The sequence below is a fragment of the Capricornis sumatraensis genome, unplaced genomic scaffold (genome assembly GCF_032405125.1).
Source record: "Capricornis sumatraensis isolate serow.1 unplaced genomic scaffold, serow.2 scaffold1, whole genome shotgun sequence".
Lineage (NCBI taxonomy): Eukaryota > Metazoa > Chordata > Mammalia > Artiodactyla > Bovidae > Capricornis > Capricornis sumatraensis.
In genome coordinates, this window is record NW_027184612.1 from 2,824,554 (window position 1) to 2,896,642 (window position 72,089).

Genomic DNA, 72,089 nt, shown 5'->3' on the forward strand with positions numbered 1-72,089 from the left:
AATTTCTGAAAAGAGGATCTTGAAGATATATCTGCATTTCCATGGTTATTGCAGCATTATTCATGGTAACCATTATTCACAGTGACCAAGGGAAGTGAACAACCTATATGTTTGTTAAGGGATGGCTAGACAAAGAAAAAGAAAAAAAGTGTGTATATATGTGTCCAACAGAACATGAGTCAATCAGGAGAAAGAAGGAAGTGCTGCCGTTAGTGACACCGTAGTTGGACGTTGAGGGCATTATGCTAAGTGAAGTAAGTTAGACAAATGCTGTGTTATATCGCTTATATGTGGGAAATAAAAGCCAAGCTCATATGCACAGAGGCTAGCGTGTTTACCAAGGATTTGGGGAATGGATGTGGGAAATTGGTCGATGTTGCTCAAAGAACATAACCCCTCATTAAAAGGAACAAGTTCTAGGGACGTAATGTATGGCACATTCATTACAGTTAGTAACACTGTGGTGTATAGTTGAAATTTGAAAATAAAATACAACAGATCTTATAGTAATCTGGGGCTTGTAGGGGGACTGACCTTCCATGCACTCAGAAGTCCATGTGAAACTTAAGTTGGCCCTTCATATACATGGTTCCTCTGTATCTGTATTTCCACATCAACAGACTCAACCAACGGTGGCTCATATAGCATTGTGGTGTTTACTATTGAAAAAAACTTTGAATAAGTGGATCCATGTAGTTCAAACCCATGTTTTTCAAGGGTCAGCTGAAAAATCTTTTTGCCTTTGGCACCTTAAATGTTTATTTCCAGTTATATAAATATTCATTGTGTATTTTTGTTCTTTTAAATATTTCATTAATTAATTAATGACACATCTTTCATTAATTCTGGAAATCATCACCTATTATCTCTCTGAATACTATCTCTCCTCCATCTTTTTATCTGTTTCTCTTGAACTCTTAGAATTTTTAAATATTTTCTGTCTCTTCTCCATATTTTAAAATTTTTATTTTCCATTTATCTTCCATCTGTGTCAATTTAGGTAACTTCATCTGTTTTATTTTTGAGCTTACTAAATTTTTCTTAGCTGTATCTAAACTGTTCATCTAATTCATTACCTATGTAATTGCAGAAATTGTATTTGTGATTTCAAGAAATTATATTTGATAATTTGAATAATATTCTTCATAGTTTGGAGGGATTTGTTCTGTTTTCTTCCTTTTCCTAGTTTTGTCTCCAACTAAATTTTAGCTATATATTTTATACTATATATTCCAAAATCCCATTCTGAAAATTTTAGGCATCTAAGTCTTCTCAGTCTTTCACTGTACCACATTTATTTTTGTGTTGACTCATTTTATATCATGTTATACGTAGAAATTTTGTGCAGTCCTAATTGAGGGTCATGGTACAAATAAGTTGTCTTTACTTCTGATTGGTATTCCAAGGATCTTCAAATCTATAAATTCATGAGGGTGTAGATGTTTAGTTATAATTTCATGGGTGATATTTTCCAATTGGAGGTCAGGTTAAACTCATGATTTTTCTCTTTATATTCTTCTATTGGTGGTAGATAACTCTGTGCTGGTATTATTGTGGCAGTTTAGTCCTTTCATGGCCCCCCAGGGCTTCAATATCTATACTATTGCAGCCATTAATATCCAAATTCTTGAATATTAGGGTTTAGGAAGATTTTGAAGTTAACTACAGATTTCATTCTAATTAACTGCTTTAGTTTTGGCTTTCTTTTCATTTTGGTACCTAGAGATTTTCTTTATTTTCTTGAGAGCTAATTCATATAATTGAGAGACTATTTATAATTTTTAAACTAGCATTCCTAAATGTCTCTTATGAGGAGATTATTTGGATTGTTTATTCTGTCATTTCATTTAATAGTGTCTCTCAATTAATGTGTGTGTGTATCTGTGTGTGTCGGTAACTGAACATTTTTACTGATGAACAGGACCAGTATTGACTTCACTGCTGGAAAAAAAAATATATATATATCACCACAGCTCATACATGCTAATATGCATTATACGCAGACAGCACCAATAGGAGGTATATGTGCTACACACAAGGTACACTTTTTCCCCCATTTTAGGCTTGGCAAAGGGCATACAAATATAATGTTTCCTTCCTTTAGGAATGATTATGCAGTAGAAAATTTACAATTTGTAGTGGCTTAAGTAGGTGAAAAAAGTCAAATGGGCTTCAAGTGTCATTTTTAATTTTACTTAAGTAATTTTAAAGATTGTGTCTTAATTTTGGAAACAGTTCCTCATGGATTCTTAAAGAGGTCTCTGGGAGTTAGAGCTCTATGTACAAAACATAGGAAATGGCAACCCACTCCAGTGTTCTTGCCTGGAGAATCCCAGGGATGGGGGAGTCTGGTGGGCTGCCGTTTTATGGGGTTGCACAGAGTCAGACACGACTGTGGTGACTTAGCAGCATGTACAAAACACCACCTTTAAAACTAAGAGAAAAGGAAGATTTTCCCTATTTCAGCTCTAAAAAGAGGAATATTAATAAAAGACTTTTATGAACTATACCAAAGTGAGTATTTGAAGTCTTCTACAATGCCTAAAATTATATTTTAATTGAAAGCATAACCTAAGTGAGAGAAAAAAATAATATGGCAAAGATTAATATCTTACAATGACTAGACAAAATTTTCTGAGTGCTCCTTTATTTCTTTCCATCTTCTTTTATTTTATTTCCTTTTGCTCCTAAACCACTAATCACCTAATTTCCAAAAGCCACAGTCAATACTGAAGTCATTTACTAACCTGATAGTCTGAGTATCATATGCCACATTACATAACTATATATGCCAATATAATCAAAATCTTAATGAAAGCCAATTAAGCTGTCTGTGCCGTGGCTCTTCAGGTATCTTGTCTCTTTATTATAGAAGTCAATCTCATTTGTTAAGCCTTTTATAAATTTGAACTAAGCCAAGAAATATTTAGCTAAATGTTTTATTGAGATCCTGGGAAAATAAACCAATTCTTTTCTCTATGTTCTTAATTTTTTTCCTATTCCCCCACTACCTATTTCTTTGTTCAGTTCTGTGCTGTGTAAAATTCAAGCTGGTTTGATTTTTACTACAGTGTGAAATATATATTTGATCACTCATGCATTATATGCACATGAGTGATCAAATGTATGATTCATTTAAAAATGATTCATGAATATCTGTATGATCACCACCTTGTTAAAAAAAGATTGTTTTTGGCACCCTTGACATTTCTTACTGTTCCTCTCCAAAAATGTTTCTTCCTGAAAAAATGATCACTCTCCTGATCTCTGTTATAACAACTCCCTGCTTATTTATTTTACTGTGTATATACACATTTATAACATTGTTTTAGTTTGCCTGGTCTTGAACTCTACATAGATTAACTCATACTATATATAATCATGTGCCTTGTCTTCTAAGCTAAATATTGTGAATTTGTTGTGTGCTGTTGCACACTGCCTATATAGATGGGGTTCTCCAGAAAAGAAAAATAAATGTGTATTCATGGAGAGAGAGAGATTTATTAGAAGAAAGGGCACACATGGTTATGGAGATTGAGAAATCCCATGATGTATTGTCTGCAAATTGAAGAACCAGGAAAGCAGGTAGTGTAATTCAGTCCAACTCCAAAGAGGCAGGGCAACCAGTGGTCTAAGTCCAAGTCTGAATCCAAATGCCTGAGAACTAGAAATATTGACTTCCACAAGCAAAACATAGATGTCCCAGTTCAAACAGAGAGAGAATTCACCCGTCCTCTGCCTTTTTTCCTATTCAGGACCTCAAAGGAGTGGGTAATGTCCACCAGCATTGCTGATCTTGACCCAAGTGCTAATCTTGGTGCTTCTGTGTCCTGCCTATTGTAAATACTGCTGCAGTAAGCACTGGGGTGCATGTATCTTTTTGGATTACCTTTCTCTCTGGATTAGGATTGCTGAATCGTATGATAGCTCTATTTTTAGTCTTTTAAGGAAACTCTATACTGTTCTTCATAATGGAGAACATTATATTCCCACCCTCCCAATCATTTATTGTTTGTAGATTTTTTAATCATGGCAATTCTGGCGGTGTGAGGTGATACCTCATTGTAGTTTTGATTCACATTTCTCTAATACTTAGTGATTGTTGAGCGGCACTTTTCATGTGCTTTTGGCCATCTATATGTCTTTTGTGGAGAAATGTCTTCTTAGATCTTCCCCACAATTTTTGATTGAGTTTTTTTTTTTTTTCTTTGATATTGAGCTGCATGAACTGTTTGTATGTTTTGGAGATTTAATTCCTTTCAGGTTGCTTAATTTGCAAACATTTCTCCCATTCTGAGGGTTGTTATTTTGTTTTGTTTATGCTGTGCAAGAGCTTCTTAAGTTTAATTAGGTCCCATTTGTTTATTTTTGTTTTTATTTTCATTACTCTAGGAGGTGAATCAGAAAAGATCTTGCTGAGATTTATGCCCAGAAGTTTTCTGCCTGTTTCCTCTAAGAGTTTTATAGTATCTGGTCTTACATTTAGATGTTTAATCCATTATTCTGTATAATGTTAGAGAATGTTCTAATTTCATTATTTTACATGTAGCTCTAGTCTTCCAGTATCATATATTGAAGTTTCTTTCTTTTCTCCAGTGTCTATTTTTACCTTGTATATATTAGGTGACCATAAGCGCATGGGTTTATCTCTGGACTTTGTGTCCTATTTCACGGATGTATTTTCTGTTTTTGTGCCGGCGCCATACTGCTTTGATCGCTGCATGTCCACCAACAGAAGGGTGGATAAAGAAGATGTGGTACAGATATAAATGAAACATTACTTACCCGTAAAAGGGGCGAAATAGTGCCTTTTGCATGACACCACCCTTATGGCAGAAAGTGAAGAAGAACTGAAGAGGCTCTTGATGAAAGTGAAAGAGGAGAGTGAAAAAGTTGGCTTTTAAAGCTCAACATTCAGAAAACTGAGATCATGGCATCCAGTCCCATCACTTCATGGCAAGTAGATGGGGAAACAGTGGCTGACTTTATTTTTCTGGGCTCCAAAATCACTGCAGATGGCAATTACAGAAAAGAAATTAAAAGATGCTTACTCCTTAGAAGGAAAGTTATGACCCATCTAGACAGCATATTAAAAAGCAGAGACATTACTTTGCCAACAAAGGTCCGTCTAGTCAAGGCTATGGTTTTTCCAGTGGTCATGTATGGATGTGAGAGTTGGACTATAAAGAAAGCTGAGCACAGAAGAATCGGTGCTTTTGAACTGTGGAGTTGGAGAAGACTCTTGAGAGTCCCTTGGACTGCAAGGAAATCCAACCAGTCCATCCTAAAGGAGATCAGTCCTGGGTGTTCATTGGAAGGACTGATGTTGAGGCTGAAACTCCAGTACTTTGGCCACCTGATACAAAGAGCTGACTCATTGGAAAAGACCCTGATGGTGGTAAAGATTGAGGGCATGAGGAGAAGGGCACGACAGAGAATGAGATGGTTGAATGGCATCATCGACTCGATGGACATGGGTTTGGGTGGACTCCAGGAGTTGATGATGGACAGGGAGGCCTGGCGTGCCTCGGTCCATGGGGTCACAAAGAGTCGGACACGACTGAGCGACTGAACTGAACTGAACTGAATTGAGTGCCTTTTGCAGCAACATGGGTGGACCTAGAGATTGTCATTCTGAGTGAAGTAAGTCAGATAGAGAAAGACAAATACAATATGATACCACTTATATGTGATACCTAAAAAAAAGGTACAAATTAACTTATTTATAAAACATAAATGGAAAAAAAAAACATAAATTCACACATATAGAAAACAAACTTATGGGTACCAAGGGGGAAGAGGAGAGGGATAAATTGGGATATTGGGATTGACATACATACACTATATAAAACATATAATAAAGACTAATAAAATAGATAACTATTAAGGACTAATAAGTATAGCAGAGAAAACTCTATACAATAGTCTGTAATGATTTATATGGGAAAAGCTTCTTAAGATGGATATATGCATATGTATAATGGATTCATTTTGCTGTACGCTTGAAACTAGCACAACATTGTGAATTAACTGTACACAAGGAAACATTTTTAAATGCTAATTCCTTCCAGAAACACTCTCACAGACAAACTCAGAAATAATGTTTTACTAACATTCTAGGCATACATTATCCTAGTCAAGCTGACATACAAAATTAACCATCACACAACCTATTCATTTTTGAACAGGTTCAAAACATGTTATTTCCAAAATATACCACTTTAGCATATTAATTATTTTGAGCTTGAAAGCACCAGAGAAACAGCAGTTGCAGGAAGGACTCTCTGACAAATCTCCTTTCTACCTAAAAGCCAGCCATAAAATAAGCATGAGAAAGATGTCCTCTCTGTACAAGGAAGAGAACATTCTTACCATTGGAAACAGCGATGATGCCAAAACCAATCAGTACAAACAAATCTATTAAAATAACCCTTATCTTCTATTAATTTCCTCTGTGTACTTCCTAGTCGCTTTCTCGTAATTCATTACCCCTAAGCTCAAATATCTTTGTTTTGTCACTTCTCCACAAATTTACCACTTCTTTGTTAGAAAGTGTATATAAGCTCCTGGTCCTGTTTTTTCAGATCTTCATTTTTCTTATGAAGACTCCTTTGTGCACGTTAAAATATTAAGTAAAATCTGTTTGCTTCTTTTCTGTAAATCTGTCTTATGTAAGTTTAATTTTCAGGTTCAGTCATAGAATCTAAGATAGTAAATTCTTTTTCTCCCTAATATCTTCATGTTCTACAGTTTTATATTCCTTGAACAAAATATATCCATTCTATGAATGGTAAACATATAAAATTTCAGACTAGTTGGAAAAAAAATCCTGCTGAAATCAATTTTGTACATCTTCTGATACGCAGGATCAAATGTTTTTCTAGTGTATCTCTGCATAGAATTGAATTGCTACACTATAGGATAAGTGTAGTTTAAAGTTTCCTAAATACTAGTTTGCATCCGTAGTACCCACATTGTCATCTGTACTTAACATTTTCAAATACATTTAAATGTTTGTTAGTCTGGTGGGTTTGTAATGGAATATAATTGTGGTTTTGCATTTCTCTGATTGCTAAGTGAGTTGAGACTTTTTCACATATGTTTGAGGGGTTTTGGTTTCCTCTTTTCTGTAATAACTAGATTAATTTTTTTTTCATTTAGAAAGCACATTTAGTAAAGCATAGTCAATCAAGTTAATCTTGTCTTTCAAACCTTATCAACCTGTAGAGTTTGCCAACTCTGTGCTTTTTGTTAGACTCATATATATCCCCATGTATAGTAGTTAAGACTTCTTTAGAATTCAGATCACTGAGTTAAGTTTTAGGAAATATAGTAGAGTTCAAAAGAAAGAAGATATAATACTTAGGTAAGTAAAATGTTGATCTCAGAGAGTTTGTTAATAAATTTGAGCTGATTTTCTGTAAACTTATTATAAAGATTAAAGATATATAGCATAAGAGAATTATCTAGTAAATTGAAACTAGTTTATGAAGTTTTCATGGAAAATGTATATTTTAACCTAGATTTGGATCTTTCAGTGTTTAAAATAAAAGTTTTATTTAGCACTAGCCAAGTACTTGGGACTGTTTGAAGTACTTAGGAAAATAAGTTATGAAAAAATTTCTTCAGATAATGGTCTAACTATCCAATATGCTTAAAGGATTATCTGTGATAATCATAGATTAAGTAATGGTGAAAAAATAGTAGAAAATATAAATTACTTTGAAATACACCTGGGAGCATTGGAATTCAGAAAATGGTCTATCTGTAGACAGAAAAAAAAAAAAAGAATAAGATAAGTGATAAGAGAGATAGGTGTCTTTGTCTTTAAAATTAGTGAGTTGTGGACTGTCAAAAGAATCCCAAAATGGTTAAATACTATGGATGGATAAAAGTAAGGCAAAGGAGAATTTGATAGAGGAGCATTACTGAATATTCCTTCAAAGGGAAGACTAAGTTTGACACTTATTGCCTGTACATAAGACTTAGTCCTGATAGTATTTTAAATGATGTCAATTTTACCTCGAGAAACAGTGGCGTTAGCTCAATATTGGTCTCTATGGTAGGTCTGATAGTATTATCTCTAATGTTTAAAACTGAATGTCTACTTTTCATGCTTATTTCATGCCTTTATTTCCTTATGTGCACACAATCCATTCTGAACAAAATATTCTGGCAATTATTTAGTTTGTTCAATGAATCCAGTTAATTAAAGTATCAAATTCTATGGTATTATGTAGCATTTCCTTATTTAAAAAAATGACATTGTTACTGTATAAGCAGAAACTCATGATCTGAGCCACAGTCAGGTCCAAGTCATTTTTGCTGACTGTTTAGAGCTTCTCCATCTTTGGCTGCCAATAATATAATAAATCTGATTTCCATATTGACCATATGGTGATGTCTATGTGTAGAGTCGTCTCTTCTGTTGTTGGAAGAAGATGTTTGCTATGACCAGTTTGTTCTTTTGTCAGAACTCTATTAGCATTTGTCCTACTTCATTTCATACTCCAAGGTCAAACTTGCTCGTTACTGCAGGTATCTCTTGACTTCCTACTTTTGCATCACTGTCCCCTCTCATGAAAAGTGTATCTTTCTTGATGATAATTCTAGAAGGTCTTGTAGGTCTTCATAGAACCATTCAACTTCAGCTTGTATGGCATCCATGATTGGGGCATAAACTTGGATTACTGAATGGTTTGTTTTAGAAATGAACTGAGATCATCTTGTCGTTTTTGAGACTGCACCCAAGTAATTCATATCAGACTCTTGTTGGCTATGAGGACTACTCCATTTCTTCTAAGGGATTCTTACCTACAATACTATATATAATGGTCATCTGAATTAAATTCTCCCATTCCCATCCATTTTAGTTCACCTATTCCTAAAATATCGATGTTCACTCTTGTCATCTCCTATTTGAGCACTTACAATTTACATAAATCCATGGGCCTAGTGAGAGGGTAACAGGCAAGAAGTCCAGGGGTCTCCAAACGGAGGAAATAGCCTGCAAATGTCAGACATTTTTATTTCTCTTAAGCGGCAGGAGGAAACAAACGAGATATTTTTTCCTTCTCTATACAAATTTAAAAGGAGGTTTCTCTTAAAATACTGTGTTGCCATAATGACACCTGGTTTCACCTGAAGTTAACTATTCTTAAAGCTAGAGATAACCAATGCCTTTTTCTTATGGAAATGTTTGTCTTAAGCTATGCTAATGTACTATGCGTTTACCCCAAACTCTTTCTTCAAGTTGGTTCTGCCTCTTGGCTCAGAACCTGCTTGACAAACCAGTATGTTATACTCAGTTATTGTTCCTCTAATCTATGTAAATGAAAGTATAAAAGTGAAAGAGGAGAGCGAAAAAGTTGGCTTAAAGCTCAACATTCAGAAAACGAAGATCATGACATCCGGTCCCATCACTTCATGGGAAATAGATGGGGAAACAGTGGAAACAGTGTCAGACTTTATTTTTCTGGGATCCAAAATCACTGCAGATGGTGACTGCAGGCATGAAATCAAAAGACAAGTTATGACCAACCTAGATAGTATATTGAAAAGCAGAGACATTACTTTGCCGACTAAGGTCCGTCTCATCAAGGCTATGGTTTTTCTTGTGGTCATGTATGGATGTGAGAGTTGGACTGTGAAGAAGGCTGAGCACCAAAAAATTGATGCTTTTGAACTGTGGTGTTGGAGAAGACTCTTGAGAGTCCCTTGGACTGCAAGGTTATCCAACCAGTCCATTCTGAAGGAGATCAACCCTGGGATTTCTTTGGAAGGAATGACGTAGAAAGTTGAGATGGCTAGATGGCATCACCGACTCGATGGACATGAGTTAGGTAAAAAATTAAAATAACTTGAAATATAATATCATATTGCTAGAGGAATGATAGAGATAAGATGTTTTGAAAACAGTTGTTGATGTTTCCAATCAAATATTTTTACCAACTCAAATATTTATCAATAGTTGACATATTTAATGAATGAAAAATATTAAATGTGATTACAATTTAATTCAAGAAATATTTATTAAAACTGTTTTTCCAAAACTAAATTAAGGTTATAAATATACAACAAAAATTAGAGTTGAAATGTTAAAATAGCAGGACTGAATGGAAATAAACAACCTAATAAAATCAGCTCTGTTGCCCTAATATGGTTGGTAGAACCTTCAAAATTATTTCTGTTGCTTATATGAGGACTTTTTAACTCCAATCTATATAATGGAAAGGATGGTAGACAGATATTAAGCTGTACATTAGTATAAGAATGTTAAAGCAAACTTTTTAACTAAGAATTGTTAATTAAGCTATTCTGAAGTAGTTTTGGGGTAGCTAAAATATTATCCTAAAGTGTGTTTTATTCTGTCAACCAAATAAACTAATTTACATACACTCATCTCACACGCTAGTAAAGTAATGCTCAAAATTCTCCAAGCCAGGCTTTAGCAATACATGAACTGTGAACTTCAAGCTGGTTTTAGAAAAGGCAGAGGAACCAGAGATCAAATTGCCAACATCTGCTGGATTACTGAAAAAGCAAGAGAGTTCCAGAAAAACATCTATTTCTGCTTTTTTGACTATGCCAAAGCCTTTGACTATGTGGATCACAATAAACTGTGGAAAATTCTGAAAGAATGGGAATACCAGACCACCTGAGCTGCCTCTTGAGAAATCTGTATGCAGGTCAGGAAGCAACAGTTAGAACTGGACATGGAACAACAGACTGGTTCCAAATAGGAAAAGGAGTACATCAAGGCTGTATACTGTCACCCTGATTATTTAACTTATATGCAGAGTACATCATGAGAAATGCTGGGCCAGTAAAAGCACAAGCTGGAATCAAGATTGCCGGGAGAAATATCAAGAACCTCAGATATGCAGATGACACAACCCTTATGGCAGAAAGTGAAGAGGAACGAAAAAGCCTCTTGAAAGTGAAAGAGGAGAGTGAAAAGTTGGCTTAAAGCTCAACATTCAGAAAACGAAGATCATGGCATCTGGTCCCATCAGTTCATGGGAAATAGATGGGGAAACAGTGGAAACAGTGTCAGACTTTATTTCTTGGGCTCCAAAATCACTGCAGATGGTGACTGCAGCCATGAGATTAAAAGACGCTTACTCCTTGGAAGGAGAGTTATGACCAACCTAGACAGCATATTCAAAAGCAGAGACATTACTTTGCCAACAAAGGTCCGTCTAGTCAAGGCTATGGTTTTTCCTGTGGTCATGTATGGATATGAGAATTGGACTGTGAAGAAAGCTGAGCGCCGAAGAATTGATGCTTTTGAACTGTGGTGTTGGAGAAGACTCTTGAGAGTCCCTTGGACTGCAAGGAGATCCAACCAGTCCATTGGTTGTTCTGGGTGTTCATTGGAAGGGCTGATGCTGAAGCTGAAACTCCAGTACTTTGGCCACCTCATGCGAAGAGTTGACTCATTGGACAAGACTCTAATGCTGGGAGGGATTGGGGACAGGAGCAGAATGGGAATACAGAAGTTGAGATGGCTAGATGGCATCACCGACTTGATGGACATGAGTTGGGTAAACTCCGGGAGTTGGTGATGGACAGGGGGCCCTGTCGTGCTGTGATTCATGGGGTCGCAAAGAGTCAGACACAACTGAGTGACTGAACTGAACTGATAATCATATTTGATAATCATGAGAATTGTATAACAATAAAGTCATCTCAGTCTTCACTACTTTGTGCATTTGTCTAGCAATTCTCATTTAATTGTTTTTTTTTCCCTGCTTAGTACTTTGCAATAATCTTCTCACCACTTATTTCTAAATCTTTGCTTCTAAAAATATGAATCAAATTCAGATGATTCTATAGACTTCATTTCAACATTAGATAATAATTTATATATTGCATATTAGCAGGCACATTTTTTATCTCAATGTGACAATACTTAAGCTCAGGACAGATATATGGCAAATCTCTAACATAAACAAAAATTTCCAATAAAAAGAAATGAAGTTAAACTTTTAATCATTCATGAAGGTGAAAACTTTTTCGTCAGAAGGATTTCTAAGTGATCAAATCTGATTTAACTTGCCCTTATACTGAATCATTCTCATACAAACATTTTAAGGCAATGGATATAAAGAATAGTATGTACTAAATGAAACCAAAGACAAGATAATGAACACCTTTAGTCTAAATGACTATTTTCTGGTTATACTTTGGGGTTTTAACCCCATTTTTTATTATTTCTTTCAGCCAAATGCCAAAAGAATGCTAAAAAACTCTCTAAGAATTTTTAAGGTAAAATATTTTTATAGTTAGAGTGTGCCATCTTGAAAAACAACAAAGTAAGTTTGTCTGCAAAAATTAACTTGGAAACCAAAGAGAACTTTGTTAAAAACATGATGGTCGTACAAGTAGTTGGATGGATAACCACATTCATCACCATGACATACAGGTAAGATCAGAAACATGTAATTAATCCTTCTGAAAAGTTTTATTTACATATCTTTAATAAGGTTCTCTGCAACATAGTATTAACCAATGGATTTCAAGTAGAATAAACAGAAAATGTGTTTATTTTTTTAAACTAAATTTACTTTGTGCATAGTTGGAGCACATACCAGTTATAAAATTCTTTGGCAATCTCATATTTATTTCTAAACTAAATTTTTAGAAAATATTATTTCAGCTCTTAGCCACTCCCACCTTTATCAGTTCTGTTTGGCCCAGAAATCAATAAAAATATAGGACTGCATTCCCTATTCTCACAATTAAACTTAAAATATATTTGTATTTTCATCAAAGCAGCTATCTAGCCAAATTGGTATTTTTTTCCTCCAGATATTCAATATTCTCCTTATCTAAGCTTATGATACTTCTACTGACTGAAAGTATTTGAAACAGTAATTTCTACTCTGCTCTTAATAGCTGTATATTTAAATCAGATGTTTCACATTAGTAGCAGTGGTAGATTTAAAACTGTGGAATGTTTTCTTCCTGTCCTGTCCAGTGTTAAAGATATCAAAATTGCTTTTAACTTTTTAGAATCTGCATCTTTAATGCAGAATTGAGATTTTCTGATTCTCATAAAAAATGGGATATCTGCTATCTCTCGGTCACCTTTCATGCAGAATCCTCTCAAACTGAGAGGCCCTTTCCATGTTAGGACATAGGCATGTACTTCACTTATTCAAGAATGCTGCTTCCGCTTAAGCTGTGGATTGATTCCCATGGGCATTTGAGCTTATACTCTTTAATCTGAAAACTATCTTTAATCTTTTGTTGTTCTTTGATGACTTCCTGACAATGTCTTGAGCCTGGCAGTGATTTTTGCTTCCATCTTCCTTGCTCTCTTACTATTTAAAAGGTTAACTTGAAACTTAGCATAAACATGATATGGTTTAGCTAAACTGCTAAACTCTCAAGTGTATTATAAATCCATTAAACAGATGGACCGTATTTTGTATCAAACTATGTGCCGTGCTATTTAGTAAAATACCTAACCACATAACGATTTTTATAAGAGAGTGTGCTATTCCACTATGGTTTGGTATTTAAGGAAATGCTTCTAAATTTCCAATAGAAATTCATTTAAAATGAATGTGTGTTATAGAGGGCTGGGCACTTCAGGGTTATGTTGTTCTCCTCAACATGTTATTGCACTTTTTCAGAAAGCTCACAAGAAAATACTTGGTTTAATTCGGACAATCATGTTCAAATACCAAGTTTGGTTCCAATAACGTGAGTTAAATATTTGCAAATAATTTGCAGAATGAGGACCCAGGGAGGAAATATAGAAAATTGCCATAGGCATCAATTTTCATAATAACAATTTTCCTCCGCCTTAGTCATGAATCATATACACTATGGAAATGCAACTAAAAATTCAGAAGACACATGATACACCATGAAAACTGTAGTTTTATTATGTACTAAATTGAATATGTAACAGGAAATATCAGAAATGAAAAAATTACACCATATAGATTGTAAGAAGTCAAAGGCCTTAGACTTTAAATTGTGACCTCAGAGTCTTCAAATGTAGTTTCAGTTCACTTCAGTTGCTCAGTTGTGTTAAACTCTTTGAAACCCCATGGACTGCAGCACACCAGTCCTACCTGTCCATCACCAACACCCAAAGCTTGCTCAAACTCATGTCCATTGAGTCAGTGATGTCATACAACCATCTCATCCTCTGTCGTCATCTTCTCCTCTTGCCTTTAATCTTTCCCAACATCAGGGTCTTCTCAAATGAGTCAGTTCTTCACATCAGGAGAAAAAAGTATTGGAGTTTCAGCTTCAGCATCAGTCCTTCCAATGAACATTCAGGACTGATTTCTTTTAGGATGGACTGGTTGGATCTCCTTGCAGTCCAAGGGACTCTCAAGAGTCTTTTCGAACACCACGGTTCAAAGCATCAACTCTTCGGTGCTCAGCTTTCTTTATGGTCCAAATCTCATATCCATACATGACTACTGGAAAAACCGTAGCTTTGACTAGATGGACCTTTGTTGACAAAGTGATGTCTCTGCTTTTTAATATGCTGTCTAGGTTGGTCATAGTTTTCCTCACAAGGAACAAGCATCTTTTAATTTCATGGCTGCAGTCACGTCTTCAGTGATTTTGGAGCCCCTAAAAATAGTCTGACACTGTTTCCACTGTTTCCCCATCTTTTTGCCATGAACTGATGGGATCAGATGCCATGATCTTAGTTTTCTGAATGTTGAGCCTTAAGCCAACTTTTTCACTCTCCTCTTTCACTTTCGTCAAGAGGCTTTTTAGTTCCTCTTCACTTTCTCCCATAAGGGTGGTGTCACCTGCATATCTGAGGTTATTGATATTCTCCCTGCAATCTTGATTCCAGCTTGTGCTTCTTCCAGCCCAATGTTTCTCATGAGCTACTCTGCATATAAGTTAAGTAAGCAGGGTGTCAATATATATCCTTCACATACTCCTCTTCCTATTTGGAACCAGTCTGTTGTTCCATGTCCAGTTTGAACTGTTGCTTCTGGGCTTACATATAGGTTTCTCAAGAGGCAGGTCAGGTGGTCTGGTATTCCCCTCTTTCAGAATTTTCCTGTTTATTCTGATCCACATCATCAAAGGCTTTGGCATAATCAATAAAGCAGAAATAGATGTTTTTCTGGAACTCTCGCTTTTTCGATGATCCAGTGGATTTTGGCAATTTGATCTCTGGTTCCTCTGCCTTTTCTAAAACCAGCTTGAACATCTGGAAGCTCACGGTTCATGTATTCTTGAAGCCTGGCTTGGAGAATTTTGAGCATTACTTTACTAGCGTGTGACATGAGTGTAATTGTATGGTAGTTTGAGCATTCTTTGGCATTGCCTTTCTTTGGGATTGGAATGAAAACGGACCCATTCCAGTCCTGTTATACTTCTTTTTAAAAACTTCCATATCTAAAATGAGAAGTTATAGATACATAAATATGTTATTTGAGAGGTTAATTAAACAAAGAAATCTCAATGGAAAAAAATCAAAGATTAGGGGTAGAGATAGAAGTTGATTTTTATACATGATGGTCTCCATATTAGAAGTATTTTGTGAAAAGTCCCATCATTTTGACAGCTCAGTTACTTGAAAATGTTGAAGTCATGGGAAGAAAGAATAGGAAAAATATATACCCACGAAAAAGAAAAACATTTGACTGTTATTCAGGGAAAGCAAATATTTCTCAAAGTTTGAGGAAGAATTCAAAATTAGCAGCTAAGTAAATACAAATAAGATAAGAGGACATTATCCAGCCCAGGTGCCGATATTTTCAGTATCATGAGTACAATCTAAACACAGGGCTGGATGAGAATTTATGAGGCCTTACCACAGCTCAACACCATTGCCTAGCAAGAGATTTGACCTTCCTCCAAGTGATCAGTATACATGATCAAACACTGATAATTTGTGTTATGCAAAGTTTCCATGAATTGGTGATGGACAGGGTGGCCTGGCGTGTTGCGATTCATGGGGTTGTTAAAAGTCGGACAAGACTGAGCGACTGAACTGAACTGAACTGAACTGAAAGTTGATTTTGGTGGCCCAACTTCAGTTAATTTTATTAGTCTGTAAAAAGAATGAAAATGTTTTTATGATTAAATCATAAAGCAAAAATTTTTCTGAGAAAAGCACAGGATCAGATTTTTTAAAATTGGTTTTTCCTTTTGGCACATTGAACATTTACATGACCCTAAACATAAGAAGTTGCATTGAAAAGAGGGAAGATATTCAGGTACAGAAATCTCATAGTACTACTCAGCAAAGCTTAGACAGCAACTCTTTTGAAAAAGAAGAGGCTCAGTTGTGTCCAACTCTTTGAGACTCCATGAACCACAGCAAACCAGGCCTCCCTGTCCATCACCAACTCTTGGAGTTCACCCAAACTCATGTCCATTGGGTCAATGATGTCATACAATCATCTCATCCTCTGTTGTCCCCTTCTCCTCCTGCCCTCAACCTTTCCCAGCATCAGAGTCTTTTCAAATGAGTCAGCTCTTCACATCAGGTGGCCAAAGTATTGGAGTTTCAGCTTTAGCATCAGTCCTTCCAATGAACACCACGCCCAATATCCTTTAGGATGGACTGATTGGATCTCCTTGCAGTCCAAGGGACTCTCAACAGTCTTCTCCAACACCACAGTTCAGAAGTATCAATTCTTCTGTGCTCAGCTTTCTTCACAGTCCAACTCTAACATGCATACATGACTCCTGGAAAAATCATAGCCTTGACTAGATGGACCTTTGTTTGCAAAGTAATGTCTCTGCTTTTTAATATGCTGTCTAGGTTGATCATGACTTTCCTTCCAAGGAGTAAGCTTTAATTTCATGGCTGTACTCACCATCTGCAGTGATTTTGGAGCCCAAAAAATAAACTCAACCACTGTCTCCACTGTCTCCCCCATCTATTTGCCATGAAATGATGGGACCAGATGCCAGGATCTTAGTTTTCTTAATGTTGAGCTTTAAGCCAAAATTTTCACTCTCTTTTTTTATTTTCATCAAGAGGTTCTTTAGTTTTTCTTCTCTTTCTGCCATAGGGGTGATGTCACCTGCATATCTGCTGCTGCTGCTGCTGCTGCTGGTGCTCAGTTGCATCAGTTGTATTCGACTCTTTGTGACCCCATAGACGGCAGCCCACCAGGCTCCGCTGTCCCTGGGATTCTCCCACAAGAATACTGGAGTTGGTTGCCATTTCCTTCTCCAATGCATGGAAGTGAAAAAAGAAAGTGAAGTTGCTCAGTCATGTCTGACTCTTCGTGACCCCATGGACTGTAGCCTACTAGGCTCCTCTGTCCATGAAATTTTCTAGGCAAGAGTGCTGGAGTGGGTTGCCATTTCCTTCTTCCTGCATATCTGAGGTTATTGATATTTCTCCTGGCAATCTTGATTCCAGCTTGTGCTTCTTCCAGCCCAGCGTTTCTCATGATGTACTCTGCATATAAGTTAAATAATCAGGGTGACAGTATACAGCCTTGATGGACTCCTTTTCCTATTTGGAACCAGTCTGTTGTTCCATGTCCAGTTTGAACTGTTGCTTCCTGACCTGCATACAGATTTCTTAAGAGGCAGTTCAGGTGGTCTGGTATCCCATCTCTTTCAGAATTTTCCACCGTTTATTGTGATCCACATCGTCAAAGGCTTTGACATAGTCAATAAAGCAGAAATAGATGTTTTTCTGGAACTCTCTTGCTTTTTCGATGATCCAGCGGATGTTGGCAATTTGATCTCTGGTTCCTCTGCCTTTTCTAAAATCAGCTTGAATATCTGGAAGTTCACTGTTCACATACTATTGAAGCCTGGCTTGGCGAATTTTGAGCATTACTTTACTAGCATGTGAGAAAAGTGCAATTGTGTGGTAGCTTGAGCATTTTTGGCATTTCCTTTCTTAGGGACTGGAATGTAAACTCACTTTTTCCAGTCCTGTGGCCTTTGCTGAGTTTTCTATATTTGCTGGCATATTGAGTGCAATTATATACATTATATCAATTATATACATTTTTTATTTTTGATGTGATACCATGGGAATATACTTGATCTCTGTATATGAATACGGCTGGAAAGTCCAATAGTGTAGGTAGTCATTAAAGACCTTGTATATATTGAAATCCTACCTTGCGGTGGTAACACTTTTAACAGTTTGCTGGTTTCCAATTCTTTATCTAGAGTCCTAGATGACCCAGTGCCTTTGCTTAAAAAGTTACTGTATTATCATGGGTATACTTTAAGATCTACATTTTTCTCCCAAGTTTTAAATTTCTATGAATTAGTTAATGCAAAATGCAAATTAAAATATTTAAGAGGTATTTTATAATTAAAGTCTGACATAGTATATAGTCATATGGATCTCTGTGAGTTACAGTTCTGAAATGCTGACAAGCTAGTAGACTTCTTTTTTCTTTTACCTCATTAGAGTGTATTTAGAATGATCTAGATCCTTAGAGTTTTGATTCTAACCTAAAAAAAAACTTAGAAAAGTCAGTAGATATGTGAGATCTTCAGTACACAATCATAGGTTTGATACCTTCATTTGAGTTTATGACAATGTCAAATATTTGAAATAAAATAAGATGAAAGTATTAAGTTGCCCTTACAGTTAAATTATATTTCACTTTAATAAAATTTGAAGCTTTCAAACGCCTTGAATATATTTTTCAGCAGACAGATTTCTGAGTATATGTATTTCAGTTTTCAAAGCTAGTATTCAGTACTCACTGACATTGAATTCAAACTAGGTATAAAATATTTAAAATCGTTATAATTTAGTTTTTAACAACAATGTTCATTAATAATTATATATATGATCATTGAGTTGATCAGGGAGAGTGAAAGACAGTGAAGATAAACAATGAAGAAAAGAGTGTGGAAGCCAAAACTGCATGGGCAAAATGAGTGAAGCCGTTAAGTAGATAGCTCATCTGCCTTCATGCATACCAATCAGAGTCCAGGAAAATGAGGCTGCAGAAAGAATTGTAGGAATGGTAGACAGACAAAACATCTGTTAGAGATACTTGAGGACATAATTCAACTTTACTTATCTAGATCATCAAAACAAAGAGATCTTCATTCCTCTACTAGGGGTCATTAGCATGTGTGGTGATGGGATGGGGAAAGTGGTCAAATAAAGGCGTCAACAGACAAACAGGCGAGACTGCAACACTGACAGTGACTGCAATGAATAGGTAATTTATGAAGTCTTCCAAATTACTTAAACAAAAGGGCCTTGAATAGAAAGAGGGGAAAATGGGATTAGTGCCAAGTATTAGTCTATAATGAGTTCCAAAAAAAACATCTATTTCTGCTTTAATGACTATGTCAAAGCCTTTGACTATGTGCATCACAGCAAACTGTGGAAAATTCTGAAAGAAATGGGAATACTAGACCACCTGACTTGCCTCCTGAGAAATCTGCATCCATGTCAGAAACCAACAGTTAGGACTGGACAGGGAAGAACAGACTGGTTCCAAATAGGGAAAAGAGTACGTCAAGGCTGTATATTGTTACTGTGCTTATTTAACTTATATGCAGAGTACATCATGAGAAACGCTGGACTGGAAGAAGCACAAGCTGGAATCAAGATTGCTGGGAGAAATATCAATAACCTCAGATATACAGATGACATCACCCTTATGGCAGAAAGTGAAGAAGGACTAAAGAACCTCCTGATGAAAGTGAAAGAGGAGAGTGAAAAAGTTGGCTTAAAGCTCAACATTCAGAAAACAAAGATCATGGCATCTGGTCCCATCACTTCATGTCAAATAGATGGAGAAACAGTGGAAATAGTGAGAGACTTTACTTTTTGGGCTCCAAAATCACTGCAGATGGTGACTGCAGCCATGAAATGCAGTTAAGCCTCTGGAGAAATAGAGGCTATGTGGCTCATAATTTTTGGAGGCTTTGTGAGATGGACAAAGCCAATTAAAAAAAAAAAAAAGATGCTTGCTCCTTGGATGAAAAGTTATGACCAACCTAGACAGCATATTAAAAAGCAGAGACATTACTTTGCCAACAAAGGTCCATCTAGTCAAGGCTATGGTTTTTCCAGTAGTCACTTATGGATGTGAGAGTTGGACTATAAAGAAAGCTGAGTGCCGAAGAATTGATGCTTTTGAACTGTGGTGTTGGAGAAGACTCATGAGAGTCCCTTGGACTGCCAAGAGATCCAATCAGTCAATACTAAGGGAAATCAGCCTTGAGTGTTCATTGGAAACAGTGATGTTGAAGCCGAAATTCCAATACTTTGGCCACATGATGCAAAGAGCTGACTCATTTGAAAAGTCCCTGATGATGGGAAGGATTGAAGGCAGGAAGAGAAGGGGACAACAGAGGATGAGATGGTTGGATAGCATCACTGACTCAATGGATATGAATTTGAGTAAACTCTTGGAGTTAGTGATGGACAGGGAGGCCTGGCATGCTGCAGTCCATGGGGGTCTCAAAGAGTCAGACACAACTGAGCGACTGAACTGAACTGAACTGAACTGAATTGAGTAGACTATAGCAGTTCTTCCAAACTATCTAGTGTGAAAGGATGAATTTTTTATTGTTGTGTCTATAAATTTTAATGTGTTGCAGACCCATACAAAAATTGACTGAAAATTGTTCACACACTAAAGTTAGATATCAGAACTATAAAATGCCTAGTAGATAACATGGGGGAAAACCTAGATGGCCTTGGATATGATGATGACTTTTTACATACAGCACCAAAGGCATAATCTGTGAAAGAAATAATTGACAAGCTGGTCTTCTGTAAGTTAAACACTTTCATCCCCCCCTACAAATTGCTATGTTTTCAAGATGATGAGAACACAAGCTACTGACTAGGAGAAAATATTTTCAAAATATTTCAAAATATCTGATCAAAGACTATTACTATACACAATGTGCAAAGAAAAATAGTAAAAGTCAGCAATTAAAAAAAAGTCAACAACCTGATGACTAGATAGGACAAAGACTTTAATATACAACTCACCAAGGAAAATATACAAATGGCAAACAAACATATGACAGAATCTTCCATGTCCTATATTAATAGGAAAATGCAAAGTAAAACAGTGAAATACCACTAATTAGAAAGATCAAAATCCAGAACACTAACAACACCAAATGCTGGTGAGAATGTGAAGCAATAGGAATTGTCTTGCTTATTAACTGATGGGAATGCAAAATGTTACAGTTGTTCTGGAAGATGGTTTGACAGTTTCTTTAGCTAAGTGTAATCTTACCATGGGATCCAGCAATCATACTCCTTGGTATTTACCCAAAGGAGTTGAAAATGTGTCCACACAAAAACCTGAACATAGTTATTTATTAGCAACTTTATTCATGATTTCCAAAGCTAGGAAGCAAACAACACATCCTTCACTAGGTGAATGGATAAATAAACCGTGGTATATCAGGAAATGGAATGTTATTCAGCATGGAAAATAAATGAGCTTAAAAAAAAGGCATGAAAAGACATGAAAGAAACTTGAATGCATATTACTAAATGAGAGAAGCCAATGTGAAAAGGCTATATATTGTATGTTTCCAACTGTATGACATTCTGGAAAAGGCAAAACCTTATAGACAGTAAAACAAACAAACAAACAAAAAAACAGTGGTTGCTGGACTTAGTGGTGGTTGGCAGACGAATAGACAGATAACAGAAGATGTTTAGAGCAATGAAAATACCCTATAATAATATGATGATGATGGTATATATGTCATTATACATTTGTTCAAACTCATAGAATATACCACACCAAGAGTGAATGGTAATGTGAATTATCCACTTTGGGTGATTATGGTGTGTCAAAGAATCCGCCTACCATGCAGGAAACACCAGTTTGATTCCTGGGTTCGGAAGATTCCCTGGAGAAGGGATAGGCTACCCACTCCAATATTCTTGACTCAGACGATAAATAATCCACTTGCAATGTGGGAGACCTGGCTTCAGTCCCTGGGTTGGGAAGATCCCCTGGAGGAGGGCATGGCAGCCCACTCCAGTATTCTTGCCTGGAGAATCCCATGGACGGAGGAGCCTGGTGAGCTACAGTCCATGGGGTCACAAAGAGTCAGACATGACTGAATGACTAAGCCCAGTACAGCACATTCATGTGTCAGGTCAGTGGGTATATGGAAACTCTCTATATCTTCCTCTGAATTTTATTGTAAATCTAAAATATCTCTAGATTTTCTTTACAAACCCAAACAAGTGAATTCAATATTCTTGTCTTCTAAATAAAGGTAAATAACAGTGGGGATACTTGGGATGAAGAACAGCAGTCACTTATTTAGTAATAAATACAGTTTTCCATAAGGTACAACTTCTCTAGCTAATTTCTTTGAAAATGTATTTGTATATAGACATAAGTGTAGATATAAGTATAGTTATAATCATTCTCCAGGAAAGACAATATGAAGTTCTTCTTGTGTGTATGTTGTAGTATGCTACTCACTGAAAGACAGGTTATTATCTAATTTCTAAACTGTATTTGAGTACCTATGGAGCATTTCTCTTTTTTTCAAGTGCTGGAACACAAGTGCTGTGTTCTTAACACAGTTGCTATAGAAACTCTGTGTTATTGGATAGTAATTGAGAAAACTCATAAAGCCTTCTTGAAACACACAGATTAGAAAATTTGTTTGATTGGTTTAGGCATTTGAAATGCATTCCTGAAAAAGAATTGAATGACTCTAATCAAGTAAGTGATATTTCCTATTGCCACCATTTTTCTTGTACATTTCCTTACCCAGAGTCAATAGTCTGTGATGAATGGTTAATGAATGAAGAAAGCATCTTAAATAGATAAATTCTGAGTTTACAAATACATACACACATACACACATATGTATGTATGTTTACATATACTATGTTTGCATGTGTTTAAGTATACTTTTTAAATTTTTAATTAATTACAATTCAAAGCTGTAATTAATAATTTCATGGAAGTTAGCGAGTAAGTGTATCTACGAAGGTGAGAAAAATTCTACACAAATAACTCAAGCTCCTTATTGAAACACGTGCAAAATATAGGCTGACAACATTAAAATAGCTTCTATTATGTCAGTCTGTCCCTTTATATCTGTCTACCTATAAATAATCATGTATATATAAAATGTCAAGATATGTGAATTTAATTGTGGATAAATACGATATTATAATGGTTACAGCAGTCTATTATCCATGGAATTTCCTATTTCTTAGAAGTTAATAGGTCTTTAAATACTGATTTCTAATTCAAAACGTAAAAATCAGGCCTACACTGCCTTAGTGAAAGGCATGTAGCATACACAATAACACCGTTGCTGCTGAAATCAAGATCTGGCTTTATAGCTCAGTTGGAAAAAAGGGCAATTTAGTGACTTTTAGGCAGATTCCTGAACAAAAATGGTCAATAATTGTAAAGAGAAGAACAATACTGAAACATTAGTATTTCTCTAAGAATTAAACATAAAAATAGCTTATTAAAGCTGAAAAATCAAAACTATATAGGCAAATGTAGATTAAATTATTATATATATGTTAATTATATAAAAATTTCATCAGTCATCACTTACCTGATTTTAGAGTGCCTGAATATAGAGCAGACATGGAACCTTGAGTCAATTGACATAAATAACTTGAAGGTGTATATGTTTTATCTGAATATTTGTATCCAGCATGAAGCATGTTGTTGTTCAGTCACTCAATTGTGTCTGAGTCTTTGCGACCCTGTGGACTACAGCACAGCGGTCTTCCCAGTCCTTCACCATCTCCCAGAGCTTGCTCAAACTCATTTCCATTGAGTCAGTGATATCTAATAGCTGTTGAATGAATATGTGTAACTAAATGCGACAATAGATTGTAACTTGTTGTTGAGACTACAGTTCGAAGTTCTGTTTTCTTGAGAAGCATACTGGAGAAGGAAAATGTCCCTGGCCTAATGTCTCAGTGTGTCGGTCATCAGTAAATAATATGGCACATTTATGATGCATTTTATTTCTTTTTAACTTCTAGTATTCTTGAAATGTTTTCTATTTCTAGAAAAAGTATGAGTACTGTTCTTTATTCTTTGATGAATCTGCCTTGAGACAAAATTATAATACCAATACTACTAAAATCTGGTCAACTGAGAAAATGCAGCCATTTCAGTAGTAGAAGGAAGTGATCAGGCAAGTCTGTGAGATTCACCTAATCCCATATTTGACAAGGCGTGGCCTTGGGTCAAAAGTTTTAGAGTGACCTGGAGCATTTGGAAAAAATCAGTTTCATGGGCCAGTGTCAGACCTACTGGGTAGATTTTCTGGAGAAAGTAAGGTCCAGGAAATGATTTTAAAAAGGCCCCAGGGGAATCATTATATGCATTTAAGTTTGAGAGGTAGTGACCTCCCAGATAGACCTTAAACCAAAGAAATAGGTTTGATTTTTCAGTTCCATCTCTCACTCATTTTTGTGAATAGTATATTTATTGCCAGCCAGTTATTCTGCAAATGTGCCATTGAATAGAAGCAATTAAAAATCACTGCCAAGTACCTGCATTAAATTAAATACATTATTTCTTGCAGTGGGTCAATAAGATACTTTGAACATATACTGACTCTAGAAAATCAGTGTCTATGAAAAACTTCACTTCTTCCTGAGAAACATCTCTGATAATACTCAAATAAGACCATGTTTATCTTACATTCTCAAAAGTCACTTATGTCATATCATTAATTTTCATAGTGTGTTAGGATATTATTAGGACTTCCCTAGTGGCTCAGATGGTAAAGCGTCTGCCTATAGTGCGGGAGACCTGGGTTCGATCCCTGGATCAGGAAGATCCTCTGGAGAAGGAAATGGCACCCCACTCCAGTACTCTTGCCTGGAAAATCCCATGGACGGAGGAGCCTGGCAGGCTACAGTCCATGGTGTCGCAAAGAGTCAGACACGACTGAGCGACTTCACTTCCTAGGATATGAAGAATGGTTTAAGTTATTCACTGAAAACCTACACACATAATAATATAGAATGAAAATTAAAAATAGAAATCTGTCCCCTTTGACTACTCATTTTTATGCTAAGCAGTCTTCCCTAGGCCCCTGTTCATATTAAATCACAAATACAAAATTAAAATGTATTAGGCTGCAGGTATTTATTTAAAATATTACCTAATATTTATTAAAAATTCTTAACAAAAGATTTCAGTGTCTGCCAAAATTTGTGCTTTAAAATACTGTTTCTGCAAGATTCTTCTTGAAGCAAAGTGAATCTATGGTCAATATGTTTGCAATGTGGTATACCATTTTGCCATTTTGAAATTATAACATCAAGGTTCAGAGATGTTCGGCAATAACGATATCAGCTTAAATTATCCCCTAATTATTTTTACCCTAATACTCCCTGATATTGTGTTACAGTAGCCTCTGATGTGATAGAACTGGCGCTGTATTCAATATACTTTGCAAAGCACTATATGTAGTATAATATATTTTTAAAGTAATCACTAGGATTGAACTATTTTCTGCTCTAAATCCAGAAGAAGATACATTTATATGTTTGAGACTTTGTGTTAATATTTGAAATGTTATGACTGGATATTATATTCTAATTTGAATATAAATTTCTTGTCCAAACTTACTGAAACTAAGGTAACTTATTTTTGGTGTGGGATTGATAGATCCTAGGAAAGATTTTAGCAGAGGGCAATGGCACCCCACTCCAGTACTCTTGCCTGGAGAATCCCAGGGATGGCGGAGCCTGGTGTGCTGCAGTTCATGGGGTAGCTGAGAGTTGGACACGACTCAGTGACTTCACTTTCACTTTTCACTTTCATGCATTGGAGAAGGAAATGGCAACCCACTCCAGTGTTCTTGCCTGGAGAATCCCAGGGATGGCGGAGCCTGGTGGGCTGCCGTCTATGGGGTCACAGAGAGTCGGACACGACTGAAGCGACTTAGCAGCAGCAGCAGGAAAGATTTTATCAAGTTCAAGTTAGATTCAAATGCTTACAAGTTAGAGAGTCAAATTGTTGAAGTACATTGACAATATTTTAATATTTTTGTGTTTGAAATAAAATTTAAATAGAGTTTGAAATTTAAAAAATAACAAACCAAAATATTTAGGCTGCATGGATGAGGCATATCTGGCATTCTTTAAGAGGAGGATATTTTTCAGTTATTATACTTCTCATTTTTCTGCCTTGTTTCTCTGACATCACAAACCATTATCTATCCTAATCAGTGAATAAAGGGTAAAGTAATGATAAAATATCACTTTTTATGATATTTACTGTTATCAGTCAGTGGACTTTTCTCCCATTTCTTTTTTCGGTCTGTTTTTTTTTTTTTAATATAAATTAATTTATTTTAATTGGAGGCTAATTACTTTACAATATTGTGTTGGTTTTGCCATACATCAACATGAATCTGCCACAGGTATACACGTGTTCCCCATCCTGAACCCCTCTCCCTCCTCCCTCCCTGTACCGTCCCTCTGCATCCCAGTGCACCAGCCCCAAGCATCCAGTATCATGCATTGAACCTGGACTGGCGATTCATTTCATATGTGATATTATATATGTTTCAATGCCATTCTCCCATTTCTTTTTGAATTACATGTAAAACCCTTATTATGAAGAGACATCACCATTTAGCTTTAGGCCTAAAATTATTTGTCTCTTTCTTTAAGCCATGATATGTGAAGAATTTGTTGTTTGTATTATGTATATATATATTATATATAATATATATGTATATTTGTCCCACTTTATAATTTTATTTTTTCACCTCTTTCTTTGATGAATGTACATTTATATATATAATATAATAGATTGTGATAATATAATATGTAATGAAAGTGATCAAAGATTAAAACATATACATTGAATATTGTATTTTTAAAATTTAAAAAATGACAACTTTAGTAAGAGTTCCATGAGAAATAATTTTAACATGCCAGCCCCCTACTGGGTCTTAATTCTGAATAAAAGTTGATTGGAAAGATTATTGACATAAAGAAAAAAGAGAAGAAAATGCATATAGGCAAAAGCAGTGAGTCCAATTTGTTATATTTTCCAGTGTACATTAGGCTACCATTTTGGGGTATCGTAAATATGGGGTAAAATAAATAACAGACTGTGCTGAAAATGAGTTCTAAAAATGTGAATTTGAAGTGTATATGAGTCTGATGTCAGTAGGGAAAAAGGGGAATCTATCAGTACTTTAAATGTTGTATCTGAATTGCATTTTAGCTCTTTTAGGACCATTTAAAATCATTAACACTTAATAGGTTTCTTTTAGAAATATATATACCTACACACACACACACACACACACACACACACACACACATATATATACACATATATATCACTACTGCATTGTGACTTAGAAACTTTTTTCTTTTAATTTCACACTTGAATAATACTTCAGTGTTGAAGGTGGTAATTTAGGAGTCAATCAATTACTTCCATTAATTATTATGAATTTGGCTGCTTATGACAGTCCTTCTCATGATATATGCTCAACAACTCTTCAGAGTCTCTGCCATTGGTGTATACTTAATGGGAAAGAGACAGATAGCCAGGAGGTCTGCACAAGTTTTTTTTCTTTTATCACATAAAAACATTAATTAGCCACACTGAATCTGGTTATTGCAAAACAGTTAATATCTCAAAATTGTTAACCTCCCAAAAGTGTTTATTTCTCAAAAAACATACATCCTTCATTGTTAAACTAGGTCAGAAAATATAAGTATATTGTGGGCCAATTGCTTTGGATTTCAAAAGGCTTACCTTTCAAATCATCTATTAAAAATTGCGGTAGTTTTTTTAATCTCTTATTTTTTTCTTGTAGAAATCTTTCTAAACCAGTTTTGATAATTCACTTAAATAGTCTTCTACAAACAACAAATGTTGGCAAGGGTGTTGAGAAAAGGGAACCTTTTACACTGTGGGTGAGGATAGAAATTGGTGCAACCATTATGGAAAACAATGGTGAAACCATTATGGAGGTTTCTCAAAAACGAAAACTACTGCTACCACAATATCCCAGAAATCTCTCTCCTGGCCATATATCAAAAAATAATAATAATAACACTAATTTAAAAGACACATGAACCCCAGTGTTCATAGCAGTATTATTTACTTTGCTAAGGCATGGAAACAGCTTCAGTGTCTGTAAACAGATAAATGTATAAAGAGGCTATAGTATACATATATGTACACACAAGCATACAATGGAATACTATTAATCAATAAAGACGAATGATATTTTGCCATTTGTACCCTCACAGATGGACTTGGAGGACATTATGCAAGAGATAAGTCAGACAGAGAATGATAAATAGTGTATAATAGGCTCAAGGATGTACTGTACAACATGAGGAATGTAGATGATATTTTGTAATAACTGTAAGTGGAAACTAACCTTTAAAAATTGTATAAAAATGAAGAAAGAAAGAAAAGTGACCTATACTAGAATGTTTGAAATTCTTATAAAGCAGTATCTGTGCTTATGTTTTCTAGGTATACATACCGGAGTATTTCCATAAAATGGGTAAAATATGATATTTTTAACTTAAAATAGTTAAAGAAAAAATACATAAAGCTAAAACAGTAAAACATTAACCTTTGTAAAAATCATATGTATAATGTTTTACAAGTCTTTATATTTTAGTTTATGATTAATATTTTATAGTTAAAAATTGAAACAAACCAGTAAATAAAAACACACATAAAACAGCAGAAATAAATCAAAAGTAAGCCTTTCCTTTTTATGAAAGAAACCCTTTTAAAGCTAGACAAAAACTAAGACTTAAAGGAGAACCAATTAATTTGATGGCATAAAGTGATAAAAGTTGAAACTTATCTGCAAAATCAATATTGAAGACACAGTAGAAAGACAGATTATAAATTGGAAAAAAACTGACACCCAGAAACCTACACAAATATCAGTCACTTATTTTAGATAGTGGTCACTTGCAAGTCATTAAGGAAAAAGAAACTGGCAGATTGCCTGTGCTTAAAATATTGCTAGTGCCACACTATTAACTCTTGAAATAGCCGTAGGAGTTTCTGCTTCCCTGCATTCTTCCTATTATTGTCGAATTTAATATGCATTCTCTAATAGGTAAAAATTGTGTCTATTTCTTGTATGTAGTTGTGAAAGAGGTGTTTTCACGTACACTATTTGCTCTTTTTCTTTAGTTAATTCTCTACTCGTGTAATTATGTGAAAAAATACCCGCCCACACACACACACACACATACACAGAGCAAGTGTATCTGTGGGAAGTGGAACTCCCATAAGACTAATATTTTACTGTATTTCATTTTGGACTCTTTTAATTTTTTTTTAATGTTTAATCCAATTTTTAAAGGCTAACTTTCATTCAGTTGGTCTTCCCAGGTGGCTCAGTGGGTAAAGAACCCTCCTGTATTACAGGAGATGCAGGCAGACATGAGTTCAGGTTGGGAAGGTCCCCTGGGGCGTGGCAGCCGACTTCAATGTTCTCGCCTTGGGAATCCCAGGGACAGAGGAGCCTGGTGGGCTACAGCCCATAGCGTCACACAGAGTTGGACACGACTGAAGCGACGGAGCATACACACCTCCATTCAGTTATTACAAAGTACTGACTATATTCCTGATGTTGTCCAATATATCCTTGAGTCTATCTTACACCCAGTAGGTTGTACACCCACTTTCTCACTTCTGTATTACCCCTCCCTTTCTTTTGTACTCTGTTAATTTTTAACATGAGTATGTTTTATTATGAATCTTTAAAAACACAAAAGCTATGTTATCACTATAATTATCTTGTTCTAGTTTTAGAGAGATAAGATATTTTTATTAAATAGCAGCTCGTAAGTCTTCATTTACAGTTGAGTGGTTTCTATTTTTGTGTTGTTGTACACAAGTGACTTGAAATGTTATCAAATAAAAGTATGTTGTCAAAAATAGCAAAATGAGCCCTAGACCCATTTTTACCAGGAATGGGAATAAAACTGAATACATCAGAAATGCTCAAGTTGAATGGTCTTAAACTCCATTTTGCATTTAGGTATAGGCTCATTATTCACTGAGATCACCTTTCATCAAATTACTATCATTGATGAGATCCAGATATTCTTTTGCTACATTAAAAATTCCTGTGGGAAAAAATAGCTTTGGGGAAAAACATCTTTAACTATTGAATATGTCTTGTCTCTTCAGTTGCAACATAAAATGCTTTCAAAATTAGTGATTTACTTTTTTGAAAGTTACCAAAAGTCATGAAATACTTATCTAAGTTATAAATTTCCTAACAAATGCAGAAAATTGTATCTCATATCCAATCCCCTTCCTTCTGTTTATGTGTTGAGTTCATTTATGTCATGTTAAACTTTGATAGCTTTTTTTGTGTTTTTGATGGTTCAACCACTGAATGCATTAGATATCTCCAGTATTTTTTATAGAATATTGCTGACTTAGGAAACCAAAGTCAGCAAGTCCATGAACAAATGTGTACTAATGTTGTGGTGAATCAAGGGTTCCAGGGTAGGCAGTAAGGAGAATAGACCACAGTAGTCTCTCACTGGGCCATGCATATGACCTGTCCAACTTGCTGAGTGCTGGAGCCAATAGCCTTGTATGCTTGTATGCTTTGCCTGATGAGCTACAACGTGTAACAGCACGAGCAGCAAGATCAACAATAGCAGATGTGAGAGGACTTCAAGCCTGACTCTCTTCCCAGATTTAAGCCAATTTTGGAATCAATCAAAAAGACATGGATTCAACGTAAGAAGAATTTATGTTCCTTTTAGAAACTCATATTTAATTAAAAAAACATTTAATTGATTATCCAGGGTTATTGATTATTTAATCAATATATTTGATATATCTAATCAATATTTTGGATTATCTAATCAGTTAGATAACCAGTCTAACTGATTATCGAGGATTCAGAGTCAATATGTTAGAGGACTTTATTTTTTAATTCCAGGAAGAAAATACAGTTAATTCTCTAACATTGAAATTCTTACATTATTATCGAGCTACTTTTGTGTACATTCTTGACAGCCAGGTGGTCTATTCTGTGTATTCTAAAGTTATTATTATGCCGTAAAGGGGAGAATCCAAAAATACACTGAGATTAAGATGGATGTTGAGTCTTACTTCTGATTTTAAGAAATTTCCCTTCACTGAATAAAAGTGGTAAAAGTAGGTGCTATGCCTCATGAAGTTATGGTATTTATCAGACCCCTTCACCCTTAAAATAATTTGTAGAATTATCCGATGATGTTTTCTTTCCAAATGCCCAAATTGGTAAACTAAAGCTATAATGACTTAGCTATGTTCTTTATGACTCTTAGCTATGTTCCAGTCTTCCAAGAGTTAAATAACTCTTGGAAATAGCAGCCTACATAACTTTACAGTGTGTTTGATCTGATTTTCATAGAATTTTGGAGTCCCAGTCATCTGCAGAGCAAGTGTTTGTTTGAATCATCCTTCACCATATCTTTACCTACTGCAGTCTGGTTCATCAAACTCCCAGTCGGTGCTTTGCCTCTCCCTGCTCTGAATCCCCAGCTCGGTGAATCTGTCTGATCTTAATGTGTGGAATGACTCATCTAATATTTGAGATGCATTTTAGCCATGTGACAGATTTATTTGCAGCAGGAGTAGAAGAATGACTTAGATGATAGTCTATCTTAAGGCATCTCTTCTGCTTTCAATGTTGCTATGTAACTTTCATTACTTTTAAGTGGAAAAATCATAATTCACTGCAAGAACAGTAAAATGGAATGTATATGCCATGGCATTTCAAGATACAGATTCCCTATTTTGCACATACTTAATTATTATATATTGTCATTAGAGAGAAACTTCAAATTTTTAAAGATGAAAAGAAATCCAGATTCCTTACAAAGAAGAACGTTAAGAAAAAATAGGAATGAGGTAAATGACTGTTGATAAAGACATTAAAAATACTGGCAAGTGGCTGCAGGATAGCCAGATTAACATAGGAGTTGATCTTTTAGTTATGTTTTCTTTAAATGAAATCACATGTATTAACTTGCTATTTTTAATCATATCTAATTTGTTCTTTTATTTTTTGGATACTACTCACTACTGGTTATAAGGTACAGTGGAAAATAATGGTAAATAATAAATATCCTCATATCTAGACAGAAGTAGCTAAATAAATAAATAAAGATACAGAGAATATATCTAATCAGAGTTCTTTCAAAAGTTACTGTTGTTTGCTTTTTTTTTTTTTTTCATTCTTGCTTTTTGATGCCCTTTTCTTTACTTAAGGAATAAAATTGAGTTCACCTTGGTGAGAGGTGAGGGGGAAAACACAACCACTGTCCCTTTGATTCACTCATTATCTATGTGTTTCCATCTTTCTGTCACACTTGAACCTGAGAAAAAAATGAATTTATTGAATTTGTAATAGTTTCTTTGTTTATGATCAGACTTACTATTAAGACCTCTTTCCATGCTTCCCTAAATGCTGCCAGGAGTAGCAGAAACAATCTTTCCTTCCATGTCCATATTTTTCATTTTAGGAGAAAAATCCACTGATGAGTTTCCTTATATTATCTATTTCCCACTGCACACCTTTGGGAAATTACAGGCTTCATTTTCAGTATGAGAAATAGGTGAGAGCTCATTTTTAAAACAAAATTAAATATTGCCCTCTAGAATTCTGTCATACTCTCTTTTTTTCTGATTTGTGTATATACACATTCATTCTCCAAGGGGCACTACATCTAAAAAGAAACAAATAAGGCTGCCATTTATGCCTGGAAACAGAGAGACTGATGGTTGCATGCATGATATGAACTCAGAAATTATGGCTTAGCTTCTGCAGAAGCATGAGAAAATCATATAAACTTTTGGGGCTGGAGATTTTCATCCACTTAGAAAAGCACCAATTCCATGTCTAATGCACAGCTTATTGAGATAAGGGTCATGCCGCCTGAATAAAATATATTTTTTGTGCCTAATCCCCCAAATTTCTCTCTGGAAAGTCAGAGGGGCTTTGAATTTTTCCTCTCAGTTTGTTTGTTTGTTTGTTTGTTTGTCCATGTTACATTTAAATAAAGAGTGTATTGTGTAACTTTTCTAAACTTCAAGAGAAAGACTCTAGATAGACTATGAATAGAGTGAATCAGAAAATCACACAGAATTCACGACCAGGTAGGCAATGATGTTACTATCCAGTAATATTTAGGTATGCTCAGCTTCATTGTTTTGTAGTGGGGATTTGATATTTCTCTTTTGCTCTCTCTGATAGTAACATGGGCCATAGATCTACTATACTTCTAAGTAGCTTTGCTTGATAAATATGAAAGAATGAGCAGTGTTAATAGTGCAGCACAGGAAACCACCGAGCTTGTTTTGTATCCAGACGTCCAAAAGGATATAGAAAAGGAAAGGATATTTCTCTGTATACATTGGAGAGAGTAGAACTTACAACTTTTAAAGTCTGAGAATTATTCTTATAGTCTTTCCTCATGTGTTTCTAATCTTTTAAAAAATGGCATGGCTCTCGCTATTTGCAAAGTTCTAAATTCTTGGTCCCCTAGCAAAAGTTTCATGTGGAGCTTCGCTTTTCTGAAAGTAAAATATTCCTTGTATTTCAAAAATGCAGATGAATGCAACACTATGAACACCATAACATTTATACCATATTTGTTTCTATTTTAAATTACATCGTGAATATTTAGTATATTGTATGAATGCTGGGTCACTTCAGTCTTGTCTGACTCTGTGCTACCCATGGACTGTAGCCAGCCAAGGTCCTCTGTCTGTGGGATTCTCCAGGCAAAGGTACTTGAGTGGTTTGCCATGCCCTCTGGCAGGGGATCTTCCCCACCCAGGAATCTCTCATGTCTCCTGCAATGGCAAGTGGGTTCTTTACCACTAGTATCACCTGCAAAGCCCTTAATATATTATGCAGAAGTAATTAAAATTAGCGAAGGAAAGAAACACTACTCAAGAAATTGTTGGGGCCAATGGGCTAAAGATTGCAACATAATAAATTACAAATGAATAAAAGAGTCAAAAAGGAAATTTTTTTTTAAAAATGGAATGACAGATAAAATGTGTGGATATTGCCTATGCTCATAGACTGGGTAAGGTCTAAGTATATAAAATTAAAGTATAAAAAAATGAAAAAGTTGGATAAATTTCACTATATGACATGTTGACAATTCTATGGAAAGAACTGAACACCCAGAGGAAGTAAAAATATAATTGGTGACAGTAAACAACAGAGAACAGTAAACTTATATCCTGATCCTGGGAAAGATTGAAGGCAGGAGGAGAAGGGGAGGACAGAAGATGAGATGGTTGGATGGCATCACAGACTCGAGGGACATGAGTTTGAACAAGTTGTGGGAGTTGGTGATGGACCGGGAAGACTGCCGTGATGCAGTCCATGGGGTCACAAAGAGTCGGACACAACTGAGTGGCTGAAATGAACCAAACTGAAATTTATACTTATGACATATAAATGCTAATGCTCTTATTACACTGAGAAATTTTTACAATAAAATGAATTAGATCTAGTACAAATATGGGCAATGAGCATGAAGAAGCAGTTAATAGCTGAAGAAGGTGAATGGTCCATTAACAAATGAAAGTACAATCAAAACCACTTATAATAGCAAGACTATTCTGTTATCAGATTGCTATTGATCAAACTTTGATAATAGGTTTTGTTGTCAACTGTTTGAAGGGGAACATATTACTCTTCCAGAAAAACAGCATGTATAAATTGATGTAATCTTACAAATGCTGAAATTCCTTGAGTATTTCTAGTTCTACAAATTTATCCTAAAGTTATTGCAGAAAATAGTATAGGAATATACTTAAAAGATTTTCACTGAAAAATGATCATTTATGTGCTCCAATAAAATTGTGGTTTAAGAAATCTCCCTGCCTTCATAAAACAGTTCTGTGCAACTGTTCAAAAGTATCAGAATTATCTTTGTATTCTAGTATGGAAAGAGATATAACATTTATTATTTAGCAATGAAAGCAAGTTGTGTGTGGAAAACTTTAAAAATTGGAATGGATATTAGTATTTTGTTAAGAATAGGTACTGAGGGCCCACCTTGATGTGATACATTGAGTATCATATTCTTTAAAATAATAATCATTAATATCATATGTGTCAGTGTACAGCATTATAATTTTTGCCATCTGTGTGTATACTACAAGTCTGATTGCCATCCATACCACAATTCTAACTGCGATATATCACACCAACTTTTAGTCCCACCAAGCAGTGTTTGAGGGTTCTTTTTTCTTTACATCATCTCCAACATTTGTTTCTGCTTGTCTTTTTAAAAAGTGCCTTTGCAGTAGGTGAGAGGTGATACCTCTTAGCGCTATTGATTTGCATTTTCCTAATAATTAATGATGTTGAACATCTATTCATGTGCCTTTTTACTGTCTTTGTCTTTCGAAAAATGTCTTTTCCTGTCTTCTGCTCATTTTTTCCATTGGACAGTTTGATTTTCGCTATTGAATTATATGAGTTTTTTTTTTTAAATATGTTTTGGATGTTAACCTCTTAACAAACATATGGTTTACAAATATCTTATCCCACTCAGTAAATTGTCTTTTTATTTTGATGATGTTTTCCGTTGTTGTGAAGCTTTTTGTTTGATGGATTCCCATTTGTTTATTTTGGCTTTTGTTTCCCTTCACTTTGGAGTCAGATACACAAAAGTATTGCTCATACCAGTGTCAATGAAGGTACTGCTTAAGTTTTCTTGTAAAAAATTTCATGGTTTTATATCTTACATTCAAGTCTTTTAAACACTGTGAGTTAAGTTTTACGTATGTTGTAAGTTAGTGAACTAGTATCATTCTTTTCTGTATAGTTATTAATTTTCCCACACCATTTATTGAAAAACTAATATTCTTCCTTGTATGTTCTTTGTGCCTTATTTCTGGGCTCTCAAATCTGTTCTGTTGGTCTGTGAATCTGTTTTTGTGCCAGAACCATACAGTTTGCTTACTGTAGCTTTTTAATATAGTTTGAAATGAGAGCAAATAATACCTCCAACATTGTTTTTCTTTCTCAGGATTATTTTGGCTAAATGGGTCCTTTTGTGGTTCTTTACAAATTTTAAAACTGTTTCTTTTAGTTCTGTGAAATATGGCATTGGAGTTTTGATAGTTCATTCAGTTCAGTTCAGTTGCTCAGTTGTGTCCGACTCTTTGAGACCTCATGAATCGCAGCACACCAGGCCTCCCTGTCCATCACCAACTCCCTGAGTTCAGTCAGACTCATGTGTGAGTCAGTGATGCCATCCAGCCATCTCATCCTCTGTTATCCCCTGCTCCTCCCACCCCCAATCCCTCCAAGCATCAGAATCTTTTCCAATGAGTCAGCTCTTTGCGTGAGGTGGCCAAAGTACTGGAGTTTCAGCTTCAGCATCATTCCCTCCAAAGAAATATCAGGGTTGATCTTCAGAATGGACTGGTTGGATCTCCTTGCAGTCCAAGGGACTCTCAAGAGTCTTCTCCAACACCACAGTTCAAAAGCATCAGTTCTTCAGTGCTCAGCTTTCTTCACAGTCCAACTCTCACATCCATACATGACCACAGGAAAAACCATAGCCTTGACTAGATGGACCTTTGTTTGCAAAGTAATATCTCTGCTTTTCAACATGCTATCTAGGTTGGTCATAACTCTTCTTCCAAGGAGTAAGCTTCTTTTAATTTCATGGCTGCAGTCACCATCTGCAGTGATTTTGGAGCCCCCCCAAAATAAAGTCTGACACTGTTTCCACTGTTTGCCCATCTATTTGCCATGAAGTGATGGGATAGATGCCATGATCTTCGTTTTCTGAATGTTGAGCTTCAAGCCAACTTTTTCACTCTCCACTTTCCCTTTCATCAAGAGGCTTTTTAGTTCCTCTTCACTTTCAGAGACTGCACTGAATCTGTAGATTGTTTTGAGTAATATTGACATTTTTAACAATATTGATTTTTTCAATCCATGATCCTGGAATATCTTTCCATTTGTTTGTGTCTTTTTCAGTGTCTTTTATGAAAGTGTTTTGGTTTTCAGTATACAGATTCCTCACCTCCTTGGTTAAATTTATTCCTAAATAGTTTATTATTTTTGATGCAGCTGTAAATGGGATTATTTTTCTTTATGATAGTTTTTATTAGTGTATAGAAATGCCACATATTTCTGTATATTTATTTTGTATTGTGTGACTTTGCTGAATTCATTCTATAGATCTAATAGGTTTTTGATGGAGTATTTTAGGGTTTTCTATATATGTCATATAATCTGAAAACAGTGATAGTCCTACTTCTTCCTTTCCAGTTTATTTATTATTTATTTTCTTGCCTAATTGCTCTAAGACTTCCAATACTTTGCTGAAGAAAGTGACTATATTGACAACTTTGTCTTGTTCTTAATATCAAAGTAAAATTTTTCAGCTTTCCTTTATTAAATAGGCTGTTAGTTGTGGGCTTGTCATATATCACATTTATTATGCTGAGATGCATTCCCTCTATATCTGCTCTGTTCACAGGTTTTATTGTAAATGAATGCTGAATTTTATCAAAAGCTTTTTCTCATCTATTAAGATGATCAGATGATTTGTATCCCTTATTTTTAAAATATAAACGGCATTTTAATTAGTTTCTGGATGTTAAACAATCCTTGTTTCCCTAGAATAAATCCTACTTGATCATGGTCTATGACATTTTTAATGTATTTTTGAATTTGGTTTGCTAACATTTTGTTGAAGAATTTTGCATGTATATTCATCAGCAATATCACTTGTATTTTTCTTTTGTGTGTTGTCCTTGCTTACTTTTGATATCTGTTGTAGTAGTGGCTTTGTAAAATACGTTTGGAAGATTTCCTGTCTTCAATTTGTTGGAAGACTTTGTGAAGGATAGGTATTAAATCTTCTCTGAATGTTTCGTAGAATATGTCGGTGAAGCCATCTGGTCCTGGGATTTTGTTTTTGGAAAGTTTTGATTACTGGTTTAGTCTCCTTACTAGTAATTATTCTATTCAGATTTTATACGTCATTAAGATTCAGTCTGAGAAGATTGTATGTTTTTAGGAATTTACCCATTTCTTCTAGATTGTCCAATTCATTGGTATATAGGTATACATAGTCATCTCTTATGAACCTTTCTATCTGTGGTATCAGCTGAAACTTCCCTTTCATCTCTGATTGCATTTGTTTTCTCTTTTTTTATGATGAGTTAGCTAAATGGTTGTCAATTTTGTTTATCTTACAAGAACCAGCTCTTAGTTTCATTGATCTTTTCTATTTTTTTAGTCTTTTTCATTTATTTTTGCATGGATCTCTATTATACTACCTTCTTATAATTTTGGGCTTTCACATGTTCTTTTTATAGCTCTTAAGTGTTAAGTTAGATTGTTTATTTGGGATTTATCTTGTTTCTTGAGGTATACCTGTCTTGCTGTGACCTGGCACTTAGAACTATTTTTGCTGCCATCCAATGGATTTTGCTATATTGCATTTCTGTTTTCATTTGTTTCTAGATTTTTTTTTTTCAATTTTTTCTAATAATAAAGTATGTTTTAAAGTCTTATGTTAAAGTCTGTTTTGCCTGGTATAAATATTGGCCCAACTTTTTCTTTTTGTTATCATTTGCATGGAACAGCTTTTCCCATCTGCTCACGTTCAGTCCACTCATCTTTAAATCTGAGTCTTCTACAGGCAGCATATAGATGGGTCCTGTTTTTTGTTTCCTTAGAGATGTTATTTTTTTTAATCCATTCAGTCACTCTGTGTCTTTAAATTGGAACATTCATTCCATTTACATTTAAAGTGATTACTAATGGGCACATGCTTATTGCCATTTTATATGTATTATTTGGATATTTTATGGTTCTTTTCTGTACCTTTCTTCTTTTTTTTTGCATTTGGTAGTTTTCTTTAGTGTTATATTTATATTCCTTTTTCAATTATTTTGTATATTTAATGTAAGTTAATTCCTTATGGTTACCATGAGGATTACATATGACATCCTATAAGTAGTAGCTTATGTTAAGTTGGCAGCAATTTAGATACAAACACATTCCAAAGCTTCATATTTTACTCCACTCCCCCATATTTTGTAGTTTTGATGCCACATTTTACCATTTTTAATTTTATGCATTCCTTAAATTATTATTATAATTATAGTTTCTTTTTCGTACTTTTGTCTTTTAACCTTTATGCTTCCTTTATAAGTGAGTGACCTTTATTACTGCATTGGCCAAAAAGTTTGTTTGGGTTTTTCCATTGCAAATTATGGACAAACCTGAACAAACTTTTTGACCAACCCAATATGTACTTACCTCTTTCAGCGAGAGTTTTACTTTGTAAGTTATCCTGTTATTAACTAATGAAATTTGTTTTAACCTTAAATAAATCCCTTTAATACTTCATATAGGGACAGTTTAATGGTGATGAAATCTTTTAGCTTCTCTTACCTGTAAAACTCTTGGCATCTCCTTCAATTCTAAATGATAACCTTTCTGTGGAGAGGCTTCTTCTTGGCAGTTTTTTTTTTTTTTTTTCCTTTCAGTACTTAGACTATGTCATGGCACTTTCTTCTGGCCTGGAAAGTTTCTGCTGAAAAATTCTGCTTATAGCCTTATGAGGTTTTTCTTCTACGTTAGTCCTTCTGCTCTTACTTCTTTTAGGATTTATTTTTTATTTTTTATTACATTTTCCATGTTTTATTCGGAGAAGGCAATGGCACCCCACTCCAATACTTTTGCCTGGAAAATCCTATGGACGGAGGAGCCTGGTAGGCTGAGTCCATGAGGTCGTTAAGAGTCGGACATGACTGAGCGACTTCACTTTCAATTTTCACTTTCATGCATTGGAGAAGGAAATGGCAACCCATTCCAGTGTTCTTGCCTGGAGAATCCCAAGGACCGGGGAGCCTGGTGGGCTGCTATCTGTGGGGTTGCACAGAGTTGGACTCGACTGAAGTGACTTAGCAGCAGCAGCCATGTTTTATTATAATGTGTCTTGGTATATGTCTCTGGACTTATCCTATTAAAACTCTTTGTGCCTCAGGGACCTAGACATCTTTTTCCTCCCCCAGGTTCAGGAAATTTTCAACTACCATTTCTTCAGATATTTTTTGTCTGACACTTTTTCTCTTTTTTCTCCTTCTGGAGTACCTAAAATGCAAATGATACTGTGTTTAATATTGTCCCAAAGTTGCGTTATGGTATCTTCACATCTTTAGTTTTTTCACTTTGCTCCTCTGTAAGGATGATTCTCATTGTATCTCCATTCTACTTAGTTATTTTTCTGTAGTTTTATTTTATTCTTTCAGATGGAACACATTTGTCTCTTCATTTTGGCAATTTTTTTGTTTCTGTTTCTATGTATTAGGCCTATCAATTAACTCCCAGTCTTAAAGGAATGACTTTATTTAGAAGATGTCCTGTAAGGCTCAGAACAGTGCTGCCTGGGCACAGAGCCAGACACTCAATGGGTGTCCCTTATGTGGGCTGCCCTCTGTTTTGGTAGAGCAGTGACAGCTGTGGTGGAATGGTGAGCAGGGCTCCACGTGGGTTGTAGCTGCCATGGGTGCTAGTGGTTGGGGCCATTGATTGGCTGGATAAGAGGCCCCAGCAGAGGCACAGAAGCAAGTGAGACTATTATCAGGACAGAGCATGGAGAATTTGAAAATGGCACATACCAACTGCTGCTGCTGCTGCTAAGTCATTTCAGTCGTGTCCGACTCTGTGCAACCCCATAGACCGCAGCCCACCAGGCTTCCCCGTCCCTGGGATTCTCTGGGCAAGAACACTGGAGTAGGTTGCCATTTCCTTCTCCAATGCATGAAAGTGAAAAGTGAAGGTGAAGTCGCTCAGTCGTGTCTGACTCTTCTCAACCACATGGACTGCAGCCTACCAGGCTCCTTTGCCCATAGGATTTTCCAGGCAAGAGTACCGGAGTGGGTTGCCATTGCCTTCTCCACATACCAACTGCAGATATTAGTAAAGCAGCCTGATATCACATAAGTACTTACTGACAGTATAAGTACTGTATTCTTTCATTTTGTTATTTCTTTTTATGTTATTATGGAAATAATAATACCATTTTAAGGTATTTTATAAAAGTAAGCATGAATAAATACAGAAATTACTTATCCCATTGCCTGGGTCAACTCAATAGATTTTAGCTAGCAGTATTCCTGTCATATATATTTTAGATATGCAAATATACTAATAATCACCATCCCTGGAAAATATGTGAGTGTGGGAATAGAAATAGAGAGGAAGGATAGAGGATATCAATTTTGCTTAGTTCTATATTGTAGGGGTTCTTAATGATAAGTATAGTGTTCTTTAATTATAAATCATAAATATTGTACTTTAAATGCATAATTTTTCACAAAATATTTATTTAGGACCTTATATGGACAAGGAGCATTCTGAAAAATGTATAGAAGTACATGATCCTCTGATACAGTGTTCTTATTATATTTAACTTAAAACATTGAAATCAATAGAAGTAATGTATGGGAGGGTACGATAATTGTATCTACTGTAAACTGAAGAGCACTGGTGCTTAATATAATCAAGCAAAAGACACTAAATGATTGAAAATTTTCACGATGGCACTGTTATGTTCTCAGCCCCTTAAATGGCTTCCCCTTTCCCTTATGGTAGTCGTTATGTGACATTAGGCTCTCTTTCTCCTGTCACATTTGTTAAATTTAAATTGCTTAGCCATCAGTGTCTAAAGTGCAATAATAATCTCTCTTTTCCAAGAACTGTTTCTAACACTTCCCAAAACTTATGTAACTTCTTATCTTTCTGCAAACACTCTACAAAACTACTTTTATTCCTTATGGTATATCAGTCTTTCAAAGCTGGACATATTATAGCGTTTTTTAAGAAAGATTATCCTTAATGGTGGGCTTCTCAGGTGGCAGTAGTGGTAAAGAATCCACCTGCTGATGCAGGAGATGTAAGAGACATGGGTTCAATCCCTGGATTAGGAAGATCCCCTGGAGAAGGTCATAGCAAGCCACTGTAACACTCTTGTATGGAGAATCCCATGGACAGAAGAGCCTGGTGGACTACAGTCCACGGGCTCACAAAGGGTTGGAGACAACTGCAGCGATTTAACGTGCACATGTGCACCCTTAGTGGTGATCAGGTTAGTTTTCCCCCATCATTTTTCATGCTTTCATTATATCACACTCAGCCCATGTCACTTCCTGAATAGCACACAACAGCTTTTAACATCCTCATACTCAATATCCCAAGGCCTGGGCAGTTGAGTAATTCCATTTGGTGATGAGCATACCTACTCTGCTTCCAGGGCAGCCTAAGCTTTTACTCTCTTTTAGCCTCTTGACTTGGAGAAGGAAATGGCAACCCACCCCTGTATTCTTGCCTGGAGAATCCCAGGGATGGGGGATCCTGGTGGGCTGCCATCTATGGGGTCACACAGAGTTGGACACGACTGAAGCGACTTAGCAGCAGCAGCCTCTTGACTGGACTATGTTTATTTACCAAGAGCAATAAAAACTAAGGTGGCGTTTAGTGCCAAGTTTCTTATCTATTACTTCTCTATTATTTACTGTCATTTGCATATGATATTCTCAGTTATTCAATGATAATCTGATTTTATGTCCAACTTCTTACATGTACAAATTTTATGATGTAAATATAACTAAATATTTGAAATTCTGGCAGAATTTTACCAAGGACAGTGAATGACTTCATTGATTATTCTACAGCACTTTGAAAAGTCTAACACAATTCAGCCTAGAACTTTCCCAAAGGACTTTTCTATCAAAAATGATTAGTCAGGATTCCAGTCATAGCTCTCAGACTGCAATGTCTATACCATTCTCCAGACTAAAGCACCAAGGCTCCCTTGGCGAAATGGCTTGTTTTAGGACTAGGGCAGAAAATAGGCAAGATGAGCCTGAAACATTCTTCTGTTATCTGAGAACAAAGTGATTAAACATACACACATAAACAGGTTGATAGGCAAACTTCACTGGTGGCTTAGCTGGTAAAGACCTACAGTGCAAGAGACCTTCTTTCAATCTCTAGTTTTTTGGAAGATCCCCTGGAGAATGGAATGGCTATCTACTCCAGTATACTTGCCTGGAGAATTTCATGGACTGAAGAACCTAGTGGGCTTCAGTCCATGGGTAACAAAGAATCAGACCCAACTGAGCACTTCACTTCACTTTAATGATGTTGAGAAACTAAAAGAGTCACCAGAAGCCAAAACTGGAATAACTTGAGTAGGAAAATAAAATTATATTGCATTATAACCCAAAGTATAAAATAAATATCCATTGGTCTGTACTTACATAAGTGAATGATTGAATAAATAAACAACTTTGTGAGGAGAGAAAATTTTCCTGTATAGAAGACTTTGAAATAATGTATGTAATCCTTAGCATTCAGGAGGATCATTTTAACTTAAGTGCAGACTATACACAGTGACATGCCTTCAAACACTGTAGTGTGGAAAGGGGGAAAGAAGAGAAACTTTACAGTGGAGAAACATGACAGACATGACCTCAGCCAGGTAGCCAAGGTCAAGATCAACAGTGATAAACTATATTGATAGTATGTAGCGAGAAATGCACTTTTCCTGTGATGCTCCTCCACACAAGGCCAAACCCATAACTCCAGTCTGATAAGGAGGAAGAAAATTCAATAAAATTCCAGTAGAGTGTAATTCTAAAAAAATAGCTGACCAGAAAACCATAAAATGGCCAAACTCATCAGAAACAAGGAAAGTCCAAAAACTTGGCACAACAAAGGAGAATCTAAAAAGACATGGGGAACCTGAATGTGATCCTAGAAGAGAAAAATACATTAAAAAAAATTAAGATAATCTGAAAAAGTACAAACTTTAGCTAACAATAATATATTGATAATGCTTCATTATTATAATAATGATACATAGTAATGTATCAATAAAGCTAGTTAGTTGGAGAAGGCAATGGCACCCCACTCCAGTACTCTTGCCTGGAAAATCCCATGGACAGAGGAGCCTGGTAGGCTGCAGTCCATGGGGTCTCTAAGTCAGACACAACTGAGTGACTTCACTTTGACTTTTCACTTTCATGCATTGGAGAAGGAAATGGCAACCTACTCCAGTATTCTTGCCTAGAGAATCCCAGGGACAGAGGAGCCTAGTGGGCTGCCATCTATGGGGTCGCACAAAGTCGGACATGACTGAAGCGACTTAGCAGCAGTAGCAGCAGCAATGTATCAATAGTGTTTCAATTAAACTTCATTAATAATCTTATAATCTTATTAATAATGTCAGATGTTAATAATAGGAAAACTATACATGATATATGGGAACATATACATATATGTTAGAACTTTCTATACTATATTCTCAATTTTTCTACACTAAAGTCTCAATTATTCCACAAATATTAAACTGTTCCAAAATATAAAGCATATTTAGAAAATACAGTCATAAATACAAAAAAGTCTTGTAGACTTTCTAGACCTCATCACTACCACCTTTAAAGAAAATTCTTCTTTCTATCAGGGAAAAGACATTTCAACAGTTCCAACTGTCATATGCATCTTTTTTATTGAAGATTTTAAACCTAAGGTCACAGATTTAGTTAGTCAAAGATTAGAAAGTAAATAGCATCCTCTCAGAATTACAAATGTTTGCTGAGCACTTTCTACAAACTTTTGCTCAGAAAACGAACAAAAATTAGAGACCAAAATAATAGGTCTTAAGATTAAGTGATGGAAGAACCCAATAACATTGCCCTAATCTATACAAAGACACTGATTTTTTTGAAAAAGAACACTAGAAGAAAAATTTTGTTGTTTTAGCTGAAAAGATAGAATTCAAAAGCATGCAAATTACAGTCTTTATATGACAAAATGATGCTTTTCTATCATAATTGTCTTTAATATGAGCAAGAAATGTCATGTAATTGCCATAATAGAATATTCCCTTTTTATTTGACTCTATTACCAATCCCATCACTATCATTCATTCATTACTTAGAGTAATATTATGGTTTAAATTCTCAGAACTCAAATCTGCCTAACATTCTGCTTTAGCTTCATACACTTCTCTCTCCAAAGGCAGTCTCTGGATGATTCCCTTACTAAACTTTTCTGCCTGTTGATTCTGGTTCTATATTTTTCCCAAGGGCTATTTGTTTTTATTTTATTGTTAGTAGTAGTTACTCAATATTTATCAATGTTGATTTGTGTAATTTTTAATCATTAACTTTATGGATATGACATTAATATTTTTATTAATATAAGTATAGTTGATGAAAAATGGTTTATAGGTTATAGGTGTATTATAGAGTTACTCACAATTTTTAAATATTACACTGCATTCTTAGTTATTATAAACTATTGGGTATATTCTTGGTGTTATGTATTTTATAGCTTATTTTATCCATAATAATTTGTAACTCTTAGTCTCCTGTATCCATCTGCCATACTCTTTTCAACTCCCCAGTGATAACCACTAGGCTGTTCTCTGTATCAGTGAATCTTCTTCTTTTATGGTATGTTCACTAGTTTGTTGCATTTTTTGATTCTGCAAGTAAGTAAAATCACACAATGTATGTCTTTCTCTGTCAGACTATGTCACTTACCATAATCCCCTCCAAGTCCATCCATGCTTTTACAAATGGAAGTCAAATGTTATAGTCATCAGGAAAATAAAATTTTAAATCTTAACATGAAACTATCTAGCTATTAATTGAAAGCCATATATATCAACAATCAGGAATAACATAAATTGAATGAAAAAGACAATCAATAGATACCAACACTGAGATGAAAGAGATAATAGAATTATCTGAGAAAGACTTTAGAAGTAGCCATCACTGACATATTTTATATCCAACATTCCACACACTTTCAAAAGTTTTAAAATGTCACCAAATAAAACATATAAGAAAATGAATGAAAAAGAAAAGAGACTATAGCAAAAATCAACAAAACTAAATGCTAGTCTTTGACAAGATAAATAAAACAGACAAACCATTAGCCAGACTCATCAAGAAAAAAGGGAGAAGAATCAAGTCAAGAAAATTAGAAATGAAAATGGAGAGATCGCAACAGACAACACAGAAATACAAAGGATCTTAAGAGACTGCTATCTGCAACTATATGCCGAGAAAATGGGCAACTTGGAAGAAATAGACAAATTCTTAGAAAAGTATAACTTTCCAAAACTGAGCCAGGAAGAAATGGAAAATCTTAACAGACCCATCACAAGCACGGAAATTGAAACTGTAATCAGAAATCTTCCAACAAACTAAAGCCCAGGACACAATGACCTCACAGGTGAATTCAGTCAAAAAATTAGAGAAGAGCTAACACCTGTCCTAGTCAAACTCTCCCAGAAAATTGCAGAGGAAGGTAAACTGCCAAACCTATGAGGCCATAGTCACCCTAGTACCAAAACCAGACAAAGATGCCACAGAAAAAAAATAAAACTGCAGGCTAATATCACTGATGGACATAGATGCAAAGATCCTCAACAAAATTCTAGCAAACAGAATTCAACAACGTATTAAAAAGATCATACATCATGACCAAGCGGGCTTTATCCCAGGGATGCAAGGATTCTTCAATATTTGCAAATCAATAAATTTCATTAACAAATTGAAAGATAAAAACCACATGATTATCTCAATAGATGGAGAGAAAACCTTTGACAAAATTCAACATCCATTTATGATAAAAGCTCTCCAGAAAGCAGGCATAGAAGGAACATCCCTCAACATAATAAAAGCCACATATAATAAACCCACAGCAAGCATTATCTCCAATGGTGAAAAATTGAAAGCATTTCCCCTAAAGTCAGGAACAAGACATGGGTGCCCACTCTCACCATTACTATCAACATAGTTTTGGAAGATTTAGCCACAACAATCAGAGAAGGAAAAGAAATAAAAGGAATCCTGACTGGAAAAGAAGTAAAGCTCTTTAACTGTTTACAGATAACATGATCCTTCACATAGGAAACCCTAAAGACACCACCAGAAAATTACTAGAGCTAATCAATGAGTATAATAAAGTTGCAACAAGGATATAAAATTAATACGCAGAAATCCCTTTCATTCCTATACAATAACAATGAGAAAACAGAGAAATTAAGGAAACAATTCCATTCACCATTGCAACTAAAATAATAAAATACTTAAGAATAAATCTACCTAAAGAAAAAAGAAAAGACCTATACGTAGAAAACTATAAAACACTGATAAAAAAAATCAAAGATGACACAAATAGATGGAGAAATATACCATGTTCATGAATTGGAAGAATCAATATAGTGAAAATGAGTATACAGCCCAAAGCAATCTATAGATTCAATGCAATCCCTATCAAGCTACCAACAGTATTTTTCAGATAACTAGAACAAATGCTTTCACAATTTTTATGAAAATACAAAAAACCTTGAATAGCCAAAGCAATCTTGAGAAAGAAGAATGGAAATGGAGGAATCAACCTGCCTGACGTCAGACTATACTACAAAGCCACAGTCATCAAGACAGTATGGTACTGGCACAAACACAGAAATATGGATCAATAGAACAAAATAGAAAGCCCAGAGATAAATCCATGCACCTATGGAGACCTTACAGAGAAGGCAATGGCACCTCACTCCAGTACTCTTGCCTGGAAAATCCCATGGACAGAAGAGCCTGGTAGGCTGCAGTCCATGAGGTCACTAAGAGTCGGACATGACTGAGCGACTTCACGTTCACTTTTCACTTCATGCATTGGAGAAGGAAATGGCAACCCACTCCAGTATTCTTGCCTGGAGAATCCCAGGGACAGAGGAGCTTGGTAGGAGGCCATCTATGGGGTCACACAGAGTTGGACATGACTGAAGCAACTTAGTGGCAGCAGCATGGACACCTTATCTTTGACAAAAGAGGCAAGAATATACAATGGAGAAAAGGCAATCTCTTTAACAAGTGGTGATGGAAAAACTGGTCAACTACCTGTAAAAGAATGAAACTAGAACACTTTCTAACACCATACACAAAATTAAACTCAAAATGGATTGAAGATCTAAATGTAACCAGAAACTATAAAACTCTTAGAGGAAGACATAGGCAAAACACTCTCTAACGTAAATCACAGCAAGATCCTCTATGACCCACCTCCCAGAATAATGGAAATAAAAGCAAAAGTTAAAAAATGGGACCTAATTAAACTTAAAAACTTAGGCACAATGAAGGAAACTATAAGCAAGGTGAAAAAAATAGCCTTCAGAATGGGAGAAAATAATAGCAAATGAAATAGATGACAAAGAATTAATCTCAAAAATATACAAGCAGCACATGCAGCTCAATACCAGAAAAATAAACGACCTAAACTGGGGAGGGAGATGGGAGAGAGTTTCAAAAGGGAGGGGATATATATATACCTATGGCTGATTCCTGTTGAGGTTTGACAGAAATCAGCAAAATTCTGTAAAGCAATTAACTTTCTTTCTTTTTTTTTTTTTTGCTAGCAATTAACTTTCAATAAAAAAACTAATTGAAAAATAAATCCTGGCGAAAATGTCCATCAGGATTTTCTTAAAAAAGAAAAAAGCCAAAGAACTAAACAGACATTTCTCCAAAGAAGGCATGCAGATGGCTAACAAACACATGAAAAGATGCTCAACATCATTCATTATCAGAGAAATTCAGATCAAAACCACAGTGAGGTACATTCCATGCTGGTCAGAATGGTTGCCATCAAAAAATCTACAAAAAATAAATGCTGGAGGGGGTGTGGAGAAAAAGAGAACACTCTTACACTGTTGGTGGGAATGCAAACTAGTACAGCCACTATGGAGAACAGTGTGGAGATTTCTTAAAAAGCTAGAAATAGAACTGCCATATACCCAGCAATCCCACTGCTGGGCAAACACACCAAGGAAACCAGAATTGAAAGAGACACATATACCCCAATATTCATTACAGCACTGTTTATAATAGCTAGGACATGGAAGCAAAATAGATATCCATCAGCAGATGAATGGATAAGAAAGCTGTGGTACATATACACAATGGAATATTACTCAGTTATTAAAAAGAATACATTTGAATCAGTTCTAATGAAGTGGATGAAACTGGAGCCTATTATGCAGAGTGAAGTAAGTCAAAGAAAAACAGCAATACAGTATATACTAACACATATATATGGAATTGAGAAAGATGGTAATGATGACCCTATACACGAGACAGAAGAAGAGACATAGCTAAAAAGAACAGACTTTTGGACTCTGTGGGAGAAGGCGAGGGTGGGATGATTTGAAAAAATAGTGTTGAAACATGTATATTACCGTATGTGAAATAGATCACGAGTCCAAGTTTGATGCATGAAACAGGGTAGTCATGGCCAGCGCACTGGGACAGCCCTGAGGGATGGGGAGGGAGGGATGTGGGAGGGGAGTTTGATATGGGGGACACATGTATACCTGTGAGTGATTCATGTCAATGTATGGCAAAGACCACTAAAATATTTTAAAATAATTAGCCTCCAAATAGAATAAATAAATTAGTTTAAAAATATATTTAAAAAAATGAACATTTTTGAATTTGAAATACAATATAAACCAAAATGAAAAGCAAAATAAGACCACAGAATGGAGGGTACCAAGAGAGAATCAGTGAACCTGGAGATAGAGTAGATAAGTGAGGTAAAATTTCTGATGAAATGTTACCATCAGCAGAATGTGGTAAGCTATGTGCATATAATTAAGTGCTTAGAGTAAATGACTTATACAGTTATTCAAAGAAATACACTCAAAAGCACTGTAGATAAATAAAAATGGAATTTAAAAAACATTTAGATAACCCACAGAAGACTAGAAGAAAACAAAGAACTCACAGAAAAAATAATCATAAGTAACATACATGAGAACAAAATTTTAATGGTAACCTTGATCCCTAACAGGTTTATAATTATAATTATAATAAATGTAAATGGCTTAACATATAATTCAAATCAGCAATGTTAGCATACTTAATGGAGAAACAGGACTCAAGCGTTTGCTGTCTTTTAAGCTCATTTCAAATATAACAATTCAGGCAGGTTGAAAGTACAAGAATATCAGATTTATACCATGTAAACATTAATCAAGATTGCTGAGAGAACTATCAAAACCTCAGCTATGCAGATGACACCACCCTTATGGCAGAGTGTGAAGAGGAAATAAAAAGCCTCTTGATGAAAGTGAAAGAGGAAAGTGAAAAAGCTGGCTTAAAGCTCAACATTCAGAAAATGAAGATCATGGCATCTGGTCCCATCACTTATGGGAAATAGATGGGGAAACAGTGGAAACAGTGTCAGACTTTATTTTGGGGCTCCAAAATCACCGCAGATGGTGACTGCAGCCATGAAAGTAAAAGAAGCTTACTCCTTGGAAGGAAAGTGATGACCAACCTAGATAGCATATTCAAAGGCAGAGACATTACTTTGCCAACAAAGGTCTGTCTAGTCAAGGCTATGGTTTTTCCAGTGGTCATGTATGGATGTGAGAGTTGGACTGTGAAGAAAGCTGAGCGCCGAAGAATTGATGCTTTTGAACTGTGGTGTTGGCAAAGACTCTTGAGAGTCCCTTGGACTGCAAGGAGATCCAACCAGTCCATTCTGAAGGAGATCAGTCCTGGGTGTTCATTAGAGGGACTGATGCTGATGCTGAAACTCCAATACTTTGGGCACCTCATTCAAAGAGTTGACTTATTGGAAAAGACTCTGATGCTGGGAGGGATTGGGGGCAGGAGGAGAAGGGGTTGACCGAGGATGAGATGGCTGGATGGCATCACCGACTCGATGGACGAGTTTGCGTGAATTCTGGGATTTGGTGATGGACAGGGAGGCCTGGCGTGCTGCAATTCATGTGGTCACAAAGAGTCAGACACGACTCAGTGACTGAACTGAACTGAACTGAACTGAAGTCCCAGAAGTGCTCTAAAATGACTTCACATCATTTCAGGTTTCTTAAATTTATTTCAGGTGTAAATGAATATACAGAATATCCAGATACAGTTGATATCAACAATACAGAGAATCATGGGGAAATGCATTCCATAATTTTTTATCAAATATATAGACTCTGTGACTAGCTCTGTACAGGCTCCAGAATTTATCAGAGCTTTATTTGGAAATTTACTGATAGGAAAATAGATGTTTGTAAATATGAAGAACTACACTAAGGGAGTGATATGTGCAGTTGCTTCAGTCTTGTCTAACTCTCTGTGACTCGATCCTATAGACTCTAGCCTGCTAGGTGTCTCTGTCCATGGGGATTCTTCAGGCAAGAATACTGATGTGAGTTGCCATGCGCTCCTCCAGGGGATCTTCCTGACCCGGGACTGAACCATCGTCTCCTGCGGCTCCTGCACTGCAGGTGGATTCTGTACCACTGAGTTACCAGGGAAGCCCACACTGAAGGACCGCACCATCCCAATTTACCTGAGTTGATGGAAGTGTTAAAATGGCACATTACCAAGGGATCTACTACTTTAGAAGTATGTAAAATAAAACCTTAAGCGAATTTGTTATGTTATAAAGTTCTAGTTTGGAAAACTCAGCAGTGGACACATGACTGGAAAAGGTCAGCTTTCATTCCAATCCCAAAGTAGGGCAATGCCAAAGAATATTCAAACTACCAAACAACTGCATTCATCTCACACTACCAAAGTAATGCTCAAAATTCTCCAAGCCAGGCTTCAACAGAACGTGAACTGGGAACTTCCAGATGTTCAAGCTGGTTTCAAAAAAGGCAGAGGAACCAGAGAACAAATTCCCAACATCCGTTGGATCATAGAAGAAGCGAGAGCATTCCAGAACAAAACATCTACTTCTGCTTTATTGATTACACCAAAGCTGTAAGGATCACAATAAACCATGGACAGTTCTGAAAGAGACAGGAATAGCAGACCACCTGACCTGCATCCTGAAAAATCTGTTTGCAGGTCAAGAAGCAACAGTTTGAACTGGACATGGAACGATGGAATGGTTCCAAATTGGGAAAGGAGTACGTCAAGTTTGCATATTGTAACCCTGCTTATTTAACTGCTCTGCAGAGTACATCATGAGAAATACTGGGCTGAATGAAGCACAAGCTGGAATCAAGATTTCTGGGAGGAATATCAATAACCTCAGATATGCAGATGACACCACACTTAAAGGCAGAGTGAAGAACTAAAGAGCCTCTTAATGAAAGTGAAAGAAGAGAGTGAAAAAGTTGGCTTAAAACTCAACTTTTGAATAACTGAGATCATGGCATCTGGTCCCCTCACTCCACGGCAAATAGATGGGGAAACAATAGAAACACTGAGAGGCTTGATTTACTTGGGCTCCAAAATCACTGCAGATGGTGACTGCAGCTATGAAATTAAAAGATGCTTGTTCCTTGAAAGAAAAACTATGACCAACCTAGACAGCATATTAAAAAGCAGAGACATTACTTTGCCAACAAAGGTCCTTCTAGTCAAAGCTATGGTTTTCCAGTATTCATGTATGGATGTGAGAGTTGGATTATAAAGAAGACTGAACACCGAATAATTGATGCTTTTGAACTGTGGTGTTTTTTGGAGAAGACTCTTGAGAGTCCCTTGGATTGCAAGGCGTTCCAACCAGTCCATCCTAATGGAGATCAGTCCTGAGTGTTCATTGGAGGGACTGATGTTGAGGCTGAAACTCCAATACTTTGGCCACCTGATCCAAAGAACTGACTCATTGGAAAAGACCCTGATGCAGGGCAAGATTGAAAGCAGGGGGTGAAGGGGATGACAGAGGATGAGATGGTTGGATGGCATCACCAACTTGATGAACATGAATTTGAGCAAATTCTGGGAGATGGTAATGGACAGGGAGGCCTGGCATGCTGCAGTCCATGGGGTTGCAAAGAGTTGAACACTACTCAGCAACTGAACAGAAAGTTCTAGTTATTTGAAATTGTTGAAGTCAAATTTGTCTTTATATTTATTATTTTTATCTTATCAAAAACAGTTTAAGTGATCAGAATTGACTATTACATAGTGTGTCAATAATAAATTAACTTGTTTCAACATGATCTTGCTTTGTTTAAAAGGCAAACCATTTAACATCATAGTAATACAAGTCTGTTCCCAAACCACTGATGCCAAATAGCTGAAATTGATAGGTTCTTTGAAAACTGACAACATCTACCTGAAATAAAACCAAAACCAAAATGGTGTCCTTTTCATCATAGGGGAATAGGATGCAAAAGTAAGAAATCAAGAGGAACCTGGAATAACAGTCAAGTTTGGTCTTGGAGTACAAAATGAAACAGGATAAAGGCTAGCAGAGTTTTGTCAAGAGAACACACAAGTAATAGCAAATACCCTTTTCCAACAACCCAAGAGACTCTATACATGGACATCACCAAATCATCAATACTGAAATCAGATTGATTATGTTCTTAGCAGCTGAAGATGGAGAAGCTCTATACAGTCAGTGAAAACAAGACTTAAACTGCCTGTGGCTCAGATTATGTTTTCTTTTTGCAAAATTCAGGCTTAAATTGAAAATAAAGTAGGGAAAACCACTAAACCATTCAAATATGACCTAAATCAAATGCCTATAATCATAAGGTATTTGATTTAGGTAAAAAACCATGGCAATGAATAATAGATTCAAGAGATTCGATCTGGTAGAGAGAGTGCCTAAAGAACTATGGATGAAGGTCCGTAACACTGTGGAGAAGGCAGTGACCAAAATCATCCGAAAGAAAAAGAAATGCAAAATGGCAAATTGGTTGTCTGAGGAAGCTTTATAAATAGCTGAGTAAAGAAGATAAGTGAAAGGCAAGGGAGAAAAGGAAAGATATACCCAACTGAATGCAAAGTTCCAGAGAAGAGCAAAGAGAGAGAACAGTTCAGTTAAGTTGCTCAGTCGTGTCCAAATCTTTGTGACCCCATGATCTGCAGCACGCCAGGCCTCCCTGTCCATCACCAGCTTCTGGAGATTGCTCAAACTCCTGTCCATCAAGTTAGTGATGCCATCCAACCATTTCATCCTCTGTTGGCAGGAGGAGGAGAGAAAACAAGGCTTTCTTACATGAAAAATGCAGAGAAATAGAGGAAAACAATAGAATGGGAAAGACTAGCACTCTCTTCAAGAAAATTAGAGATACCAATGGAACATTTCATGCAAACATGGGCAGGATAAAGGACAGAAACCATAAAGACCTAACAGAAGCAGAAGAGATTAAGCAGATGGAGAGGAGATAAGGACAGAGGTTCAGAAGTGAGGGAACATGTGTACCTGTGGTTATTTCTTGTTGACATATGGCAGAAATCCATCACAACATTGTAAAGTAATTATCCTCCAATTAAAAATAATATTTTTAAAAGCAGATGGGACAAGAACACACAGAAGAACTCTATAAAGATGGTCTTAATGACCCAGATAATCACAATAGTGTGGTCACCCACCTCAAGCCAGACATCTTGGAGTGTGAGGTCAAGTGTTCCTTAGGAAGCATTAGTACTAACAAAGCTAGTGGAGGTAATGGAATTCAGCTGAGGTATTTAAAATCCTAAAAGGTGATGCTATCAAAGTGCTGCATTCAATATATCAGCAAATTTGGAAAATGCAACAGTGGCTCAGGACTGGAAAAGGTCAGTTTTCATTTCAATCCCAATAAAAGGCAATGTTAAAGAATGTTCAAAGTACCACACAACTGCACTCATTTCACATGTTAGGAAGGTTGTGCTCAAGATACCTCAAGCTAGGCTTCAAAAGGGCATGAAGTTCTTCTACAATAGTACAAGAACTTCCAGATGTATAAGCTAGGCTTCAATGAGTCAGAGGAACCAGAGATCAAATAGTCAACATTTGTTGGACATGGACAATAAAAGAGAGTTCCTGGAAAACATCTGCTTCCTTGACTAGGCTAGGAAGCCTTTGACTGTGTAGCTCACAACAAACTGTGGGAAATTCTTAAAGAGATAGGAGTACCAGCCACCTTACCTGTCTCCTGAGAAACCTGTATATGGGTTAAGAAGCTATTAGTTAGAACCAGACATGGAATAATGGACTGCTTCAAAATTGGGAAAGGAGTACAGTAGGGCTGTATATTGTCACCCTGCTTATTAAACTTCTATTCGGAGTACAAAATGCTGGGCTGGATGAATCACAAGCTGGAATCAAGGTTGCGAGGAGAAATATCAAAATCACAAAGGTGCAGATGATACCAGTCTAATGGAAGAAAGTGAAGAGGATTTAAAAGCCTCTTGATGAGAGTGAAAGAGGACAGTTAAAAAGCTGGTTTGAAAGTCAGCATTCAAAAAGCTAAGATCATGGCATCAGGTCCATCACTTCATGGCAAATAGAAGGGGGAAAAATTGGAAGCAGTGACAGATTTTATTTTCATAAGCTCAAAATTCACTGCAGATGGCGACTCCAGTCTTGAAATTGAATGAAAGAATTTTTAAAAAGCTATGATAAACCTAGAGAGCATATTAAAAAGCAGAGACATTATTTTACCAACAGAAGTGGTGATGGTGAAGTCGCTCAGTCATGTCTGACTCTTTGCGACCCCGGGGACTATAGCCTACCAGGCTCCTCCGTCCATGGGATTCTCCAGGCAAGAATACTGGAGCAGGTTGCCATTTCCTTCTCCAGGGGATCTTCCCGACTCAGGGATCGAACCCAGGTCTCCCGCATTGGAGGCAGACGCTTTAACCTCTGAGCCACCAGGGAAGCCCTCCAGCAAAAGTACGTATGGTCAAAGCTATGGTTTTTCCACCAGTCATGTACAGATGTGAGAGTTGTATCATAAAGAAGGCTGCGTGCCAAAGAATCGATGCTTTCTAATTGTGGTGCTGAAGATGACTCCCATGGGTCCCTCTGACTGCAAGGAGATCAGACCAGTCAATGCTAAAGGAAATCAAAACACTGATTAATCATTGGAAGAACTGATGTTGAAACTGAGGCTCCAATACTTTGGTCACCTGATGCAAAGAACTGACTCATCAGAAAAGACCCTGATCCCAGGAATGATTGAAGGCAACAGAAGAGGTTGACAGGATGAGTTAGATAGATAGCATCACCAATTCAATGGACATGAATTTGAGCAAGTTCATGGAGATAATGAAGGACAGAAGAGCCTGGTGTGCTGCATTCCATGGGGTCACAAAGAGTTGGACACAACTTAGTGACTGAACCACAACAGCAGCTTTATTTTAGCATGAATCAATTACCAATAGTGCTTCAGTTGCCACTTTTTTTGCAAGATGATTTTGTAGTAATTTACTATTTCCAGATATTTTCTGAACATACTTAAACTCCACAAGCTTCTGTACTTCCTCAAAAAAGGCAATACTAAAATTCTTTGGATAAAAGAAAGCCTCATATATCTAAATTTCTATGTCTGTAGAATTTATAAACCAAATATGAATAACTGGATTTGAAAAAAAAGACATTTATTTGAAGGATATGAAAGGACATGTAATATAAATAACAGCTGAAAAATAAGACTTGGGAAGGAAAAGATATTTCTCTCATAGGGACCACTTAAGATTTCATTAAGACTCTGTCCTTGGAATAAAAGCATCTGTATTATTTCCTTTCTGAACTCTATTCTTACTGGAAAGTAATAGAAGAAAAATTCCAATTTGGTTTGATGGCACAAATCTATCATTTCAGTTAAGAACAAAAGAAAATATCCTGATCTAAAGACCAACCATGTAGTAGATACAGAATTCTATAAAAGTACACTGAAATGATTTGAATTAAACCAAGAGAATGAATGCTGGGTGGGTAAAATGCAAAAAAAAAAAAAAAAAAAAGCAAAAACAGTTAATGAAGTTACCTCAAAAGACAAAGGAAATAAAATTTGTGAACGTCTAGTCAGTTAAGACGTCCTTATGTTGTTGTTGTTTAGTCGCTAAGCCGTGTCTGATTCTTTTGCCACCCTGTGGACTATAGCCCACCTGGCTCCTCTGTCCATGGCATTTCCCAGGCAAGAAGACTGGAATGAATTCCCATTTTCTTTTCCAGGGGATCTTCCTGACCCAAAGATTGAACCCATGTCTGCATTGACAGGCAGTTTCCTTATTACTGAGCCACCTGGGAAAACCAAGATATCCTTATTCTACTGGATAAAACACTTATTTTAGTAATAATATTTAACAATAGGAAGTTTAAATGAACTGTTATTTCACCTTGAATGAAATACTTAAACTTTTCATTTGTCAGTATTTCCTTGGGGTTTTTGGTACATTACAATAGTCCAGTGGGAGTGTATGTGGATAAAGAAGGCAAGATTTTGGTAAAATTCTCGGTAAAATATTTGGTAAAATATTTTCTTTCCTAACAAAGGGATAATAATAATATTGAAAACACTTATATGACTTCTGAAGAGAATTCTCAGTAAAGCCTTTTCCTTGTTTACTGATACTTGCTTTTAGGATTGTTGATATATGTTATCATACTGAGAGTTAGTTTACTAACTAAAAGGACAACTTAATTTACTCTCGTAAAGAATTCTAAATGCATAAGCCAGTACATTTGATACCCAGGTTGAAAAATAATGCAAAAATGGTATCTTCAAATTCAAATTCCCTTTCTTCCCTACTTGAATAAATGAGGCCATCAAAACATCTGGTTATTTTAAGCCAAAATATGAGGAGTCATATCTGACTCCTTCCTTTCCTTTATACCTAATTCTCATCTATAGGAAGTCACATTGTTCCTGCCTGAAAATAAAGGCTGAATCCAAACTGTTCTCTCCAGTTTTATATTAATATCACCCCACTTTAGCCACCATAGGCTGCAATAGACTCTTCTTGCTGTATTCCATTTTCTTACCTCTTTCCCACAGAGCAGTCAGTATGATCATTTTAGTGCCTAAATTAGATCAGATCACTTTCTTTTCAAAACTTTTGGTGGCTTTTGTCACAATCAAAATAAAATCCAAGCATCTCCACAACCACGGAACATCTGGTTCTTGCTTGTCAGTCTCCCATTCACTCATAAGCCCCACCCTCAGTGGACTTCTTTCTAATCCTCTGCTTCACAAAACTCTTCATTCCATGAAATCATCATATTTGCCTTTTATTTTCCTGAAATTGTGTATCATAGATGCTAGTTTTGCACAGAGGCCTTCCTTGATTAACTCTATCTAAAAATCACCTCTATTATTCTTTATTCTCACTTCCCATTTTATTTATCTGATAAATTGTATTATGTAATTTTGCATCACATGTCTTTTTCTTTCATTAAAATAGATGCTCCATGAAAGGCCAAAACTTGATCTTTCTTACAAATGATACATCCCATCTTTGAACACAGACATAATTAACAAGCACTCATTAAATATTTCCTGGGAAGGAATTTGAAGAGAAATACAAATGGGCATTTGAAATACCAATTGCAAGAGAGATAACTACTAGTTATTTACGTCTTGAATTGGATATGAAAAGAGTGTTTGGTAGAAAAAGACTGAGAAACTCAGATTATTTATACTATTTTTCATTATGGAAAATAACCAAGTAGCCACTAACTGCATAATATATGGAATACTTTGATTTATTATACTTGATTAACCCATTTTCTAAATGTCCCCTGTGTTCCAGGAATCCAGCCAGGACCCTGAATAGCAAATGGGAAAAGGGAAGAAGTAGCATGAGTCACAGGTCCTCCTAGACATCGAACAGGTAAAGTTCTGAACTGACGACATTTCAGCAGAGCTACGCAGCAAAGGATGCTATCTTTCACAAAATCCACCAAAGTCATCTTTTCAATTTTTGTATGTTTTCTAGTTTCTGTTGCTTGCACCCACTTCAGTGGTCACAGATTCCTTGTTTGTGTCAAGCCTCTGCTGAATGACTTACCATGAGTTTGTATCCATTACTTGCCACTCTGACTCTACAAGATACTCATTTCTCATGAAGGCTCAGCGTTTATCTGAACTGCAGTTATTCAAAGCCTGAACGTGAATTTTCTGTCATTTCTCTTCACTTGATCCCCCTTATAAAATAATCAGATTTACAGGATGATTCAGAAAGGTAAAGCAGTCCTGACTTGGGGTTTTTGATGAGGTGTTCAACAAGAGCAGCTCTTTCTTTCTCTCTCTTTTTAAAATGCCTGTCCTCATAATGCTCTTGGCCCAGCTAAAATGTTTTGTGGTAACCCAAGATTTTTCTTAACAGTCTCCATATAAGCTAGTGATGTATAATCTGAATTACAGGTACTCTGTGAGCCCTTGGAAGTGACATGAAAAATCTAGTGCACTGAAGTTCTATATCTTACGACTTTAAACTCCTATATCTTAGGTCTCTTTTAGCTTTGTATTACTCACAGTGCACTAACTCAGAAGCGTGGAGTCTGTGTCTATTGCTTGAATGGTTTTTTGTCATCTTGCTGTGTACTCATCTGAGTAAACTCTAAAGGCATTCATATGGGTGTAATCATGAGGTTATATGGTTGCTTTCAGCATACAATAATTGCTTCTCCAATGCTGACTATCATTGAACAGAAAACCCTCAGTCACCACAAATTTTCTATTGCAAAGTATCAAACTTATCTCACTACATATGCTAAGTATAATCATGTTAAAATTGTATGACCTATAAGTTCAAATTATAAATTAAATAATATAAAATTTTAGATTCTAATTTTATTTGAATATTTTAGAAAGGCCTTCCCAAATATATCTTTCATAGAGCCACTAACATTCTTATTGTCTGATGATTTATGAAACATGTTAGCTTAAGAAAATGGGTCTTATAAGCTGAAAACAGTAAAGCCTTTTTACCAAATCAAGTGATAGAAAAGTATCACTTGATTTTTAGTGACTAGTAATATGCATAATAGAAAAAAAAAAAAAGTGAGACTGAAGGGGTGGGTGCTTTTCTTAGAATAACCGTAGGGCTTCAGTCTTGCTGTAGATTCTCCACTTCCTCATACATCTAGTTAGGACGAGTTATCCTTTATGCTCCAGGGATTAATCAAGAATGCAAACAATCCTGGTGAGAGGTGCTGGGGCTTTAAATGAGTGTACCATGGATATATGAGACTTTAAATTCTTAAAATTAGCAAAATAATATTTGGTAAACATCAATAGTAACTGACTAAATATCGTGACCGACACACCGGAAGGGTAAAGAGAGAGTTTTACATAGATGTTTTGTAAAAGATTTGTCCTGAAACAACCTCAGAGGCCAAATCTCAAGAGTCACCAATGTAACAGAACAATAACTGTATTTCCTGAACTTCACTATCCAACTGAATAGTCCGTTTAGCTTAATAAGTCTAAACCTGCCAAGTTAAGTCAATTTTGTAGTTTCTTCGGATTGATTTCCACACTTCCATTAAGGTTTTTTTTGTTTCTCCATTTAAAAACTTGAGTATATCTTTAATATAAAGTACGTTTTTCAGCTGCTTGCATTTCGTGTACACTGAGATCATACAATAACCCAACAGATAATGCCAAAAGACCATTGGGGGTAGCATAATTGGCAGAGAAGAGAGGTTTTTTTCAAAAATCAAACTGAGAACAGTGTGCAAAAGCCAAAGATTTTGAAGTGGAACAGCTTTTTCAAGCATCATTTATTTGCCTAATCAATCTGAAGTAAAATTTCAAGATGGGGGGTTTATTTTCCACAATAGTGAGAATCTAAAAGTTGCTTTAACCCATGTCTGAGATTCACTTTAGCCTTCCCTTCTTTGGAAGGCTAAGCTCTGGAAACTCACAAGAGCACTTCAGGCATCAGAGGGGTATGGGAGAACGCCTCTTGTACTGTGTCTGAATCATGAAGTGATACTGTCTTCTTTGACCCCAGACTTCAGATTTAACAATGTAGCATAGACACTTGTAACAGAAGAAAAATAGTTTGTATCAGAAAACAGTATGGTTAAACACAGGTGTCTAAAAGGAGACAGCCCTTCACTATGATTTCAAATAAGGCAAGAATTCAACCTAAGGTAAAATTTTGACACTTGAACTCTTTTCACCATCTCTATATTTCCTATTAAGGCAAAAGCAGCTCACTTCTCTTTTTCTTTGGTTTTTTTTTTTTTTTTTTTTTTTTTTTTTTGAGTGAACTTGTTATGATCTATCTATTGCTCCCTTAACCTAATCTTTATTGACAACAAAATTTTTATTGCTATTAATGTTAGAAAAATCCTAACTTTTTTCAGTTCAGTTCAGTTCAGTCGCTCAGTCATGTCCAACTCTTTGTGACCCCATGAATAGCAGCATGCCAGGCCTCCCTGTCCATCACCAACTCCCGGAGTTCACTCAAACTCAAGTCCATCGAGTCGGTGATGCCATCCAGCCATCTCATCCTCTGTATTCCCCTTCTCATCCTGCCCCCAATCCCTCCCAGCATCAAAGTCTTTTCCAGTGAGTCAACTCTTCACATGAGGTGGCCAGAGTACTGGAGTTTCAGCTTTAGCATCATTCCTTCCAAAGAACACCCAGGCCTGATCTCCTTTAGAATGGACTGATTGGATCTCCTTACAGTCCAAAGGACTCTCAAGAGTCTTCTCCAACACCACAGTTCAAAAGCATCAGTTCTTCGACACTCAGCTTTCTTCACAGTCTAACTCTCATATCCATACATGACCACAGGAAAAACCATAGCCTTGACTAGACAGACCTTTATTGGCAAAGTAATGTCTCTGCTTTTGAATATGCTATCTAGGTTGGTCATAACTTTTCTTCCAAGGAGTAAGCGCCTTTTAATTTCATGGCTGCAATCACCATCTGCAGTGATTTTGGAGCCCCAAAAATAAATTCTGACACTGTTTCCACTGTTTCCCCATCCATTTCCCATGAAGTGATGGGACCAGATGCCATGATCTTCGTTTTCTGAATGTTGAGCTTTAAGCCAACTTTTTCACTCTTCTCTTTCACTTTCATCAAGAGGCTTTTTAGTTCCTCTTCACTGTCTGCCATAAGGGTGGTGTCATCTGCTGATTTTATTAAAGATGGTTAAATATGAAACTGATATGGGATAAGTGGTATATTCTAATTTTATACTTACCTTGCATGTATCTATGTTGTCTGTTGTTTAGTCAGTAAGTCATGTTCAACTCTTTTGCAATCCCATGAATTGTAGCCCTCTAGGGCTCCTCTGTCCATGAGATTTCCCAGGCAAGAATACTGAACTGGATTGCCATTTCCCTCTCCAGAGGATCTTTCTGACTCTGGGATTGAACTCACATCCCCTGCACTGGCAGGTGGATTCTTTACCACTGAGCCAACAATCAAACCTGATAAAGTATAACAATTTTGAAATATAATTTATTTGCATATGAAAAAGAGAAGCTGTAATTCATGTTGTTTTAAAGATGAAAACAAGCCAAAAAATCAAGAGGATAGATAAAGGATTGGGTAAAACTGACAGAGCACAAGGTAAAGAACATGAAAGGAATTACAAGGTGAAAGATGGCTGATTATGTATTTATAGAAAGACACATTTAATACGTACTCACAGCTTTCTTGGAGATTATAAGAAAGGTAATCTGAATTATTTATGCTTCATGTTTTTATATACAATGTTTAGTAAAGTTGGACTGCAAGGAGATCCAACCAGTCCATTCTAAAGGAGATCAGCGCTGGGTCTTCTTTGGAAGGAGTGATGCTAAAGCTGAAACTCCAGTACTTTGGCCACCTCATGCGAAGAGTTGACTCATTGGAAAAGATTCTGATGCTGGGAGGGATTGGGGGTAGGAGGAGAAGGGGATGGCAGAGGATGAGATGGCTGGATGGCATCACCGACTCAGTGGACATGGGTTTGAGTGAACTCCGGGAGTTGGTGATGGACAGGGAGACCTGGCATGCTGCGATTTGTGGGGTCGCAAAGAGTCGGCCAAGACTGAGCGACTGAACTGAACTGATACTGTTTGTTACATTGTAACACATTTTTGTATTAAATATTAATACAGAAGTGTCTGTTAATCATTTATTATATTCATAATAGATTATCTATTTCTTCCTAAATTATTTAGAGTACAATATTTTTTTCAAAGGTTTTGTTTTGAAGGACTTTTAGTCTTGTGAAAGCAGGAAACATAATACATGTCAGTGTCTAAAAGGAGTAATTATGTTTTTCATTGGTGGCTCAGCTGCTAAAGAATCCACCTGCAATGCAGGAGACCTGGGTTCGATCACTGGGTTGGGAAGATCCCCTGAAGAAGGGAAAGGCTCCCCACTCCAGTATTCTGGCCTGGAGAATCCCATAGGGTGTATAGTCTATAGTATCGCAAAGAGTCGGAAACGACTGAGGGACTTTCACTTCACCAATAGTGCAGTATCCTCTTACTGCTCGTGGGAAAGGAGCAGTGCAAGTTACAAAGGACAGCTACATAGCCTATGAGCCATAATTTTCTCTTACTAAAAAGGGTGAAAATAAAATTCACTCACAAAATTTTGACAGTGAATTATACGGCAACATGTTACTCTTGTTAGGTCCATTAATTTCTGTCCACTTATTATTATAATTTAAAAACTGTTTCCCTGAAAGTATTTAAGAGAACATTAAATCAATAAATGTGAACACCTCATATAAAATGCAGATGATTTATTTCCTTACTTCATCTAGACAGATAATTGCTTAGAATCAAATGGGGATAAACTGGAATTAAAGGTAACTAGATCAGTCAATTATAATCATGTGTATAGTCCAAAAGGTAATATAAAGAACCAAAGGCATTTCTTTATTGTTGAAACCTGGTACAAAACTGGTTTATAGTTTTTATTTATTCTTATTCTTCATGCAGTTTCAGAGAAATACTTTATACCTTCTTATGTATAAAACAAGAAAGCTCCTCGAAGCAAAAGCTGGAGAAAAAAATAATTAAAAACTGACTCTATATTTCTTTAATAATACATCTTTAAGGATCAAGAAAATAAGTAAATCAGTTAATAAGCTATTTTATATAGAAAAGGAAAGAATAATATAGATAGATTCTTAAGCATGTGTCTCTGTGCCCTGTCCAGAAAAAAATTATAACACCTTGAACAACTAGCTCTAACCTATTTTTTTTTTTTTTCAAAAAACGATTTTACAAATAAGGACATTAAGGCCATTAAGGCCATTCTTTACAGTCAAAGATGGAGAAACTCTATGCAGTCAGCAAAAACAAGACCAGGAACTGACTATGGCTCAGATCATGAACTCATTGCAAAAATTCAGGCTACATTGAAGTAGGAAAAGACACTAAAGCATTCAGTTCAGTTCACTTCAGTCACTCAAGTCGTGTCTGACTCTGCAACCCCATGGACTGCAGCACGCCAGGCTTCCCTGTCCATCACCAACTCCTGGAGCATTCAGGTAAGACCTAAATTAAATCCCTTATGAAAATACAGTGTAGGTGACAAACAGATTCAAGGGATTAGATCTGATACAGAGCCTGAGGAACTATGGACAGAAGCTCATGACATTGTACAGGAGATGGTGATCAAAACCCTCCCCGAAAAAAAGAAAGGCAAAATGATTGTCTCAGGAGGCATAACAAAATTGCCGAGAAAAAAAGAAGTGAAAGACGAAGGACAAATGGAAGGATATACTCATCTGTATGCAGAGTTCCAAAGAATAGCAAGGAAAGATAAGAAAGCCTTCCTCAGTGATCAATGCAAAGAAATTGAGGAAAACAATAGAATGTGAAAGACTAGAGATCTCTTCAAGAAAATTAGAGATACCAAGGGGAAATTTCATGCTAAGATGGGCACAACAAAGGACAGAAATGATAGGGACCTAACAGAAGCAGAGGATATTAAGAAGAGGTGAGAAGAATACACAGAAGAACTATAAAAAAAGATCTTCACGACCTAGATAACCACAATGGTGTGATCACTCATATACAGCCAGACATCTTGGAGTGTGAAGTCAAATGGGCCTTCGAAAGCATCACTACAAACAAAGCTAGTAGAGGTAATGGAATTGCAGCCGAGCTATTTCAAATCCTAAAAGTGTTAAAGTGCTGCATTCAATATGCCAGCAAGTTTGGAAAACTCAGCAGTGGCCACATGATGGGAAAAGATAAAGTTTCATTTCAATTCCAAAGAAAGGCAATTCCAGAGAATGTTCAAACTACCACACAGTTGCACTCATTTCACATGCTAGCAGAGTAATGCTCAAAATTCTCCAAGATAGCTTCAACAGTACTTGAACCAAGAAATTCGAGATGTTCAAGCTGGTTTTAGAAAAGGCAGAGGAACAAGAGATCCAATTGCCAACATATGCTGGATCATAGAAAAAGCAAGAGAGTTCCAGAAAAACTTCTTCTGCTTCAGTGACTATGCTAAGGTTGTTTATTGTGTGGATCACAAAAACTGTGGAAAATTCTTCAAGAGATGGGAATACCAGACCACCTGGCCTGCCTCTTGAGAAACCTGCATGCAGGTCAGGAAGCAACAGTTAGAACTGGACATGGAACAACAGACTGGTTCCAAATAGGGAAAGGAGTTTGTCAAGGCTGTATATTGTCACCCTACTTATTTAACTTATATGCAGAGTACATCATGAGAAACGCTGGGCTGGAAGAAGCACAAGCTGGAATCAAGATTTCAGGGAGAAATATCAATAACCTCAGAGATGCAGAGGTTTCACCTAATGGCAGAAAGCAAAGAAGAACTAAAGAGCCTCTTGATGAAAGTGAAACACGAGAGTGGAAAAAGTTGATTTAAAGCTCAACATTCATAAGACGAAGATCATGGCATCAGGTCCCATTATTTCATGGCAAATAGATGGTGAAACAATGGAAACAGTAACAGATTTTATTCTCTCGTGCTCTAAAATCACTGCAGATGGTGACTCCAGCCAAAAAATTAAAAGATGCTTGCTCCTTGGAAAAAAAGTCATGACCAACCTAGACAGCATATTCAAAAGCAGAGACATTACTTTACCAACAAAGGTCTGCCTGGTCAAAGCTATGTTTTTTTCCAGTGGTCATGTATGGATGTGAGAGTTGGACCATAAGGAAGACTGAACAATGAAGAATTGATGCTTTTGAACTGTGGTGTTGGCAAAGACTCTTGAGAGTCCCTTAGACAGCAAGGAGATCAAACCAGTCCATCCTAAAGTAAATCAATCCTGAATAATCATTAGACAGTCTGGTGCTGAAGCTGAAGCTCCAATACATTGGGCCACCTGATGGGAAGAGCCGACTCATTAAAAGGATCCTGATGCTGGGAAAGATTAAAGTCTGGAGAAGGGAACTACAGAAGGTAAGATGGTTGGATGGCATCAGTGACTCAATGGACATGAGTTTGAGCAAACTCCAGGAGATAGTGAAGGACAGGGAGGACTGGCATGCTGCCGTCCACGGGGTCACAAAGAGTCGGACACGACTGAGCGACTGAACAACAACGAGCCCCAGAATGTTAAAATTTCTCATCAAAAGTTAGGCACAAATCTCTTACTTCTAGGTACTTTGCTGTGTATTAGTTGTGCTAAATATGTAAAGAATCTCACTTAATTATATGTATATGCCAAACTTCGTTCATAATAAACATAAAGTGAAACCAATGAGGGGAACTCCTAGTAACACAACCCTTACTTATTTATATATATGGATACACCTTTTGTCACAGATGTTAAATATGATTTGATATTTAAATATAGTACAGTATTATACACAATATGATAAATATAGTAGGAAAGGTTCCTTTCCTTACAAATCATAATTTGATCTGCTTTATAATCTAGGAGAAAAATAGATTCAAAGAAATAGAAGTTAGCTTTCATTTACTATTTTAGCTTTGGACCAGATACATATCCCAAGCATTTACCTTCAAGTATTTATGCTCACAAATTAATACAGCAAGGGCAGTGCTGCGTCCTTTTATAGATCTTTTAAATGAGAAAATAATGATCTTGCTGTCGATGATTTAACCTTCATTTATTCAGCAAGATTCTTCTACTTTATAGATAACTCTTTGAGAATGCATAAAGCTTAACAAAGCAGAGATTTTGCTTTTTTGGTTTTAATTTGCTTTTTTTTTTTTTGATTCCCTGTAATTGTCATTTTAAAAAGAGCTTAAGCAAAAAATTAAATATCTTGAAGACAAAATTAGAAGTCTATAAACCTTCCTGGCTTGGAGTCCTCTAACTCAACTTTGAACTGTATAGGTCCTGAAACTAGGATGGCTTGACAATTCTTGATAATTTGATGATTCTCCCTCTCCTTTTTTTCTTTTTCAATGATGTCTTTGTCTTTCAAACGTTCAGGCTAAGATTCCTGTCAGTTTACTGCACGATCAAGTCTGTTTTCTGGCTATTTCCATTAAGGATTGTGCATAATCCAGACTGTGTTTGCTGAATCCCCGAGCATGGAAGGGCGGAGCAGTGCGTCTGTGGATCTGTGCTCTTGTTCCCGTATGTGAGATACCTTGTCAACGATGTGATGATCAGAGAGCTTCACAGAAAGCTCAGTAGCAGGACCGTGCACACCTTTTCCTCAGTTGAGGTAGTTATAGAGTCTGCTGAGACAAGCTCTTTGTCCCCTCAGGCAATAATCTTTAATCCTTCAGGGCTCCAAAGAATGAATCTCATTTCTTGAACTCCAATGATATCAATATTTGAAGCTTTATTCCTCTGCTAAGAAAGAAAGGAAAGAAAAAGAGAAGAAAGGAAGGGGAGAAGGAATGAAAGAAGGAAGGAGGAAGGAGAGAGGAGATACATTTTTATATCAATTTTCCTTTGAGGAAAAACATTGAATCTTATTTCTTTCTTTAAGTAAACATTTCATTTTAAATATCTCCCAGGTGTAAAGAATTATATCTCTTTTATTTGTTATAAGCATATGTTCTAATACTGGCATTGGAAACATCCTGAACATTTTTAGAGCAGGAATTCCTGAGCCGTTTCAATGAAAATTTCATCCTTTAGTGTTGTAGTTTTTTGTTCTTTTAATGTAGAAGTTCTTTAAACAAACAGCCTAGATGCAAAATAATGATATGTAACTCCGATATAGAATCACATGTGAGCTCAGTGTGTCGGTTGTGTCCGACTCTTTGAGATTCCATGGGCTGTAGCCAACCAGACTTCTGTCCATGGAATTTTTCAGGCAAAAATGCTGCAGCAGTTTGCCATTTCCTGCTCCAGGGATACAATCACATATAAAGTAGCAATTATTTGCTGTTCATATAAATAGGAAATGTAGCTACATAAAAATATTTCCATTTAAGTAAAGTTTAATAGGGCAAGAAAAGTAAAGAAAATGGATTGTTACTCAAAATAGCATTTAATGCAAAATGCTGATTATTTTTCTCCTAAATTTTTCTAAATTTATTGCAATAAAATTGACATATAGCACTATGGAGAAGTCGCTCAGTCGTGTCCGACTATTTGCGACCCCGTGGACTGTAGCCTACCAGGCTCCTCCGTCCATGGGATTCTCCAGGCAAGAATACTGGAGTGGGTTGCCATTTCCTTCTCCAGGGGATCTTCCTGACCCAGGGATCGAACCCAGGTCTCCCGCATTGGAGGCAGACGCTTTAACCTCTGAGCCACCAGGTATACAAGTTAGTAAAGAGGCCATCTGCAATGCAGGAGACAAGAGTTTGGTCCCTGAATTGAGAAGATCCCCCGGAGACGGAAATGGCAACCCACTCCAACGTCCTTGCCTGGGAAATCCCATAGACAGAGGAACATGGTGGGCTGCAATGCAGGGGTCACAAAAGAGTTGGACATGACTATCAACTAAACAACTATATAAGTTTAAGGTACACAGCATAATGATCTTACTTTAAGTGTATTGTAAAATGGCTATAAGTGGTTAACCTCCATAATCTCATATAGATACAAAAAAAGAGGAAAAAATGTTTGTTTGTTAGTTTGTTTTTATGATGACCACTCTTATGATTTACTCTCTTAATAGCTTTCAAATGTGTCATTCAGCAGTGCTAACTGTGCGTGTGCATTGCATCCCTAGTGCCTGCGTGTGCACAGGGGCTCAGGCTTGTCTGACTCTGCCACCCTTTAGATTCTATCCCACCAGGCTCCTTTGTCCATGGGATTTTTCAGGCAAGAATACTAGAGGGGTTGCCATTTGCTCCTCCGTGGGCTCCTTCCCAGCCCAAGGGTTGGACTGCATCTCCTGCATTGCTAGTGGACTCTTTACCTGGTGACCCCCTCCTATTTACCTGTCTTATAACTGAAGTTTGTACTTTTTCAACCATTTCAACCACCTTCAGCCATTCCCTCCTCCCGCTACCTACCGCCTCTAATAGGTAAAAAACCCTTATCTTTTTTGAGTTTGGTGGGGCTTCTTGTTTTGTTTTTGGATACCACGTGTAAGAGCAATCATTCAGAATTTGTGTTTCTGTCTAATTTATTTTGCTTAGCATAATGCTCTCAAGTTCCATTCATGTTGTCACAAATGGCAGATTCCCTTCTTTTTAATTCCTGAAAAATACCCCGTTGTTGTATGTGTGTCACAACTTCTCTATCCTTACGTCTTTATTTGGACACATATTGTTTTTACACCTGGCTATTGTAAATAGTGCTGCAGTGAGCACAGGGGCGCAGATACCCCTCGACTTAAGGCGTTTGTCTTAGTTGGATGTATCTTATGGATTGAAGTTGATGGCTTGTATAAGCAGCTCTATTTTTAAGTTTTTGAGAAGCCTCCATACTGTTTTCCCTAGCAGCTATACCAATTTGCAGTCACAGTAACGGTGCACTTGGTATCCCTTTCTTTTTTAATGGTAACCATTTTAGTAGGTATGAGATAATATCTTGTGCTTTCACTCCATTTCTCTGATGATTAGTGATATTTAACATCTTTTCAAGTACCTGTGGCCTTTCGTATATCTTCTTTTGAAAAATGTCCATTCAAATCCTCTGCTCAGGTTTTAATTGGATTATTTGGAAATTTTTTGCTATTGAGTTATATGAATTCTTTATATATTTTGGGTATTAGCCTGTGGTCAGATACATAGTTTGCAAATACCATTTCCCATTCCATAGGCTGCCTTTCCGTTTTGTTAATTGTTTCTTCTGCTGTGCAGAAGCGTTTCAGTCATGGTCCTACAAGTGTATTTTTGCTCTTGTTATTTGTCCTTTACATGTCACATCCAAATCATCATTGCCAAGAGCCCTGTCCAGCCTTTTTTTTAAAAACTATTTTCTTCTAGGAGTTTTATAGTGTCTACTCTTATATTTAAGTCTTTAATACATTTTTATTTAATTCTGAGTAGTGTAAAATAGGTGTCTCATTTCTTTTATGTATGAATATCTAATTTTCTCAAAAAATGCCAATGTCATTACCAGTTAACTTTGTTGGCTGTTACAAAATGAGCATTTTTAAACTAGAAGTTTGTACACAAAAGGGCATTACCTCAACATTTGCATACAAATGGTTTGGTATGGTTTGTTAATAACTTACATGTTGATGGTAGAAGCAAAAACTTCATATTTTGTAAGATTTTGAAAAAAAAAAAAGAAGGGAGCAGATCCAGTAAATTCCCAGATCTAACATCTCAGAAAGAGCAGCCCCTCTTTTATATGAATCTGTTCTGCATCCAGAGAATTCACAACTGTCTGTGCACTGCTGTTTAACAAACCAAGTGGCACGTCTGTGACCTCGTCACTAGTGGGAAGGGGAAGGAGAGGAGCAATCAGTTCAGTTCAGTCGCTCAGTCATGTCCGACTCTTTGCGACCCCATGAACCACAGCACGCCAGGCCTCCCTGTCCATCACCAACTCCCAGAGTCCATTGAGTCGGTGATGCCATCCAGCCATCTCATGCTCTGTTGTCGCCTTCTCCTCCTGCCTTCGACCTTTCCCAATATCAGGGTCTTTTCAAATGAGTCAGCAGTTAGAGGAATCAAATTGGTCTCATTGTCAAAGAATCTGGTGCCTCCATTTAAATAAACATTCAATTTGTTCCACTGGTGGTACAACATACATCTCTTTTGGTTTGCTTTGAGAAATTTTGGAGGCTGCTGTGTAAAATACAGCTCTCTAAATGAAATAGAGAACATAATTAATATAATCTTGCTTTGCTATACCATGGGTATTGAATTCAGAAATTCTCCCTTTTTTGGCTCACTAATTAATTTGTTAATTTATTCATTATCTATTGAGCAGCTGAGCATCAGAAGTTGATAAGAAATAAACAAACTGTACCCTGGAGATTCATATAATGCACATTGTTTTGTCACTGCAGATTTTCTGTCTATTATGAAAATAGGGATGTTATCATCAATTAAGAAAATTTAAGATAGATGAGAAATAATAAAGAAATCATTATAATCATAATAGTTAATGTATTATACGGACTATATTCATAAGCAAATATAAGATAGAAATAGTACATGTATTACCACATTTGGTGAGATATATTTCCTTTATTTAATAAATAATGAATGTGAAAACCTTAGCAAAGTATCTGATCCAGTGCAAGTATTAAAGGTATGGTTGCAATTGTAATTCTTAATATCAAGGACTATTAATATTATTGTTCCTATATTATAGCAAAAAAATGTTCCTATAGTGAAAATTTTAGGTCCCAAGTAGTTCAAATGATAAAGAATCTGCCTGCAATGTGGGAGACCTGGGTTTGAAACCTGGGTCAAGAAAATCCCCTGGAGAAGGGCATGCTAACCAGCTCTAATATTCTAGGATTTCCCAGGCAGTGCTGGTGGTAAAGAACCCACCTGCCAATGCAGAAGACATGAGAGATGTGGGTTCGCTCCCTGGGTTGGGAAGATTTCCTATGGTAGGAAATGACAACCCACTCCAGTATCCTGGCCTAGAGAATCCCATGGACAGAGGAGCCTGGAGGGCCACAGTCCATAGGGTCAGAAACATTTGGACATGAATGAAGTGACTTAGCATACATGCAAACAGATGATAGAGGCAGAATTAGAATATAGCTCTATCTGAACAAATATAACAAGCTAATAGCCTTGCTTTTGGCTTTTACTATGAACATACTAATTTCCTAGGAACATGATATATGGCGTATATGATTCCCAACTTCTCTTGAGTTTTGAATTCTCTTTTGCTTCCTATTTCTGCCTAATTTATATTAAGAGCATCTTAAGGGCTTACTCCTTGGAAGGAAAGTCATGACCAACCTAGACAGCATATTAAAAAGCAGAGACATTACTTTGCCAACAAGGTCAGTCTAGTCAAGGCTATGGCTTTTCCAGTGGTCGTGTATGGATG